The following is a 61070-nucleotide window of genomic DNA, read 5'->3' as shown; positions in this document are numbered from 1 at the left end:
CAGATATTTAAGTAAGTCTTTGATGAATGAATATAATGTGAACACATATTGATCTATCATATGGGTTTGTAAGACTAACAGGAAGTGAAGTGCGGTTTAGAAGGACATTTGCTTACATACAGATTTTGTCAGATGTAGTCGCATGACAAAAAATGAGGTACAAAATGTGTGAAACCCTCTATAATACCTTGTAAATTGCAAAGACAATACTTGTTTACATGTTAGAAAAGCTTTAAAAGATGAAAATCAGACATTAAAAATGATTTATTACTCAACATTACACATCAGCACCACATGAGGGCAGTACTGGCTCATGTGTTATGAGACATGTTTGGATATCAAGCAGAATGATCTTTCCCAACCAACACAGTATTATCTGAATCATGAATGCAGGTTTTGCTTGTATAAAATAATAATTGTGAGAGCAAATGAAGATATTATTTTGGGTGATTTTAATTTAAACTGGTTGAGTTCTGCCTCTGGTAAGCTGAGAGGGTTAATGTTACACAACCAGTTTAGGTCCCCATCAGGCTGAAACTAAAAGGCCCCTCAAAGTCAACCTTGACTGGTTTAATTTTAACCAACAAAGCTGAAAAAATGACTGAGTCTGGAGTATTTGAAGTTTGTTTCAGTGATAACTGTCCAATCACTTGTTTTTGAAATACAAAGTTAAAAAAGCATTATCCTAGTGTCGTAATCAGTCACAATTTTAAACATTTTAAACATTTCAATGAGCACGCTTTTCTGTCTGACCTTTATAGAAGTGACATTCATGAAACCGCTAAAATCCCAGATACTAACTTAGCTCTAAATCCCTTTTGTAAATCTTTTAACCCTGTTGTCAATAAGCTTAGATCAGGTTATGAACCTTTGAGAAAAAAGATCAGATATCGTAATTCTACTTTTGTATTAATACATATTTCAGCTTTTAATTTTCCAGAAATATCTGTTCTCCTTTTTATATGACATGAAAGAATTTCATAAAAGTTACACCAGTATCTCTTTTGAAATTATTTTTACAAACATTTCTTTATTGAAAAGTTTTCTTGTGAATTGTGTTTAATTGATTTATCATTATTTTTCATTTTATTATTGAAAATATTTGTTTTATTCATCCACAGATATAGGGTTATAGTATTTTCAATCCAATTTCATTTCCTTTAATTTTTTAATATATTGTCAGTTTTGATTTGTTTTGGCTTTTTTTTTTAATCTTAGATATAATCAAGGCTCCTAAAGGAAACCATGCCCACAATTTGCCCGTTTATTTTATCTTTTATGACTACTTCTTTGTCAGCTCTGTCCCTTTATATTTTAAAACTGCCATCGTAGAACCCCTGCTCTAAAAAAAAAAAAAAAAAAACTTGGATCCCTCCTCCCTTGACAATTACAGACTGGTCTCTAAACTCCCATTCCTGGCCAAAATAGTCTTCATGCAACTTCAATATCATCTATCTGACAATAATCTATTTGAAACATTCCAGTCTGGTTTTCCTTCCACAGCACTGAGACAGCCCTTCTTAAGGTGTGTAATGACCTTTTACTGGCAGAAGATGGCAGCAACTGCACCATTCTTGGCCTCCTTGAAATAAGTGCTGCCACTCAACAGTTCATGGGTTCAATCCTCTAACTTAATTCTCCATTTACATGCTCCCTCTTGGCAATATGATCTATAAAATGTAATCATAAAATCAACTTTCACTGATATACAGCTTTACTTCCCCATCACACCTGGTGACCGGTCAAACATCGATAATTTAAGCAAGTGGTTTACAGAAATCCAATCCTGGATGTCAAACAACTTGTTACAACTAAATGAAACAAAAGCAGGAGTTATTGTCGTTGGTCCCCCTGCAGAAAGAAATCAAATCACCTCACAGCTAGGTAACTTAGGTCAATGTGTGAAGCCCTACATCAGAAATCTTGGAGTAATTTTCAATCAAGACTTGGGCTTTAAAAAAACGTTCCCCAGTCCTGTTTTCACCAGCTCAGAAATATAGCCTAAGTCAAATCTCACATGTCAGCTAAAGACCTGGAAAACTCATTCAGACTTTTATTTCCTGTTGCCTTGACTACCTTGAAACTGCCTTGAATAACAACAGAGGCCTTTTGATAATCCTAACACTTTAACTTGTATTTTATAAATGAATGCATAATGAACAGACAGACATTGATCCATTCAATTGTTTTTACACAACTTTAATAAGAAGTAAAGTGCAGTTGAGAAGGGCTAAAATTGCATAAAATAAGAATTTCTCAGTTTTCATGGCATGACACAAAAATTTCAGGACTAAACATAACAAATCCTTTATTCAACTCGTTGAATTTTCTTTGATAGAGACAGCAGTATGTTAAAAAATACAAACTATTCATTTAAAGTGTAAAAGCATTTTGAAAGTGATTTATTTAGACAAATGATTTAAATGAAGAAAGAAGGAATAAAAAGAATTGCATGGCATAATTCATCCCAGCCTCTTGGGGGCAGTGTTGCCTTAATTTTTTCAATATTGGGCCAATGGGCATTTGGGTTCAAAGAATTACAGATTGCTTTTAGAACACAAACAATATTTAGGCTCAGAGTTTGATTGAACTGAGAAATGGTTGTAAATTATTGTCTATTAAAAAAAATCCTAAAATTTGTCAGAACATACACATGAACAACTAACAGGTAAAAACTATTATTTTAAACAAACAAAAACAACAACAACAAAAAACAGGGTTTATGCAATGCCAACTAGGAGCTCTCAAAAAAGTTGAACATTCTTCACTCATGAATGTTCATTAGTAATGGTTTAAAAGTAAGAGCTGACAAAGATATTTGAAAAAAATATTCCCTTGTAGTAATGATACTGTGCAGAAAAATATTTTAGGAACTATAAAATCTAAATGTGTAAAAGCATGCCTTATATTTACAGCCAGTCTATCAGGGGTATTGTACCGTGAATCAAGTGTGTTGCTACATCTCTACTTTCCTCATATCTGATCTTCTATCCTCTCCTTTTATTCTCAAGACTCATCTTCCAATATCACTCTCTCCTCCTCATGCTGTTCAGCTCCTCCACGTATTTCTTGATAGCCTCCAGCTGCCCTAAACCCAGACAGCCCCCTCCTCCTCTTCACCAGGACTACTGCCACCACCACCAGCACCATCATCCCAATCACCCCAAACGCTACTCCAGCCTTCTCTCCACTAGACATCCCATTCAATTCAGGGTTGATCTCTTGTACGATTTTCTTGATTTCCTCTGGTTTCGCCAGTTTCCATGACTTGGTCTGCCCTATTCTGACCCAGCTCTTATCTCCTTCAGTCATCACCATCACCGTATTTGTGGCGTGCATGCTGACAAGCGGACGTTTAGTGAACGGAGGCAGATGAACAGGAAGCAGCTGCCCTTCTGTGAATGCCTTTGACTGGACACAGTAAAGGATTTCACAGCCATCGCTCACTGTGGCGAGATGCTGACTGAACTTGGGAGGGCAGCGACGTTGGGAGTTAGCTAGTGGGTTGCTTGACTGACAACTAAAGAGGCCTCCAAACGGCACTGCAAATCTGCTGCCAGCCTCGTAGTCATTGCTCAGACAGATCACCTGTCCATCGGAGAGAAACTTGACTGGGATGAAGCTTTGTGGGCAGCTTTTGGCATTGGTGAGGGGGTTCAGGAGAGAGTGGCTGTGAATCCCTCCAAACAGATACCCTGAGTTGTCTGGGGCCTTTCCATTCACAGAGCACCAGTAGGTGTTAATGTGTGCAGAGCGAACATGATAGGTGTCCCCACACACTTGGCGATCACAGTCAAAAAACCACCAACATGAATATGATTCCTCATGGCAGTCGTACGAAGTGTAACCCTGCTGTCTCACTTCTGATCTCAGTAAAGTGCGGGTATAAGGAGGACGGCAGGAGAAATCACCAGTGTCTAGGTTTTTCTGAGCAAGGGTGTCACATAGAGGGCCTGCATCTGCGCTGATTGGAACACACTCTTGGTAGACTCCACCAAAGCTGAGGTTTGTAGCAGGACCCTCGCAGGACGAATCATTTACGTTGGCTTGGAAGTTGTAGTTCTGGGAGTCAACATCCACACATCCTGGCCTCATGTTGACCTTGTAGTATCGCTCTATGGCCTGACTCACTATGAGAGCAACTTTTCCAATGGTGGGCTGTGGCAGATCAGGGAGGGTGTTGGTGTTTATGAAGAAGTGCAGAGGAAATCCAGAGCGATCAATAGCAACCAGGTTGTTCTTGGTGCTTTCCTGCCACTTCTGCAGAGTGATGCCAGGATAGAAAGGAATGCCACCATGGCTTTGGATGAGAGAGTACTGGATATTGGACTGGTATGTCCGAAGTGAGGAGCTCTGTTGGCTGCTTTGACTGCTTATGTCAAACTTGAGTTTGTCAAAGAAGTTTAACCCTGCCTGTGCTTTGATGCTCGAAGTGTCTGAGTTTGACACATATGAGGAGCTGAGGTAGTCTTCCTGAACCAAAGCAGCCCCGGCATCAACACTCGTGATTACATGTGTCCCATAATCCAGAACCATCTTCTCCGAGAGGTAGTCTGCATGTCTTGTTTGGTTGTTCTCAATGGCGCTGGCGATCTCTTTGGCCTGTTGTGCGAAGTGTGTGTCGAGAGTGAAGTCTGGATAAGCCTTTACTGTGTAGATCAGGTTACGAACCTGGGAGGAAAAAGATCAGAAATCATAAAATCACATTTGTTTAATACAAATTTCATTTCATAATTGTTCAAAAGTATCTAATTTTTTTTTAAGAAGACAACTATATAAAAAAAAACAATCTGACTTCACAGTCAGTATGGGTCACTGGGGTACCCTGTGGCATAGTGCAGCGATCTTCAAACTTTGCTCAAGGCACACCATGCTTGAATCCATCCAAAATCACTTCTTTAACATGTCGTCTTTATTTGATGTTTAGTTGTAGTATAAGGCCGTTTCAGCCTTATTCACAGTTGTTAATTAAAGGTCACATATTTTACCCTTTAAGATAAGTTTATATTGGTCTCAGAGGTCCCCAAAACATGCCTGTGAATTCTGTTGCTGAATAAACACTCCCGTATTGGATTTTTTTGCATGTCTAAAAAACCCCCTAAGCTATTTCTGTGTCTGTGGCTTTAAATGTTAATGAGCTGTCTGACTCCACCCCTGACCACTCCTCTCAGGAAATGGATGTGGTTTAATGATTGAGCCCTCTGAACTTTCTTCGAAGTAGGGAAGAAGGGAGGGTCAACCAAACCCGGGGGAGGGCTAACTCCCCATATGACATCATGAGGGGAGAATCTGAGGACAGCTTGTTCCAAAACACGTTTTCTGGAAGGTGGAGAAAGGGGGGATGGGGCTTTTTCTGATTCTTGGGGGGATTGTGAACAGATCAGGGGCACATATTTCTGTTAGAAATACCAGAACCAGAAAACTGTCTGAAAATTTTACAAATTCTATTTAGCTGCAATAAAATGGAAAACCTCTGCTTGATTTGGTGACTGGGGTCCAAGAGGATTCTTTGTTGATCCTATAATTGTACATTATGCCTGCCAAAATTCATTATCTTGAGTTCAACATGCTGCAGCAGCTTAATTTCTAAAATATATTAGGCGGCATCTCTGATCCAGTTTGTCACCCACTGACAAAACCCATAGAAAAATCTCATTTGCCCTCTGATCTTATGTCCACCAATATTTATAACAGTACAAATGTTTTAAGCCCTTAAAAAATGACTTATTGTTTCAGATGGGTAATGGTTCACCACTGTGTCAAACCTTTTAGCTTGTCATTATTGCACAAGGTTAATTTTAGAATCTTTCAAACAGTGTTAAAGGAAATCTGGTAAATTTGCAGGAACTCTCCTTGCAACTTTGAGATGAAGTCATTTTCTATGTCATGTTGAAGAAGCTGGGTGTACCCCGCCTCTCGCCCAGTGACAGCTGGGATAGGCTCCATCAATCACGTTTAGTCTCGTTACAAACAACTTCACTTCATTTTGCAACCGCTTTCTTACCCTGTCTCGCGCTCTACTCCCAACTTATAATTTCTCCTGAATATCCCCCTATTTTTAAGTATGGTCCTGTCATCTCTAATATTTTTCAAGTCAAAGCAAGTCCTCTACTTGTGCCTTATGTCCAAACCCCAAAAACATCCACCCCTCTCCCTGTAGTTGGTTTGATCCAAAGACAGTGCATGAGATCCTCTCTGACTGCAGGTTACACAGTCACATAGGTCACTTGTTGCTGAAGAGTTTATTAGAGCATCAGCTCTTTTTTTAAAAAACATGTGTGATATGTGATGAGTTATACTGGTTGGTTAAAGAGTTTATTCATCCTGTGGTTTAGCCCTGTTCTCGCCACCTAACATAAGTTCTGACATGCTTTAACGTAGCATCCTCTAATATTCATAAGGAGAGTTTAGAGCTGCACGGATCTTAAAAGTAAGGAGGCTGACTGTTACTATCACGACTGATTTTCATAAAAAAGCATCTTGTCTACAACCAATCATCTAACAAACCATATCCAGCTGTCTTCCTCCTCCCTCCCCTCCTCCTCTACAAACAGCTGAAACCTCGTTCCTGTCTCTCTCCCTCCCCGACTCTTCCAAAAAATAATTCCTAATCAGCTAAAAAAAACGCCTAAATTTCTCTCCCACTCATCTACATGAACTCCAAATCAGTAAATACCTTTCTAAAAACTCATGGGCGGAGTCATGCTGATGTTGAGCTCCAACTCAGCCAATGGAATGCCGACGTTGAGCGGCGTTAAGCTCCACCCCGAACTGCACGCTGCAGTCAGGGTTTCTTGTCATTTTGACACTGAAGTTTGAAGAGCCACTATGGTCACACTCCTTGAAGTTTGTGAGCCAGCTGAAAAACTTTACAAGCAGAAGAGCAGATTTCAAGTAGATCTACTGAGCATCTTCTTAGCGGAAGTAACCCTAGAAGGAAATGGCTACTTGAACCAGTATTTAACAGATTAATGACAAATGCGTATTTGCAACCTGTTGGGGAAAATCATCCTTCCTGTTTCATGGCAAACTTTTTGCCTTAGGAGTAAGGTGAACTTCTTTGGAGATGGCTCTTCAAATCTGACCATGATTCAATCAGCCAGAGTGGATCTGTCAGTGATAAATCAGCAGCAGCTGTCTTCTGCCACAATGGTGATACTGCTAATTGTAGTAAATTTTCACTGAAAGATTGATCCTGGTTGGTACTCTTACCAAGTGCATGTAATCTTGTTCAGATATGGTGCATACATGAGGTTTGCCTTTTCAGTTTTTGAAGTGAGACAAAATGGAAACTGTCCCCCTACTGAGGCCACACCCTCTAAAACTACAATCACAGATTTTTACACAGTACAGAATCAATGACCTTCAGCTTTCCTGACACAAACTTGACATCTTGTTAACTTGAAACAGTGTTACTAGAAGGTGCTACGGTCTGTTCAAATTAATACCATCTTAATGTGTTCAGGTCTGGACCTTTATACTTGGAATGTTTAAGTCACATTGAACTGTGTACAGCTGAGTTATTAATAACTTCCTTTTGCTTGAAAGGAAGCAGATTTTGAGGCTTGAAATGACCAGCCTGTATGAGATTTGTACACAAGTTGAATAGCCTTTGAGCTGAATTGGATAAACCCCTTTTAAAAAGTGAATGCTAAAATACCCCTGGAAAAGGCAACAAATACCCCAGTTTTTTTTGTTTGTTTGTTTGTTTTGTTTTGGTTTTTTGGTTTTTTGTTTTTTGTTTTTTGTTTTTTATTTTTATTTTTTTCAAAATGGCAGACTAGAATAAAGGTCCAAAAGGTTTCTTAGACCTTGTCAAGTCACATCTAACCAGCAAATTTTCTAGGACAAAGTTAAAGGAGGGGTCCTTAACTTTGAAAACTGTGACTTTTGTGAAACCTGATACATCTACTTACTTTATTTTTGTGAATTTTGCGTCCATCAAAAGTCCCCCAAAAAAGACAAAAAAGAGTAATATTTTTTTGACATTGCTATGACAATAAGGTTCTTAATTCAGTAATGAAACCCTAATTTAGCTCTTCATCCAGCCATCACTGCTACCACAGTTATATACTTTCATTTGTAATGATCCAGTCTATGAAAATAAAGACGTACCTGCACTCTGGCTGTGGTTGAAGAGTCTTTGACCTGATGGGTTTTCATTCTTTGGTTCTCTTTGGAAAATTTGGCATTTAATGTGGTGTTAAAAGATAGATCAGCATTGATGGAGTTTGACGTCGAGCTCTTCTGGTCCAGCCAGGAGCTGATTATCTCTGAGTTTGTCTCCACACCCGTCTCTTTGTGGGGGATGACAAACACCTCATCTGGGATGAGGTAGATCCCGTCCTCGGTGGTCTGGCACTGGAAGTAGCTCATGTTCATGACTCGGCCCATGTCCATGTTACGCAGGTTGTCCCAGCCTCCGCCGGGCAGCACCTCCAGAGCGGTGATGGAGGTGTTGGTGGACTCTCGACATTGTCTGAGCCCGTTGGAGGGGCGGCTGATGGGGATTGAGGAGCAGAGGTGGAAGAGTGAGAGAGCCAGGAGGGTCCCTGCTGTCTTCATGATGATTGTTTCAGAGCAGACTGAGACGACTGAAAGGTTCAGACCAAGACTCTGTTCTTCTTATAAGCTTTATCATATGATCAAGTGGAATATCATGTTTAGCAACTGAAGGGAGTGGTTTTCCTTTTGGTTGAACATCCACACTTGTATTTGCTTAAAAGAAAAACAAACAGTATACACGATAAGAATACAGAATGACATGTTTGATCATAGCTGGTTTTAACAATGACTTGCTGCTTTCTCTTTCAGTGTACTGTTGTTTGACATTTTACTTGTATGTTTATTCATTGTTTGTCTGTAACTTTGACTGTGCTGCTGCTGTCTTGGCCAGGACACTCTTGAAGAAAAGATTTTTAATCTTAATGAGGTTGCTCTCCTAGTTAAATAAAGGTTGAATGAATAAAAAAGACATTAGTACTGTCACTTTACCAAAGAGGAAGTTTTGGTAAGAGCAAAAAACATTATACATTTACTGTGATTTATGATAATTGCTCAAGTTACACAAAGATGTGTCACATTTTGTGTGTGTTCAGAGAATCAAAGAACAGTGTGGTTCAGTGTGCTCTAATTTTTATGTGGCAGTCATCTAAACATGTCTAAACATGCAGTTGTGTATAAATAAGACCTCTTTTGAGTTTGAAGAACACCTAAGTCCTGATTAATTTTTGAAAAATCCTCAAGATTTATTTAATATAAACTTGGGCAGTGTTATACAAAGTTTGTGTACAGTTGTCTGTCATTTACAGTGTTTTTACATTCATTCCCTGCACATTCACCACGCTATGACATAATCATGGAACATCATGAGACGATGTTTTTAAGGTAAATGCAAAGCCGGAACTACACTCCAGGCATGGCTGCTGCACTGTGTCACTCTAGTGGTTTACTCAAGAAATAGTTTTGAGTATTTGCTTCATGTGTTGTAGCAAATTGTTGTCATTATACGTTATTATTTCATTGCGTGGTGAATGTGCACGTAACAACTTGTCCACGAGAGTATTTTGGAGTTGTTGGATTGTGTATTTGATGAGTTTGATAGGGAAAGCTGGAATACCGTAAGACACCATAGTGTTAGCTGAGCAGCTCCTATCTCAGCACCGCCGATCTAAAAATAGCTTGCACCGACAACTAAAGGTAACTAACCTATTAGAGGTGTAACGATTCATCGATCTGGATCAATATATCGATTGTTTGAGCAATGTTTCAGTCAAATCGATTAAAAGTATAAACATCGATAATAGTTTTTACCTTACGCTTTAATTTTGAAAGTCCTCCCACATGCTTGGCTATGACAGTTTCCGCCTATCACAACACCGCTAGGCATGGATAGCAGGTAATGGCTAGCAGTCGAGAGTATCAATGTTGTGTTTTTTTCCTTTATGTGAAAGGTAACAGATTGTGGTAAATGGGTTCAAAATATCGTCTGATATCGATCGCAGGCCTCTAAATTGAATCGAATCGAAATGGAATCGTGGCAGACTTTGTGATACCGGCAAATATTGAATCGTTGCTCTGAGAATCGAAATTGTATCCTATTGTGATGAAACTGGTGATTTACACCCCTAGGACCTATTAGTAAGACTATAGAGATTATGGCAATGGGCGAATTTGCCAAAATGTTGAAGTATCCCTTTAATCAAGTTGTTCCCCGATCTTCTAGTCTTTATGAAGCTTTCTGTTTCCACAAGGTCCAGATAAAGATAAACACAGAACTTAAGCACTTCCGGTTTGCCCTTTTCAAAGTAAAAGTCCACTTTAACATTTCTTTGGAGAAACTCCCTTCGTATGTTCATACTGCTTTTATTTTGAAATGCTCCCGGCAGCTTCCACCATACACTGAAAACTGAATCCAGTCACTTGTAGGGAGTTTTCTTGAGGTAAAACTTAGGAGGAATGACTGAACTTAGACAGCAGAGACAAAAACAACAGTGAACTCGTGTCTGGTATAGAAGCTGTTATGGTAGCAACAGCTGCAAGCAGTAAAAAAACATCTGAAAAGCGGTTAATGCATAGTGGCAGCGACGCACTATGACGTCACTCTACTAGCACGGACCAAATCACGGTGGCCTCCTGGTGAGTTTATGAGCTCAAATTTACTCAAATTGCAAATATCCAGGATATTTAGTGAGTCTTTTAGTTCAATATAAATATGTGACGTGCAAATATCTTCCCAACAAGATGAACTTGTTTGATCATGCAGGGTTCCTTTTAAGTAACGAAGGGTCTGATATCTAGCCAAGGACTAAGTTATCATTGTGGATTGCCAAGTGGAAGAGCCATGACTACTAGCTAGCTAACTATTAGTGCTGAAAATGCTAATGTTACCTCTAATGTTTGTGTTTTCCACATTTACATGTTGTCAATTTAAGACCCTTGTCAGTATCAGTAGTTATGAATGTCTAAAGTTTTTCTCATCCTGCATGTTCATACCGTATTACTCAGGTGCATCTGGGCAGATGTTTTAAAGTCCTGCTTACATGTGATCCCTCTTCAACAATCTTAACCATAACAGTACAGAGAAAATACCAAATTAACAGACTTTTGTGGGCTAACTTTTTTGGCCTGTGACCAGAAACGCCTTAATTAACACACCTAAAGGTGAGGTTACATTATTTTTATAGATTTTTTCAAATATTCAACTCCAAACATAAATGCTCACAAATTTTAAGCCCTTTTACAAATTATTTTTTAAAACAAATTAGTTTTCTTCAGATTTGTTCACCATTAAAAAAAAGACTACAAAAACTACACAACTGCAATGAAGTTAACCTCTCTGATGAAAAATAAATTTTTTGTCTTATATGCTGTGTAATGAAATTATTTCCTAATAAGGAAAGCTCTTTTGAAATACTACATATTCAATTTCATGTTATTCAACGTACTATTATTCACACTTTATCATCAAAGTGGTAGAGACAAAGTATGTGCCCACCAGTGGGCCATTCATTCAAATACAATTTTTTAGACATGGGAGCCAAAAAGGAGAAAATAACTGCAGAAACATTTTCACACTGGACCCAGTTAACATAACTTTTATGCATAAAAATATTGGGAAAAAAATGGGCATAAATGGATTAAGAAGAGATTTAAATGAAGCCACTGACTCTGCAAATTGGCAGGCAGTGTGTTCCAGAGCCTCAGGGCCCGGACTGAAAATGCCCTGTCCCATTTAGTTTTTAGCCAGGTCCCTGCAGCTAACCTACACCTAACGACTTTTAATGTGATTTCATGGTCGCAGACAAAATTCCAAAGTCGGATTGAAAAAACATGTCTTGCTGAAGTTGTAGCATGCTACAAAGATCTCAGTCGTTGGGTTAAGGCTGTTATAAAACTCGATCCAACCGGTTTTTAGGGAATCTTTCTTCAGTCTTGGCGTTACAACAACATCAAACCTGTTTGACACTTTCATAAGTCCTTCATCCGGTCTTATGTAAAATGTGTTTTCAGTGATGTGACCACCATCCACAACCAATTGGAGCCAGTGTAGTGCATAGAAACGTTTAAACAACTATTCTGCTCAGAGCTGCAGTCAGATCTCTGCACTGCACCTGTGTGTTTGTATCTTGTCTGTTGATTGATACATGCCAGGCTGATATGACATGAACAGTAAACCTTTGCAGGTTTTTTCAACTAAAAGCTCCATCAGTCTGCTTCTATCGTGAGACAACCTGTCTTTTTTATTTGGTACCTTTATTCTTTTGTGTCTAGGGAACTTCTTTGGTCGTTGCAGCAACCTCAAAGTTGCTTCAGTTTTTAATTTTTGTTTTATTCTTATTCTAAATAAATGATTTAAAAACATCAAATTATAAGTATATTAACTCGTGTGTAATCTCTACCTCTTTCTTCATCCTGTTCTCTTCCCAAAAGTTGTTTTTGTGAATTCCCACCAGATGCATGATGGGAAATAATCCTAAAGGAATCTTGTTCTTGTAGTCAGTGTTAGAGTCTTTGCAAAATCTTAGTCCATGACTAAAAACTCTGCAGCATGCTGACAAATTTTGTCTTAAAATGTGAAAATGTCTCCAATGTCAGTATTTTGAAGTTTTTTAAAAGTTTTAGCAAAGTCCTCTGGTGTAAGGCCAGCCTAAAGACCCCTGCCTGAGGATCTAAGAACATGTGCTAGCTCATATTTCTCATGAGCTGGCACATGAGAAACAAGGTAAAAGCGTGCTTTACAAAATGACTGGACAAAACAAAAATTACTACTCAATCATTATAAATATCTTTTCATAGAAATGTATTTTAAGCACAGACTTAAACACAGGTCACCCTGGTCAACCTTCATTACCTGCTTTGACCTAGAAACAACTAATCAAAGTTCTCTGGGGGTCTTTGATCCAAGTCATGGATGGAGGGGAGGTTGGCCTCAATACTCAGGCCTGCAAAGAGAATTTGGGTCAGACCTCTCCTCCATCTATGACTTGCTCCAGTCACGGGTCAGGATCCAGGCAGGTAACATCACTGCAGACACAAACCGTTTAAACTCCTCACTTCAGGTAGACATTACAGGGCACAGGATGCCAAAACAACCTGACTGAACTAGTTTCTTCCCCCCAGGCTGTTTCTCTGATGACCACTGCAGTCACAGAGTAACTCTGATGGAGGCTCAACATGGTCTGAGCCAGTTGGTGGGGTGGCTGATGGGGAGTGAAGAGCAGAGATGAAGGAACTAGAGAGCAAGAAGGGTCCCTGCTGTCTTTATAAAGTATGTGTCAGAGCAGACTGAGACTACTGAAAGGTTCAGACCGAGGTTCTGTTCCTTTTGTGAGCCTCATCATATGACTGAGAGGAATAACAAGTCTAACAACGAAGAGAGGAATTGGTTTTGCTTTCATTTGCAAGGCCACAAATGTACTTACCCAAAAGTAAAAACAACAAGTCTTCTGGTTGGCATTACAGGAAACTGCATGCCAAAACAACCTGACACAGATAATATGGATGGCCTCAGTTAAAATCAGGGTAACACTGTTCTGCACTCGCTGGAGTCAAGCCAGTCATGACTGACAAGTCAATTAGAGAGTGCACTGTTGTTGCTCAACCGCAAAAAAGGTGTGATAAAGCCTTTCTAGGTCAGTGAGAAACAGGGCTGATTTAATCTTTTTCAGGTTTCTGAGGTCGTCAGAATCCAGAATGAGGTAGAAAGATGATTGAAGTGACTTTGAACATGCAATGATTGGTGGTCTAGTGGGCTTTCATGTAATTCAGGACAAGTTTTGACCCTATCATTTGAATATAGGAGCAGAAATTGAGACTCATCAATCCAGCCAATGCTTTTTGCTGAATCTGTGTGAATTCTAACCTCAGTTTCCTCTTATTAGCTGTCAGGAGTGACACCTGGTGTGATTTTCTCTTGCAACCTGTGTTCAGAGATGCTCTGCATACCCTGGTTCTAACATTTGGTTATTTTAAATTCCTCTCAGCTCAAACCTGTGCGTCCATTCTTCTCTTAATGCGTTTGCCATCCTTGCTGGAGATCAGTCAGCTGGCACTATTCTTACTGGCTCAGAGAACTGCAACTCACCAGATATTTGCTCTTTTTCTGACCATTCTATGTAAACCCTAGAGGTTTTAATGTGTTGACTGCAGTTTGTGAAATACTTAGACAAGCCTGTGGAGCACCAACAAGCATGGCATGTTCAGTCATTTAAATCCCATTTTTCCTCATTCTAATGCTAAACTTGAACTCCAGCAGATCGTCTGGACCATGTCTACAGGCCGAAATCCACTTTTTGCTTCTATGTGACTTGCTGATTAGGTATTTGTGTTACGGGCATTTGAACAGGTAAACCTATTTAACTGCTGCAGGTTGGGAAGAGGTTTATGTGTAGCCTCTTTGGTTGTCAAAAAAGATTTAGAATTCCTTTAAGGGCACTGATAGTCTAGAGGTTAGGCAGCACCCCAGGTGGGCAGGCGCTCAGAGCTTGAGTCAGGCCTATGGCTCATTTGCCTCATGTCTTTCCCCACCCTCCATCATACTTCCAACTCTTTCCACTGCTCTACTCTGCAAATAAAGACATAAAAAACCCAAATATTGAAAGGAAAATTCAATCAGTTTGAAACCTAAAAATGTTAAATCCCAAACATAAAACTAGTTCTGCATCAGCTCAAAGATCAAACTCCCATTTAATTTAAGCTTGTTTGGTTGTAAAAAAAATCACACATTAGTTTTGTTACTCTAACCTTTGAGCACAGTGTCAAAGAGACCTCAGATATTTAAGTAGGTCTTTGATGAATGAATATAATGTGAACATGTATTGATCTATCATATGGGTTTGTAAGACTAACAGGAAGTGAAGTGCGGTTTAGAAGGACATTTGCCTACATACAGATTTTGTCAGCTGTAGTTGCATGACAAAAAATGAGGTACAAAATGTGTGAAACCCTCTATAATACCTTGTAAATTGCAAAGACAATACTTGTTTACATGTTGGCAAAGCTTTAAAGTTGAAAATCAGACCTTAAAAATGATTTATTACACAACATTACACATCAGCACCACATGAGGGCAGTACTGGCTCATGTGTTATGAGACATGTTTGGATATCAAGCAGAATGATCTTTCCCAACCAACACAGTATTATCTGAATCATGAATGCAGGTTTTGCTTGTATAAAATAATAATTGTGAGAGCAAATAAAGATATGCCGCTTTAGACATGTTAGCTGGTCTTTTAGCTCCTGAAGATATTATTTTAGGTGATTTTAATTTAAACTGGCTGAGTTCTGCCTCTGGTAACCTGAGAGAAGTATGTTAAAATTTATTTCTACACAATCGATTTAGGTCCTCACCAGGCTGAAACTAAAGGATCCCTCAGAGTCAACCTTGATTTGTTTAGTTTTAACCAGCAAAGCTGAAAAAATGACTGACTGGAGTATTTGAACTTTGTTTCAGTGATAACTGTCTAATAGCTTGTTTTTTAAATGTTTTTTAAAGTTAAAAAACCATTGTCCTTGTATTGTAGTCAGTCACTATTTTAAACATTTTGATGAGCACGCTTTTCTATCTGACCCTTATAGAAGTCACATTCATGATACCAGAATAATCCCAGATGCTGGCTCAGCTCTAAATCCCTTTTGTAAATCTTTTAACCCTGCTGTCAATAAGCATGCACCCTTCAAAAAACACAATGTAAAAATCTGAAATCTCAGTTCTGCTGAGACAGAGGAATAAGACCTGGGTCCTTGCCAGGCATACTGGTGAGCCCAGTCACTGGGTCAGTTTAGGCGCCTTAGAAACAAATGTACCACCACAATAAGGACGGCTAAAACAACTTTTTACTTACTTCTTTATTTGATTCCTAATCCTTACTCAAACCCTTTATTATTCTGGAAAACAGTACATTTTCTTTATCAGAAGGCCTCCCCCTCATCTCCTCATCTCACCTCAGCTGATGAAACCTCAATAACTGACCACAGAGACATCTGTGTGGCCTTTAATCATCATTTAGTGCTGCTGATAATCCATTTAAAGAAACTTACACAGAACCCCCTCCCCCCATTAGTGATAATTCCTCCCAAGCCATGCCAAGCCATGCCAAAATTTATGCTGCAGTCTATTACCTCCGATGAAGTTCACAATGCTTTGTTAGCTTTGGACTCAAACTCTTCTGTTGGTGAGGATAAACTCAACCCCTCCTTTTTAAAGCTTGCAGCCCCTATTTCAGTCGACTATCTTACATATATTTTTTATCTTTCTCTTTATCCTGCACTGTTCCCTTAGCTGGGAAGACCATCACTCCGCCACACAAAGATGGTGAAACAGTAGTTATGAACAACTTTACTTCTAAACTGAGGTCCCTTGCTAAAATATTTGAGTCATTAGTAAATGAACAACTTACATAATTTCTATTAGAATATTCTGTTTTAAGTTCACACCAGTCTGGTGTTAGATGAATACACAGCACTGTCACTGCTGCCACTCTTGTTTTAAATGACATTATATCAGCCATGGATAACAGGAAACACTGTGCAGGTCTTTTGTTCACCCTGCTAAAGCTTTTGAGACTTAATCATTCGACGCTTTTAAGCAAGCTTTATTCTCTATTCTCTGTGTTTATTGCTGTGTCAAGAGCTATGTCATGGGCAGACAGCAGTGTGTAGCTCTAGGAAATATAAAATCAGAAATGACTGCTCTTGCAATGCTGTTCCATAAGGTCCAGTGCTTTTTACTCTTTATGTGAATGATATTGTGCCAGCAGTTTCAAATTGCAAAATTCATCTTTATGCAGATAAAAGGTTTTTGTATTGCTGATAATGAAAGTCCGCTGTTTTCTTCAGAGCGTTTTATTATTATGATCATACTATAGTAAAGTTCCCTATAACTGAGTTATTAAAATATTTAAAATCATCTTTAGCCAGTTTGTTTTTTATAGACATTTCACAATTAAAAAGAGGATGTAATACAAATATGTGAATATATTCCACTCCTGTAAGATCTAAAACAATGATTTAAAGGTAAAATAGGCCTCATCTTGCTTTGTCACTCAGTTTCAATTTCAGTTTGCTTTACTGGCATGAACAGATCCGTTACTGCCAAAGCAGTGTCAAAAATAAAAATGCTTTAAATGTTTACACATAATATTGATTTAAATACTAAATAATTCCACAAATAATCAATGTATAGTAAAATAAATCTGATTAATTAGATAAAACAATAAGACTAAACACTAAAAGAAATAAAGATAAAGAATTTAAAAAAAACTCTCTCTCTCCTTCTCTTGCTGTTCACCCTCATATCTCTTCATAGCCTCAAGCTCTCATGAAAACAGACAGCTTCCTCCCTCTCTTCACTAGGACTGCTGCCACCACCACCATCATCTCAATCACCCCAAACACTACCCCAGCCTTCTCTTTACTACATAGCTCATAGTTCTGGGTTGTACTTTTGCATAATTTCCTTAACTTCTTCTGGTTTGGCCACTTTCCATGAGTTGGTCTGCCCTATTCTGACCCAGCTCTTACCTCCTTCAGTCATCACAATCACAGTATTGTTACCGTTCATGCTAACAAGTGGAGGTTTAGTGAATGGAGGCAGATGGATGGGAAGCAGCTTCCCTCCTGTGAACAGCCCTGACTGGACACAGTAAAGGATTTCACAGCCATCGCTCACTGTGGCGAGATGCTGACTGAACTTGGGAGGGCAGCGACGTTGGGAGTTAGCTAGTGGGTTGCTTGACTGACAACTAAAGAGGCCTCCAAACGGCACTGCAAATCTGCTGCCAGCCTCGTAGTCATTGCTCAGACAGATCACCTGTCCATCGGACAGAAACTTGACTGGAATGAAGCTTTGTGGGCAGCTCTGGGCATTGGTGAGGGGGTTCGGGAGAGAGGAGCTGTAAATCCCTCCAAACAGATACCCTGAGTTTTCTGGGGCTGCTCCATTCACAGAGCACCAGTAGGTGTTAATGTATGCAGAGCGAACATGGTAGTTGTCCTCACACACTCGGCGATTACACACAGAAAGCCCTAAAAACCCACATGAATATGATTCATCATAGCAGTCGTTTGAAGTGTAACTCTGCTGTCTCTCTTCTGATCTCAGTAAAGTGCGGGTGTAAGGAGGACGGCAGGAGAAATCACCAGTGTCTAGGTTTTTCTCGGCCAGGGTGTCACAAAGAAGGTCTGCATCTGAGCTGATTGGAACACACTCTTGGTAGACTCCACCAAAGCTGAGGTTTGTAGCAGGACCCTCGCAGGACGAATCATTAACGTTGGCTTGGAAGTTGTAGTTCTGGGAGTCGATATCCACACATCCTGGCCTCATGTTGATTTTGTAGTATCGCCCTATGGCCTGACTCACTGTGAGAGCAACTTTCCCAATGGTGGGCTGTGGCAGATCAGGGAGGGTGTTGGTGTTTATGAAGTAATGTAGAGGAAATCCAGCGCGATCAATAGCAACCAGGTTGTTCTTGGTGCTTTCCTGCCACTTCTGCAGAGTGATGCCAGGATAGAAAGGAATACCACCATGGCTTTGGGTGAGAGAGTACTGGATATTGGACTGGTACGTCGAAAGTGAGGAGCTCTGTTTGGTGCTATTACTACTTATGTCAAACTTGAGTTTGTCAAAGAAGTTTAACCCTGCCTGTGCTGTGATGCTCGAAGTGTCTGACTTACTGTCTGACATGTATGACGAGCAGAGGTAGTCTTCCTGAACCAAAGCAGCCCCGGCATCAACACTTGTGATTACATGAGTCCCGTAATCCAGAACCATCTTCTCTGAGAGGTAGTTTGCATGTCTCGTTTGGTTGTTCTCAATGGCGCTGGCGATTTCTTTGACTTGTTGTCCAAAGCGTGTGTCAAGAGTGAAGTCTGGATAAGCCTTTACTGTGTAGATCAGGTTACGAACCTTGGAGAAAAAAGATCAGAAATCAAATTAACTTTTGTTTTAATACGAATTTCAGCTTGTAATTTGTCCAAAAATGTCTGTCTCCTTTTTAGATGACATGAGAGAATTTTATACAAGCTACACCAGTATATAGTTTGAAATAATGTTTTACAACAGTTCTTTATCGAAAAGTTTTCTTGTGAATTGTGTTTTATCCATGATCCCTTGTCGAAAATATTTGTTTCATTCATCCACAGATATAGGGTTATAGTATTTTCAATCCAACTTTCATATCCTTTCATTTTTCTATATTGTCAGTTTTGATTTGCTCCTTTTGCTTTATGTGTCTTTTATTTTTAAATCCATGATTATTTTTCTTTTTATTGTGTTTTTATGTCTGGTCTTTGAGGTTTTTGTGAAGTGCTTTCTGACCCTTGTTTTGATAAGTGATACAAATAAACTCTATCATTATTAATATTATCATCTATAAAAACAAAAAATAATCTGACTTCACAGTCAGTATGAAACATTGGGGAACCTGTGGATAGTCTGTTAATCTCTCATACTGAAGATGTGGTCCTTAAGGTGGGCAGCTTAGAATCTGAATCTGACCTGTGGACCCTGAACTGCCTGCTTTTCTTCACCATTTTGCCCTGATTTTCGACTCTATCCCTATGCATTGTCCTATTTCTCAAATAAAGGCATAATACCCCCTATATTAATATTGAATATGGTTTTGGGGCATTCAAAGCATTTTTAATGTATACCCTAAATATACTTTATATTACAAGGGCTGCAAGCAGCACTGACCAGCCCTCACAGCCTCATGCATCTTATGCCTACATCTTGGCAGAGTTTTGAAATGTGCTGCCACAGCGATGTCTATCAGACACAAAAATGTTGAACAGTTATGAACTGTTGTGCCCTTTGAACACAACCCGAAGTGAGTGCTTACTGTGTAAATGTTACCTGAAATGCCGGTGATAATGGATCTTACATACAAGTGGTGTTACAACAGAAATTTAATGTTAGCACACACAAGTATGTTTAGAAACGGTGTGTGATAACACACGTGCAGTAGGCAGGTGGAAGGACATCAATCTTTGATGAGCCACCAGAGCCACGCCCTGTAAGTTTTGTATATGAGCTGAATAACAAACTGTGTACATGGTCTTTTGTAGCTCTATACAAAATGTAACTCAGTTTTGGGCATATTAGTAGTTATACTTTATCCCTGGACAATATCTCAAAATGTACATTTTACAAATTATGTTTAGGTTAGATTTAAAATGGCAAACTTCCTGTGGATTTGGCGATGGGGTCCAAGACACTTTTTGTCAAACCTGCAATAGTGCACACTAAGTTTTTGGATTGAACTGGTACAGCTGAGTTACATAAGCCTCCATTTTCCTGAAGAAAAAAAAACAACTAATTTCAGGATGGCCATGGCCGTGCCCTTTGAGAGTTGAATAACGTTTTTTAAGATCTCTGTGAACTATATGTTAAATTTGAGTGGAATTGAATGAATCCCCTTGAACAGGTTATCTTAGCACAACTCCAGGAAGTAGTAAAAAAAATATACCCAGTTTTGGCTATGTTTTTTTTAATTGTAGACATGATCAAGGCTCCCAAAGGAAACCATGCCCACAATTGGCCCATTTATCTTTTATGAATACTTCTTTGTCAGCTCTGTCCCTGTATATTTTAAAACTGCCATTGTAGAACCCCTGCTCAAAAAACAAAAGAGAAAAAAAAACTTGGATCCCTCTGCCCTTGACAATTACAGACTGGTCTCTAAACTCCCATTCCTGGCCAAGGTCTTGGAAAAAATAGTCGTCATGCAACTTCAATCTCATCTTTCTGACAATATTGAAACATTCCAGTCTGGTTTTCCTTCCACAGCACTGAGACAGCACTTCTTAAGGTGTGTAATGACCTTTTATTGGCAGAAGATGGCGGCAACTGCACAATTCTTGTCCTTCTTGATAGAGCATTACATTCTTATTAAGAGAGCACAGATGTGGACAGTTATTCTCCATTTACATGCTCCCTCTTGGCAATATCATTTATAAAATGTATTCTTAAAATCCACTTTCACTGCTACGCCGATGATATACAGCTTTATTTCCCCATCACACCTGGTGACCAGTCAAACATTGATAATTTAAGCGAGTGTTTTACAGAAATCAAATCCTGGATGTCAAACAATTTGCTACAACTAAATGACACAAAAGCAAGAGTTATTGTCATTGGTCCCCCTGCAGAAAGAAATCAAATCACCTCACAGCTAGGTAACTTAGGTCAATGTGTGAAGCCCTACATCAGAAACCTTGGAGTAATTTTCAATCAAGACTTTTGCTTTAAGGTGCACATTAAAAAACATTCCCCAGTCCTGTTTTTACCAGCTCAGAAATATAGCCTAAGTCAAATCCCACATGTCAGCTAAAGACCTGGAAAGCTCATTCATGCTTTTATTTCCTCTCACCTTGACTACTGCAACTCTCTCTGCACCTGTCAGCAGCTCAGCTTTTAACAGGGACAGAAAAATGTGCTCATATTACCCAAATTTTAGTTTCTCTCCACTGACTGCCAGTTGATTTTAGAGTAAATTGATTTAATAACTTTTAAGGCACAAAATGGGTTGACCCCTCACTATATTTCTGAGCTTTTATCCCTCACAAACTAGGTTTCAGTCTAAGATCCCCATTCCTAACCCAAAGCCCATACCTCAATCCAATAGAGAAGTTGTGGCTTGAATTGAAAAGGGCTGTTCAAACTAATCTTTGGAAAAAATACCTGCACTCTGGCTGTGATTGAAGAGTCTTTGACCTGATGTGTTTTCATCCTTAGGTTCTCTTTGGAAAATTTGGCATTTAGTGTGGCGTTAAAAGATACATCAGCATTGATGGAGTTTGATGTTGAGCTTGTATGGTCCAGCCAGGAGCTGATTATCTCTGAGTTTGTCTCCACGCTCGTCTCTTTGTGGGGGATGACAAACACCTCGTCTGGTATAAAGTAGAGCCCGTCCTCGGTGGTCTGGCACTGGAAATAGCTCATGTTCATGACTCGGCCCATGTCCATGTTACGCAAGTTGTCCCAGCCTCCACCGGGCAGCACCTCCAGAGCGGTGATGGGGGTGTCAGTGGACTCTTGACATTGTCTGAGCCCATTGGTGGGGCGGCTGATGGAGACTGAGGAGCAGAGGTGGAAGAGTGAGAGGGTCAGGAGGGTCCCTGCTGTCTTCATGATGCTTGTGTCAGAGCAGACTGAGACGGCTGAAAGGTTCAGACCAAGTCTCTGCTCCTTTTATGAGCTTTGTCACATACCACCTGACAATACCATACCTCTGTGAGCACTACCAGCTCTGCTGCTTCTACTGAGTAGTGAGATAGCAATGAGGAAGATTTTGTCACGGTGTTGCCCCTAACCACAGCATGCCTGGCTTGAGGGTTTTTTTTGTGACTTCCTTCCTGGACACACAGCCAACATAAAACACAAGAGCAGATAGTGAAAGTATGAGGATGCTTGTGATTATTTGTCAGGGTTTACCACAGTGACTGAGGAGACATAATGAATGATCTGAGACTTTCAAAGATTTTATGTGGGTATTGGGAGACAGCATAATATAGACCAGGGGTGCCCAAATTCTTTTCAGTGAAGGGCCAAAAATGAATCGGGGTGGAGGGTTGCGGGCCAAATCTAAACATTCATGTTGCAATGCATGAAATTAAATGTGCCTATAGCATAATTGTGCAAAATAATAACTCATACAAAGTAATTTTTAAAATATATAACACTATTCTTAATGGTGTTTCACAGAATGAAATTACTTAACATCCATATGGCACAAATACTAATTGGGCATACCGCCTTGAAATCAATTTCAGTAAAAAAGTACTCATGTTCCCAACTATTTTTAAACTTTCTCTTATCAATGTGCCACTGCCTCACATGCTCCAACTCTGCCATGACCCCAGCCTCTTCTCACTGACTCACTCTCTGGTCATGGGCTTCCAGATCTGAGCTGACGGGAGCTCAACAGCGCCACTCTACCCCCGATGTAACACAATGTTAATTTGTGGTCAGGAGAGGAAGTTCAACAATAAATATTGAAAGAAATATTAAAACTGCTGGCAGTGGGAAAATAATAATTAAAAAAAAAATTCAAACATGGGCAGCGGGCCAAAAATAATAGCTCGTGGGCCAAAGTTGGCCCGCCGGTCCCATATTGGACAACCCTGATATAGACATTAATTGACAGCCTAGTGGATCTCTCTCTGCCAGGCAGCACCTCCAGAACTTTGATGAAGAGCTCGTGCTGGCTTGACATTGTGTTAGCTGATGGGTGGGGTGGCTGAAGGGGACTGAGGAGCAGAGGTGGAAGAGTGAGAGGATCAGGAGGGTCCCTGCTGTCTTCATGATGCTTGTGTCAGAGCAGACTGAGACGGCTGAAAGGTTCAGACCAAGTCTCTGCTCCTTTTATGAGCTTTGTCATATACCACCTGACAATATCATGCCTCTGTGAGTATTACCAGTTCTGCTGCTTGTGCTGAGTAGTGAGACAGCAATGAGGAAGATTTTGTCACGGTGTTGTCTCTAACCACAGCATGCCTGGCTTGAGTTTTTCTTGTGACTTTGTTCCTGGACACACAGCCAACATAAACAAACACAACAGTAAAAAATAAGATCGGATAGTGAAAGTGTCATGGTTTGGGTTTAGTTGTGTAAATTTTTAGTTACTTGGGTTTCTGGTGCTCCTTGTGTTTGTTTTTCTACCTCCTGTGTTCCCTTGTCTTTAGTTTCAAGTTGTGTCAGTTTCCCTCCATGTGTTCCTCGTGCTCCTGTTCAGTGTTTCCTGTTTTATTTTGTAGTTTTCTTCTCCTCGTGTGTGTCCTCTGGCTTTCTTCCTGCCCTTGTGTTTTTCCCTGCACCCTGATTGCCTTTACCTGTGTCTTGTTCTCCCTCACCTGTGTCATTGGCCTCACCTGTCTCCCAGTGTCTAATCACCCCCTGTCTATTTAGTTTCTGGGTCTCCCTGTGTCTGTGTCAGTTCGTCTGCATATCCTGCCTGTGACTCCCCTGCGTGTAACCTCTTGTGATTTTCAACCAGTGTTCCCTCGTGTTCTTTTGGTGATCTTTAGGTTTAGTATTTTGGCCTTTTTGTGCATTTTGATTTTGTTAGCACCTTTGTTGTAGTTTTTGCATTTTTAGGTAATTAAAGAGTTTGGTTTTTTTTGTGCCTTTGCATTTGAGTCCTTCCCTTTTGAGTTTTTACCAATCGTGACAGAAAGTATGAGGATGATTGTGAGTATTTGTCTGGGTTTACCACAGTGACTGAGGAGACATAATGAATGATCTGAGACTTTCAAAGATTTTATGTGGACTTCATTGGGAGACTTCAATAATATACACTATACTATAACTTCATAACTATACACAACACATGAGTTACAGCAATGTGTCAAGGACATGAGACATAAAAGGAAATGGTTAAGTTAAGCTAAATTGTCTTTCAATAAACTTTTCTGTCTGCAGCTGTAAAGATATGTTGTTTCACCTCAATCTTAATAACAGACTGTTTTACTCTCAGGGCTGCATTTTGCAACCAGCCTTTTTCTGCCATATCCAACTAAGAAGCATATCCCCTGACAACAGAAGCAAGAAACCATACTGGCAAAGCTTTCTTATGGAGCTCTCCACCTCTCCAATCACTATTAATTAATGCATGGAAGAATTTAAATCAAACTTGCAGACCAGATAATACCTTAATATACCAGAGCAGGCAACGTTTGTAACCTCAGTTTCCGGTTCTTAGCTGACAGGAGTGGCACCAAGTGTGGTCTTCTGTTGCTGTAGTCCATCTGCTTCAAGGTTCAAAGTGTTGAACATTCAGAGATGATATTCTGCATACCTTGGTTGTAACGAGTGGTTATTTGAGTTACTGTTGCCTTTCTATCATTTCGAACCTGTCTGCCTATTCTCCTCTGATCTCTGACATCAACAAGGCATTTTCAGTCACAAAGCTGCTGATCACTGGATACTTTGCCTTTTTCGGACCATTCTCTATAAACCCTAGAGATGGTTCTGTGTAAAAAATCTCAGTCGATCAGTAGTTTCTGAAATACTCAGGCCAGCCGGTCTGGCACCAACTACCATGCCACTTTCAAAGTCACTTAAATGTCCTTTTTTCCCCATTCTGATGCTTGGTTTGAACTGCAAGCCATCTTGACCACATTGCATTAACTTGCTGCCATGTGACTGGCAGATCAGCTGTTTCTTTCAACGAGCAATTGAACTGGTGTACCTAATAAAGTGGCCAATGAGAGTACATTTGTTAAGCTTGACTGATAGTAAAACATTAGATCTGTCACTTCTATGAGCACAGTGTCAGAGATTTCAGACATTTGAGTGTAACTGGAACAAATTTGTTTAACGGCTGAATATAAAATGAAAAATCAGACATTGAACTCTCTTAAGGGTTTAAATGACTTTAATGAGAGGTGAAGTGCAGTTTAATAGAATAACATTCACATACATTCTGTCAAGTGGAAAACATATTAAACCCTCTACAACAGTGGTTCTTAACTGGTCATAGGACCCACCACCTACTGTAATATGAAGTAGGATTTTTATGAAATTAATTCAACAAAAAATCTGAAATTTGGACCATGGAAGGAACACAACAAAATTTTGAAAAAATAGACTGGCTAACCTTTTGGGAGGACATGCACACAAACATTTCATTTCATTAGGTTTGATCATTATAACGCATTTTGGTTGTTTTTTTTGAAAGGTGACAAGACATTTACAAATTATTATATAAAAACTAACTTTCTTGAAAATATTTCAACCAAAGATAACAGGATAAATAAGTGAAAATCGCAAGAAAACATTCAGAATTTACAAATTTTCCTGCAAAATAAAGTATATGGATAGATGCAAGGTTATTATAGTTAACTAAAACTACCCAAATAACCAAAACTTAAATTTCAAAAATCATTTTAGTTAACTGAAACTAAATCAAAACTAGCTTTAGCAAAAAAATGAGAAGTAACTAAAATTGTAATATGCGCTTACAAAACTAAACTAAAATAAAATGGAGAAAAAATATCCTTAGTTTTAGTCTTTGACACAACCATACTGACTGGCACCCACCTACCTACCTGTCTGGAGTTGTATTCAAACATCATTATTAAATAAATATAATGATGAGTGAAGAGTAGCCTGTTTTAATATGGTTTTACAAATGTATGACAGTCACTGGGCCCCAAAATCTATCTATAAAAAACTAAAACTAACACTAAAACTAATAAAAACTAAACTAAAACAAACAAACAAGCAGTCAAAACTAATAAAGGCTAAACTGAAATTGAACACACAAAATTTAAAACAAAATAAAGATAAAAACTAATGAAAAATCAAAAAGTATTATAACTTTGAATAGATGTCTGCCTAGGGCTTCAAAATCAGGGATATTTTGCCTTTTTTTCCCTCTGAAACCATTTTGCAAACCATTGAAAACAGCCCTGCAACCCACTTTTGGGTCCCAACCCATCAGTTGAAAACCAGTGCTCTATAATGCCTTGTAAATTGCAAAGATAATACTTGTTAGCATATTGTCAAAGCTTTAAAGCTATAAATCAGAAAATAGAAGGTATTTATTACACAACATACTATCTGAGCCTCCGGAGGGCAGTGTTGGCTCATATGGCCATGTGTTATGAGACATATTTGGATATTAAAGCAGATTGTTGTTTCTAAACTTAACACAATATCATCTAAATAATGAAATGCAGGTTTTATTAGATTGAACAGTAGATTTAAGGGGACACAAAGCTATGATAAGTAATGTCTCCAATAACTATGTGGGTAAAATTTTAAGATTAATTATCCATAGCAGGTCTTAAATTATTGAGTAATTAAAATGAAATGGATTAATACATATATATTAGCATTTTCCACTTCTGTAAGATCTATGACAATAACTCAAAATTTAAGATAAACAAGGAAACATATACATACATAAGTACTATGAGTATCAGTATGGTCCTACTTTCCTGATGTCCAAGCATTTACCCTTAACTTTTTCTCTTAGGCATCATCTTGCTATATCACTCTCATCCTCTTGCTGTTTAACCTCTCCATGTGTATCTTCATCACCTCTAGCTGCCCTAAACCCAGACAGCTTCCTCCTCCTCTTCACCAGGACTACTGCCCCCACAACCAGCAGCAGCATCATCCCAATCACCCCAAATGCTACCAAAGCCTTCTTTCTACTAGACTTCTCATTCAGTTTGTGGTTGCGCTTTTGCATAATTTCCTTGATTTCCTCTGGTTTGACTACTTTCCATGAGTTGGTCTGCCCTATTCTGACCCAGCCCTTATATCCTTCAGTCATCAACATCACTGTATTGGTGGCATGCATGCTGACAAGTGGGCGCTTAGTGAATGGAGGCAGATGAACAGGAAGCAGCTCCCCTTCTATGAATGCCTCTGACTGGACACAGTAAAGGATTTCACAGCCATCGCTCACCGAAGCGAGATGCTGACTGAACTTGGGAGGGCAGCGATGTTGGAAATTCGCTAATGGGTTACTAGTCTGACAACTAAAGAGGCCTCCAAACGGCACTGCGAATCTGCTGCCAGCCTCATAGTCTTTGCTCAGACAGATTACCTGTCCATCGGACAGAAACTTTACAGGAATGAGGTTTTGTGGGCAGCTTTGGGCATTGGTGAGGGGGTTCAGGAGAGAGGGGCTGTAAATCCCTCCAAACAGATACCCTGAGTTTTCTGGGGCCTCTCCATTTACAGAGCACCAGTAGGTGTTTATGATTGCAGAGCGAACATGGTAGTTGTCCTCACACACTTGGCGAGTGCAATCTATACCCACAAAAAGCTCACATATATATATTTCCTCATGGCAGTCATGCGTAGTGTAACCCTGCTGTCTCTCTTCTGATCTCAGTAAGGTGGGGATGTAAGGAGGACTACAGGAGAAATCACCTGTGTCTAGGTTTTTCTCAGCCAGGGTGTCACATAGAGGGTCTGCATCTGAGCTGATTGGAACACACTCTTGGTAGACTCCACCAAAGCTGAGGTTTGTAGCAGGACCCTCACAGGAAGAATCATCTACGTTGGCTTGGAAGTTGAAGTTCTTGGAGGTGACGTCCACACATCCTGACCTCATGTTGATCATGTAGTATCGCTCTATGGCCTGACTCACAGACAGAGCCACTTTCTCAATGGTGGGCTGTGGCAGATCAGGGAGGGTGTTGGTGTTTATGAAGTAGTGCAGAGGAAGTCCAGCGCGATCAATAGCAACCAGGTTGTTCTTGGTGCTTTCCTGCCACTTCTGCAGAGTGATGCCAGGATAGAAAGGAATGCCACCATGGCTTTGGATGAGAGAGTACCTGATTTTAGACCGGTACGTCTGAAGTGAGGAGCTCTGTTGGGCGCTTTGACTGCTTATGTCAAATTTAAGTTTGTCAAAGAAGTTTAACCCTGCCTGTGCTTTGATGCTTGAATTGTCTGATGTACTGTCCGACACATATGAGGAGCTGAGGTAGTCTTCCTGAACCAAAGCAGCCCCGGCATCAACACTCGTGATTACATGGGTCCCATAATCTAGAACCATCTTCTCTGAGAGGTAGTCTGCATTTCTTGATTGGTTGTTTTCAACGGCGCTGGCGATCTCTTTGGTCTGTTGTACAAATCGTACATTGAGAGTGAAGTCTGGATAAGCCTTTACTGTGTAGATCAGGTTACGAACCTTGGAGGAGAAATGTCAGAAATCACCATGTATCCAACTGTTTAAATTGTTTTGTAACATCTTACTGATGTTCTTAAAATAATGTTTACTTCTTTTAAGGTGTCAGCTCTACTAAACACCCCAAAAAACAGACTTCAAGAACTTTAATGAGCCCTGCCTCCATACAGTTATTTAACAGAAATGAAAAGAAATCCAGCATCTTGTAACTTGTGGAAAGAGTTATTGCACCTAACTAAGCTGTTCTTCATCCCAGCAGATCAATATCTATGGGTTTGTCTCTTCAAATAAGTATTATGAATTCACCATTACCTCCAAGGAAAAATCCCCTGGAATCAGTTCATAAAGGCACTTTTGGCCTTTCATGTTTCTTGCATTGTAAAAATGCATTAGCAATTTTTTATTTGTTTAGCCCTAAACTCACCAGCAGTGCTGTGCATCAGATGACAGTGCTGCCCTTGAACCTCTGCACCAACCACAACTGGACCAGCTGAAATGCCAATAATATGCAAAGGCCTCTCACTTATTCTACTCCTAGAATGGAAGATAGTAGTAAGGTTTTCTTCCATGCTCTCCAACAGAGCTGCTACTATGGCAGCCGAAAAAGTACAAAACTGCTCTGGGAGTTAGTTGTACAGCGAGTGGTTGTATACAATGGGATTAGCTCCACTGGCCGTGCCAGCACATTTTTGGCTTTAATTATCGTGGTCTTTGATTAAGGATCTTAAGTCCTCTACCTGTGTTATCAACACTATCCAAACAGGTTGGAAAATAAAAGAAAAAGTTGTCTTCAAAATAACCACTTAGCTACCACACCAAAGCTGCTCTAATCAATGATCTAAAATCCAACAATGACTCAAACCATCCAAATTGGTATTATTAGATTTAACTTCTTCCTTTGACACAGTTGATCACAGAATCCTACCACATAGATTGGAAAACCTCAGTAGCCCAACAGGATCTGCCAGATAACAGTGCATTAAGCAACTCTGATACCATTCTCTGGAATAAGCTGACCTGAGTTCTCTGGAAACTTCAAGTTCTTTTCAGAGTGGTCTGAAAACTTTGCCTTTCTCCTGCGCATCTGGTTTTATATATGTAGAGAGACATTTAACTGTTTTATACAATGGAGTTAATGTGATTTATTACATGCAGTTATTAAAGTCACTTAAAGATGGGATTTACAATTTGTATGTATATTCAGTTCATAAAAAACAGAGTGCTTTAATGTTCTCTTAAAATAATCCAATGGGTTGAAACAATGAACCAAAAGGAAAGATGATGACCTGAGGTTGTCCTCTGCCTTTAAAACTACAGTGGTGGTGCCGTTGCCACTGTGTGTGTGTTTTGTGTGAAACAAACAGGGCTTTACATAAACACCTGCCACCAAATGCTGGTGGATTTCAGCCATGAAGGGTACAAACTGCTACTAGCCACGTTGGCATGTTGAATAAATCAGTATCACAACCTATTCTTTACTACAACTTTCTCCTCCAAAAAAAAAGTGATTTCAAATGAACCCTCTTCACATCATCTTCCCCTACAGAGAAGTGAATGTAGTTGCAGAATCTGGCCTGAAGATGGCAACACTGTCACATAGCAGATTAAAGCAGCGACGCTTCATTCATACACCGTACACAGATAGGCCTCTTCCTCATGCATATCATGACATAAAAATGTTTCTGGAAGACGTCTGACATGTCCCTGGTGTCATTGTTTAAAGAATACCTAGCTGAATAGTCCGGGGCTGTCTTAGTTACAACCTACAGTGCATTTAGGCAGTTTTCAGACTCCTTTCACTTTTTTTTTATTTTGTTATGTTGCAGCCTGATGCTACAGTTGATAAAAAAACATTTTTAGACTGATAAACTGTTTTGTATATTCATTGCATGGATATATTTCACATTCCTCTGGGAAAGCTTCCATAGAAAGCATTTGGGAAGGGCAGGACTTATCAAAAAATTCTCAGAAGGTAATTGTACGAATTTTCTGTCACATTCATGGGCCAAGACAAAATGACATGCGTGTGCGCTGCTCTTGAGCCGACAGACTATCTCTGCCATTGATTGTTAATAGTGGAGTTTTTTCAGCAAATAAAATTTATGCTATGGCCAATTGGGAGACATGCAAAAACTTCTTCTCTGCCAAGGAAAGCTTTCAGTGTGCCTCTTTGTTTTTATTTTAAACAGAAATGTGGTCCAGTTCTGCCTAAACTGCTGCATTCCTGCAGTTACATCTGAACTAATAGCTACTGCGACAGCAGCAATTGAATATATTGGCAAACCCCACCTGTAACAATCCCAAACCCATGCTGTAGCAAACACTCACTGTACAACTTACCACCACCACGTTGCTCTCACAAACCCCTGCTGAAGCAGGTCGGTAGAAGAGTGAAACATCTTTACCACCACGAAGAGCTTTTAGTGCTGTTTTTTATTATTTTTTTAAAACAGAAACGTAGTCCAGTTCTAGTAAAACTGATGCTAAAGCTACATCTGATGTAAATAGCGCACTGGAAGCAGCCATTGCAGATGATTTTGAGTATAACCAAACCCCACCCATAGCTAACGCCTCGTTCTCCTCGAATGATGCTGATTGGTCAGAACAGTGTTCCGTTTGGCACAAACATTGTGGACTGGGGCATTACGAGATGGATTTACTGGATGACACTGATGGAGTTTGGCAAACCCATCTGCTTTGCAAGGTTAGAACTCCAATCAAGACATAGAAATGTCTCAGCAAAATTTACAATTTTTTGAAAATGACATGTTTATTAACCTGACACGCCAGATGGATGTGTTTCACACATCCATCTGGTAAAGCTTCAATAGGAAATGTTTGAGAAAAGGCAGAGGCTTAGAAAAAACTCCGAAGGTGATTGGGTGAACATTCTGTCTGTCACATCTCTACGGGCCAATCAGAGCAACAAAACACGTGACGTGGCCGCTATCAAGCTGCGCGTGCGCAGCTACTGAGGAAAAAGGGAATAACGCAAAACATGGCGACTAAAGACATGTAAGTACTCGACTTCTGTCGTTTTTGAAAAGAAAACAACTCACTGCAGTTCTTTGTTTTTCTTTTAACAAAGAAATGTTGTCAAGTTCTGATAAAACTGGCACTTTAGCAGCATCCACGCTAATCTCTTCCTCCATAACTGCACCAGCTCTTTCTGCTGCTTCTTAACGTCACGACTCTGCTGCGCCTGAAAGTACTGCCCCTCGTCGCTGATTGGTCCTGTCACTTTCTAACCGGGCCCAAACGGTTCAGATGGGAGCTTTGCAAGATGGATTTGCCAGTGAAAAACAAGGAAACAGGTGTATCTATCTGCTTTGGAAGGTTACATGTTTATTTAACCTCCTACCGAAATACAAAAAAGAAAAATTGCCATGAAATTTTGCATATATATTTTTTGTATCACATTTGATACATAAGGCATATTGGCAACTGATAACCCACTGGAGGGCATTTTTATCATTTATCAGTTTGTATTTAAAATATTTTTAAGTAATTCATGGATCATGTTGATAAGACAGAGGTCTCATAAAAGTGCAAATTAAACATGATACAACAGGCATTAAGAGGTTAGGTGTCCACCAATATTTTCAGCTTTGTTTTAACAAAAACGATATACACTTTACAACATTTTTTTTTAAATCTTTTTAAACCCCTTATCATATGCAAGTTGCTTGCAACTGTCAAGCTCTAGCAGGTTTTGTAGGATTTATTGTTTTTAAGTGTTGCAAAGCAGGTGATTACATAACATGATTACATTTACATTTTACACACATTTGGTAAAGTGTCCGTAATCATTAATGATTGATTGACGCTGGTTTTGCACAAATGGAACTGGTTTTGTTTGATCCGATTGATGCATTCTGCTCACAAACAACCAGATAACATTGGTCTCAACATACTCCAGTTAAGGTGTAGAAACACCTCAGCACAGATCCAGAGAAATGGCAGGAACCTAAGCTAAATTTCATGCACTGTTGCAAAGGCTCTAAGTACTAATGTCAATGTGATATTTCATTTTTTTTATTTAAATTTAAATTTAAATTTGCAACATTTCTAAAATTCTGTTTTCACTTTGTCATGATGGAGTACTGAGTGTAGATTAATGGGAAAAACTAGTTTAAACAATGGTGGCATAAGGCAACATAAAGTTGAAAAAACGTGAAGGGGGTCTGAATACTTTCTGAATGCACTGCACTGTAAAACCATACATCCTTTAAATCATGAATATGTATATTAATCAGGACAATAATGGAAACAAACAGTTTTGCATTTTTGTTGTGTGTAAATTGAAACAGTGGGACCATGCTTGCTCATAAATTGACTTTAATCTCATACCTTTATCAATATTAGTAAATATACAAAATCTTTACAAACTCATTCAGTGAAACGTATCATGAGTTGAGGATATCCATACATCCTTATTTTCCTCATGTCCAAGCTTCTCACCTCAGCCTTTTTTTTTTGCTCAAGGGTCATCTTGCTGTGCAACTCTCTCTTCCTCATGTTGTTCAGCCTCTCCATGTGTATCTTCATCACCTCTAGCTGCGTTAAACCCAGACAGCCTCCTCCTTCTCTTCACCAGGACTGTTGCCACCGCCACCACCAGCACCATCATCAACCCAATCACCCCACATATTAACCCAGCCTGCTCTCCAATAGACATGTCATCAAGCACTTGGTTAAGACTTTGGAGGCTTTTCTTGATCTCCCCTTGTGTAGCCAGTTTCCACGAACTTGTCTGACCTCCTCTGATCCAGCTCTTATCTCCTTCAGTCATCACCAACACAGTATTGTTGGCATGCATGCTGACAAGGGGAGGTTTAGTGAATGGAGGCAGATGAACAGGAAGCAGCTGCCCTTCTGTGAATGCCTTTGACTGGACACAGTAAAGGATTTCACAGCCATCGCTCACTGAGGCGAGATGCTGACTGAACTTGGGAGGGCAGCGATGTTGGGAGTTAGCGAGTGGGTTGCTTGACTGACAACTAAAGAGGCCTCCAAACGGCACTGCATATCTGTTGCCAGCCTCGTAGTCTTTGCTCAGACAGATTACCTGTCCATCGGAGAGAAACTTTACAGGAATGAAGTTTTGTGGGCAGCTTTTGGCATTTGTGAGGGGGTTCAGGAGAGAGGGGCTGTAAATCCCTCCAAACAGATACCCTGAGTTTTCTGGGGCCTCTCCATTTACAGAACACCAGTAGGTGTTAATGTGTGCAGAGCGAACATGGTAGTTGTCCTCACACACTTGGCGATCACAGTCAAAAAGCTCTAAAAACCCACATGGATATGATTCATCATAGCAGTCATGCGTAGTGTAACCCTGCTGTCTCACTTCTGATCTCAGTAAAGTGGGGATGTAAGGAGGACTACAGGACGAATCACCTGTGTCAAGGTTTTTCTGGGCTAAGGGGGCACATAGAGGGCCTGCATCTGCGCTGAATGGAACACATTCTTGGTAGACTCCACCAAAGTTGAGGTTGTTAGCCAGCCCCTCGCAGGATGAATCATCTACGTTGGCTTGGAAGTTGAAGTTCTTGGAGTTGATGTCCACACATCCTGGCCTCATGTTGATCTTGTAGTATCGCTCTATGGCCTGACTCACAGAGAGAGCAACTTTCTCAATGGTGGGCTGTGGCAGATCAGGGAGGGTGTTGGTATTTATGAAGTAGTGCAGAGGAAGTCCAGCGCGATCAATAGCAACCAGGTTGTTCTTGATACTTTCCTGCCACTTCTGCAGAGTGATGCCAGGATAGAAAGGAATGCCACCATGGCTTTGGATGAGAGAGTACTGGACTTTAGACCGGTATGTCTCAAGTGAAGAGCTCTGTTGGGTGCTATTACTACTTATGTCAAACTTAAGTTTGTCAAAGAAGTTTAACCCTGCCTGTGCTTTGATGCTTGAACTGTCTGATGTACTGTCCGACACATATGACGAGCTGAGGTAGTCTTCCTGAACCAAAGCAGCCCCAGCATCAACACTCGTGATTACATGGGTCCCATAATCCAGAACCATCTTCTCTGAGAGGTAGTCTGCATTTCTTATTTGGTTGTTCTCAATGGCGCTGGCGATCTCTTTGACTTGTTGTGCAAAGCGAGTGTCAAGAGTGAAGTCTGGATAAGCCTTTACTGTGTAGATCAGGTTACGAACCTTGGAGGAGAAATGTCAGAAATCATTATGTATCAAACTGTTTAAATTGTTTTGAAACGCCCTACAAATTTCATCTTATTGATGTTATAGAAATTATTTTACTTCTTTTAAGGTGTCAGCTCTAATAATTACTCCAAAAAACAGGCTTGAAGATTAATACGAGGCTTTTGGAGTTATTGAGTCATGTAAAAACATAGGACATAAAACACTGGAAGTAGAACAGTAGTGTTCATTGCTGCAGCCAGGGCAATCCAGATTCTGGCTGCCACCAGTGCGGGTTTATGGGTAGAAAAATTTAAAGGTGGGCTTTTGGATGCACATTGAACAGTGCTGGTGTGTTTCGGGCTTTGATTTCAAGGGTCTTTGTGTAGGTGATAGGCATCTTCTACCTGTTTTATGGACTCTAGTCCTACTAAACTGTTGAAATGTGTCTCACTACATTTTACATTTTTTTTAAATGCATCCCCTCTGTCTGGCAATTCCCCCACTTCTCTCAAACATATTGTTACTTCATTGCTTAAAACTAACAATCTCAGTCCTTTAGTAACCAGCAACTGCAAGCCTGTCTCCAACCTTCCTTTTATTAGTCAAATCATTAATAAACGTTGTCAGCAAACAACCAGATAATTACCTAAACCTTTCCAAACTGTACACTATGCACCAATCACAGCACCAAAACAGATCCAGAAAGTTAAAGTAATAACTTATCTGAAATCCAAAAGTGATTCATACTGTCCATACCGGCATTATTACATGTAACTTCTGCCTGTGATACAGTTGATCACATCATCCTACTGAGCAGACTGGAGAGTTACATTTGCCCATGTAGATCCATCATTCGGTAGACAACAGGAACAAACAAAGTAGAACAAAACACCCCATTCTGAAAAATCTTCCTGTGCTTCTGGTCCAGTATAGAATCCTAACAGATGGTATTTCCTCCTCATCTAAAAAAACTTCAACCCAACACTCTTCCTTCTATACATAGATGCTCCTGGACCTACTAGGCCTGATCTTCATACCAGCCAACGTAAGGTTCTTATTTAGCCTCTCTAGTAGTCTTTTCTCATGTTTATTCATGTAACCTCTAATTGATGGGAAGTGTATTCCATCGCCATTTTAAATGAGGGTGAGGAAATGGTCCACTATGCCATTATGCCTATTTCTAGTTTTTGCCAACACTTAGTGAAAATTTTTGTGTGACTACAAATCCATATACCTCAGAACTATGCCTTCACTAAGCTAGCCAACCCTCTGTTACTCTTAAGTGGGCAAATACCCTCCAAATGAGACTGTTCTGAACCAAACATGTTTGCCAGATCTACAATTCTGCATGAAAACTTCTATTCTCCACCATAATTGCCTGAATCTGATATAAGTTCATGCTAGTGTGTTCTAAGCATCCTGAAAAACCTGTGATCCTAGCTTTGTTCACCGTCATGTCTTTTAAACTATTTCTTTCTAAGTAGTACGTCTCTGTGCCATAATACTAAAGAAAGTCATTCCTTCTACAATGTTGGAGTAAAATGGTTTAAAGGAGGACTCCCTCTCCTTAGGAATCAAGATTCCCACGGCACTAAACAAAGTTTTTATGAATAGACTGTTCTTCCCATACTAACCTTAGTAATCCTCACTGAATTCTAAGGAGTTTAAGTGCACTGAGGAAACCTTTGCACGCCTTACTACAGTCTGCACTTCCATCCACACTTAATCTCCTCTAAGGCCCCGTTCACACGGAAATGAATTCAGGTGTATACGCAAAAGTTTTTTGTCGGATTGACGTTTCATCCACACAGAAACAACGTTTCGGGTGACTGTAAACGATACTTTTTGAAACCGGGTCCCAGAGTGCATAAATCCGTAAACAAATACCGTTATGTCTCCGTGTGGACTGTTATCCGCATCTTTCTTGAAATGATTACGTCACACACAGCGGCCATATGCATAAATAACGTCCCCTACCTTGTCTAATTTTCTGCATCACTAGCTCCCTTGCTGTCCCTTGCCCTAGGTCATTTAACCCTTGCTTTGTGCTCAAAGGTTCTCTACACCATCTCCCTCCACTTTAGTGCCAAGGTTACTGATGTCCAGAAAACTGCTTTTCTTTTACCTGGTACTTGACTTCAGCTGACTGACTCGACTGACTTACTGGGATGTTCTGAAAGATAGGATGACCCTGCACTCCTTTTACAACACCCAATTTGTTCTATGGCCTTTGATTGATGTTTCTGAAAGCCACAAGGGACATATCCACAGTTTTGTTTCCTCTCTCATTCTACTCATTTTCTCCATTGGTGTGTTTACTTTGCACCTTGATGTAATTCTAGTTCTTAACCCGTGAGATAGATCCATGCCCCTGTCCTCTTCTGCAACCCTCAACCAGTGTATAGCCGTATCCGTTACATTGTCTGTTACCATGTAATCCACTCTTGTTGTCTTCCACCCCTGCTCTGACTGGCTTTTAACAGTTTGCTTTAGATGCAGCAGAACTTAAAACACAACCCAGTCATTCAACAATAAACACGTACCTGCACTCTGGCTGTAGTTGAAGAATCTTTGACCTGATGTGTTTTCATCCTTAGGTTCTCTTGGGAAAATTTAGCATTTAGCTTGGAGTGAAAGGATACATCAGCATTGATGGAGTTAGCTGTTGAGCTCTTCTGCTCCAGCCACGAGCTGATTATCTCTGAGATCGTCTCCACGCGTGTTTTTTTATGGGGGATGACAAACACCTCATCTGGGATGAGGTAGATCCCGTCCTCGGTGGTCTGGCATTGGAAGTAGCTCATGTTCATGACTCGGCCCATGTCCATGTTACGCAGGTTGTCCCAGCCTCCGCCAGGCAGCACCTCCAGAGCGGTGATGGGGGTACTGATGGAAGCCCGGCATTGTCTGAGCCAGTTGGTGGGGCGGCTGATGGGGACTGAGGAGCAGATGTGAAGGAGTGAGAGAGCCAGGAGGGCCACTGCTGTCTTCATGATGTTTATGTCAGAGCAGACTGAGACGACTGAAAGGTTCAGACCACTTTCTCCTCCTCTTTTGAGCTTTATAGAAAGACAGATTGGAATTTCATGGTGGAGGTGTGATGCGGGATGGATCGTGTTTATTTTTTATTTGCATGCCCAGTCTTGTACTTAACCCAAAACATAAATGTACTGCTGCTAATGTTATGAAGAGGAGGAAAAAAAACTCAGCTAGCCCTGCTCAAGTTTTTCTCAATGTTTGAGAACATCTCGCATTACAACAACATCTTCAAAATCGAAACACATCCATATTCAAGAAACCAGTAATCTGACTTTTTAAATGAGAAAACTGAAGTTAATATGATTTATTTCGTTTTATTATTTAAGTCAGTTAAAGATGTGATTTACTTTTTGTATATGTTTTAAGGTAATGAACTAACAACGTGTTTTAATGTGCTTTTAAAATTATCCAGCAGATTGAAACAGCGAAACAAAGAGAAAAGTGATGACCTGATTTTGTTGTCCTCTGCCTTTATAATAGTGGTGGTGCCACTGTCACTGTGTGTGGTATAAACAGGGCTTGACATTAACACCAGCCAGGTGCAGGTGGATTCAGCTTGCTGTGACTCCAACTAGCCACTTTGGCAAGTGAAATAAATCAGTGCCACAAACCTTTGCTTCACTCTAAGGGCTCATTTATGCTCTACACATGTACGAAAATAGATCCATGAGATTTAAACTTTACAACTAGCATTGCCTTCATACTGTTATGTTGGAGTGGGCATTGTAAAATGAATCCACATTGGTCTGTCCCCTGCTCAGCTGTGCTCTGGTTGTCTTTCTTTGTGCCCAGGTGAGCTATGATCATTGATACGTTTGTATTTTTTAACAACTACCTCAATACTCTGCAATATTTCCACAGAAAACTTGATCATGTTCCACCTTGTTTCAAACGATTCTACCTCATTGTGTTTTGCTTCTCTGGGTTGAACTGTTGGCTGTAAGATTGGCTATGGTGTTTCAATGTTTAGTGTCTGTAAGCTTAGAGAGAATGTACAGCAAACATACACTGCAAGGTAAGTCTGCATCCGTTTTAAACATAGAGCATAAATGTTAGCACTAGCATTTTTTAATTACTGTAGATGCTTTTTGCAACATGGTCAATTTAGGGGAAATGTTTTTTTCCATTAAATGAAAAATGACCCAGCCTCCCTGTGTGCTGCTGTTCATCTTTGGGCACAGACTGCATGACTTTCATGCACTACATGACGCGTGCACCCAGATGCTATCATAGCAGTGTGAAATCAAGGAATCAATCTGTACAGATGAAAAAGCTTTGACACCAGAGCACAGGTGTGAATCCCAAGGTCTGCAAACCACATCCAGCCCACCAGCAGGTCTCATTGGGCCCGCGAGACGTGGAAAATTTTTGGAAAACTAGTAATTTGCCATATTTATTAATTTGAATATTTCTAACATAAAAAGTTGCAAACCTATCATGAAATAATTAAAGCAAAGAAACAGCTTAATATGATGCAATAAATAAGTAAATTGTGGCACATTGAACTAATTTTAAGCAGAGAGTAAAAAAGATGTGCTGCAGATGGCTCTTCATTACTTCAGCTCAACAAATGTGCTGTCCAAAAAGAGAGGTTGATACAGACTGCAAGCTTTTTCAAGAAAGAGTAAAGAAGTATTTCACATCTTTTTTTTATTTTAACAAGGTTTAACCAGTGCTGACGAACTAATCATCTGCCCTCTACTCTCTTTAAAAGTCAAGGTTTTACTCAGCAGGAGAGGGGCTGGAGCTCTACAAGCTGATCTGGCTACCAGGCAGAGCACCCGTTAGGTAGTCTCCATAGCGAAACTCTCTCGCCTCACTGAACTGATCTCAGGTCAGGTGAAATAACCTGGGGCTAACCAGATATTGTGTGAAATGGGTTGCTGTTAGAGCCTTAAAAAGCAATACTATCATAAGTAATCAAGACATATAAATTTGTCATCATAGGATGCTGAAAACAATGATGATACAAGGGCAACATAACACTCTTGTCTGAATTGTTCAGATGACTTGTAGCACTCAGTGGTTTGTAAATGTTTCTAATACTGAATAAATTTAAGCAAAAAATAATCCATCAGTTGACATATCAGTGTTTGGTCATACCGTTGTTGCTGCCAGAAAAAAAAATCTGGCCAGCAGGATGTCTTAATGGAGCAAATCTGGCCCTGACCCAAAATGACTTTGGCACTGCAGTACTAAAGGATAAACAGGGACCTGGATCTTCTCCTCTCTCTCTAAAGCACTCTCTGCCCATGGTCAATCTGTGCAACAGTGCTGTTCTTTTGAATGTGCACGCTTTACCTGTGTGTGTGGTTGTGTGGGCAGCGCAGTACGCCAAAATATGGTTTAAAATACCCTTAATGTTTTTTTTTGTTTATGGTTAAACACCCAAAAAAAATAGCCTCAGCATATGTGTCCATCATTAAAATATTATTCAAATGTTTTATATCTACTCTATGACTTTGTAGGAAATAAAATGAGTAATAGAATTTAAAATTTGACTTCTCACTTAGAAAATTCTTAGTAGGCAGGTACCAACCTATCTTAACGAGCTCATAGTGCTGTATTATCCCTCTATATCACTACCCTCCCAAAATGCTGGCCTGCTCGTGGCACCTTCTGTCTCTAAAAGTAGTACGGAAGGTAGATCCTTAAATTATCAGGCACCTCTCCTTAGAAATCATCTACCTGTTGGAGTCTCAGAGGCCGACACTCTAAGAGTAAGCTTGAAACTTTCCTCTTTGATAAAGCTTATAGTAAGGGCTGGCTCAGCCCTGGACCAGTTAGGCTTAGACTGGCGGGGGACATGACACACTGAGCGTCTCTCTCTTTATCTCTGTAAGTCTTTATATCATATTACTGCATATTAAGTGCTGTGAGTCTTGATGTTCACCATACTGCTGTCTCTGTGGGTTCGTCCCGGCCCCTGTGCCGCATGGATTCATCTGGATCTCTGGTATGGGATACCTGCTGCTGTGGACCCACCTGATTCCAACTACTACATCTATTTGTTAAAATAGTTTGTTTGTAAAAACTCACACATCCCCTTTATTAGTCTGACCTCTAAGCATGGTCTCAAAGAGATCTCAGACCAAGGCCGCCAATGAGGGGGATAGAGGGGACAGCTTTCTGGGGCCCTGCCAAATGGGAGTCCATGATCCATTGTAAAGTTGAGCCATGATAACCATATTTTATTTTTTAACCTGAAAAATAATCAGTGTTATTAGAGAAAAAAATATTTATTAATGCTGTACAATATAGCCTAGCCTTTTTCAAGATGTAAACCCTTCTTTAAAAAACAGGATTACCTTTTTTTAAGGTAATGATAACAATGTCAGTGGAAATATTGAACTTCTACGCCCTTTGGAAAGTAATGTCAGACGTCAGAATAGCAGAAAATAACAGAAGAAATTGTGAAAACTTGCATTAGTAATTAAATCATTGCAAAATGACTAGAAAATGGGCAAAACAGTGGCAAAATGGGTTTAAAGCTGTCAAACAAAAAGGCAAAACTGGATAGATGGCAACAAAAGTGGCAAAAAAAAGGTGAAGAGACAAAAAAGCAGCAAAAATGAACCGATACAGGCAGAAAAGTGTTGAAAATTGGCTTATGTTGGTTAAAAATGGCATCAAAATGGGTTCAATCTGGCAGAAAATGGTGACAATGGGATAAAAGTGACAAAATAGGCTTCTAGTGTCAAAGCTGGGCAATAAAAGCAGTGGAAATGGGTAAGGTGGCACACAAGGGGCAGAAAATGTTTAAAGTGACACAAAAGCAGCAAAAATGAACTAATATTGGCAAAACAGTGGTAAAAATGGGCTTGAATTGATTGAAGGGGTGGATGAAAATGAGTTAAAAGTGGCAATAAGCTGTAAAAAAAAAAAGTGGCCAAAATGAGTAAAATGGTGTTAAAGAAATATAATAATGTTAATAGTGACAAAAAACCTGGTGATGGGTTTTTATTGGCAAAAATAGTTGAAAAGGGGTAAAAAGTCACACTGTTTAACAATTTTAGCATCATAGCCTGGCATACTTTCAGCTCCAAAATGTGGTAACTGTTAGCCAGAAGGCTAGCACCAATGCTACTGGTCCAACATGCATGCATTGACATCATAAATAAATCACCACTGGGAAGGGCCAATTCTCTGTTTTTTTTATCAGGGGGGCCCAGCCAATTATAAAGGGAGGCCTGTATCACTAAAGTGTATAACAGGAAAAATGGCTTTTAATGAATGATTATAATGTGAACAAAAAGGCACTGATCTCATAAAATGGTTATATGACTTTAATAAAAAGTGAAGTAGGAGAATGACATTAACATACATGCAGATTCTCAGTCAGTAATTGCAGCAGTATAAAACAAGGTTCACATGTTAACCCCTTTATAATGCTTCTTAATTTAAAGAAACAGTACTGGCAACGCTAATTATTTAAAGAATGTGTGAGACGTCATAATTTTCATACATTTCAGTCAAGCTTTCAAGCTGTAAATCAGAGAATAAAGTATGTATCTGTTCCCTCTGTGGGCAGTTCAAAGCAAATGAATTATGAAATGTGCAATCTGAATTATGAAATGCAGTTTTATAGCAAGTAAAGCAATAACTGATGTTTTTGACAAAAAACATTTTAAAGCTGTCATTATCCATAACAGCTTTTGGAATGCTGATCATTGGTATGTTTTCAAAATTATTGAAAATGAAAAGAGGATTTAAGCAAATTTGCATTGCAGGTCAATTTAATGATCAGTAGTAATGCATCTGAAGCAAGCAAATGGAAAAGATTGCTCATGGGATGGATACATTTTCTAAAAACAAAAAGGAAGAGAAATGGTATTTTTTGCCACATCTTTTCATCAAACATACAGAGCTACTGTGAACAGATACGTGGTAACATTAGAGTGCAATAATCAGCATACATTTTCATTAAATTTGATATGAAAATCAATAAGTGAAATTGATTCTGTTGTCAGATGTAATAGATTTAAGAGGCATGAGACAAATTTGCCAAAGAGGCAGTATTTGAGAATCCAACAGGTTGAGTGTATTGTTATCCTGTGTGAGCTTCTAACCTCACCGTTATACTCAGACCTCATCTTGCTCTGTCACTCTTTCTTCCTCATGCTGTTCATCCTCTCCACGTATCTCTGCATAGCCTCTAGTGGCCCTAAACCCAGACAGCCCCCTCCTTCTCTTCACCAGGACTACCACCACTACCACCAGCACCATCATCCCAATCACCCCGAACACCACCCCAGCCTTCTCTCCACTAGACATCCCATTCAGTCCTGGGTTGATCTTTTGCATGATTTCTTTAATTTCCTCTGGTTTCACCAATTTCCATGACTTGGTTTGCCCTATTCTGACCCAGTTCTTATCTCCTTCAGTCATCACCATCATCGTCTTTGTGGCTTGCATGCTGATAAGTGGAGGTTTAGTGAATGGAGGTAGATGGATGGGAAGCAGCTCCCCTCCCGTGAACAGCCCTGACTGGACACAGTAAAGGATTTCACATCCATCGCTCACTGTGGCAAGATGCTGACTGAAAGTGAGAGGACAGCGGTTCTGGAAACTGGCTAGTGGGTTGCTTGACTGACAACTGAAGAGGCCTCCGAATGGCACTGCATACATGCTGCCAACCTCGTAGTCTTTGCTCAGACAGATCATCTGTCCATCAGAGAGAAACTTGACTGGAATGAAGCTTTGTGGGCAGCTTTTGGCATTGGTGAGGGGGTTCAGGAGAGAGGGGCTGTAAATCCCTCCAAACAGATACCCTGAGTTGTCTGGGGCCTTTCCATTTACAGAGCACCAGTAGGTGTTAATGTATGCAGAGCGAACATAATACTCGTCCCAACAGAAAAAGAGGAAGCAAGAGCGTGAAGTGTAACCCTGCTGTCTCACTTCTGATCTCAGTAAAGTTGGGGTGTAAGGAGGACGGCAGGAGAAATCACCTGTGTCAGGGTTTCTCTGGGCCAGAGCATCACATAGAGGGTCTGCATCTGAGCTGATTGGATGACACTCTTGGTAGACTCCACCAAAGCTGAGGTTTGTAGCAGGACCCTCACAGGACGAATCATCTACGTTGGCTTGGAAGTTGAAGTTCTTGGAGTTGACCTTCACACATCCTGGCCTCATGTTGATCTTGTAGTATCGCTCTATGGCCCGACTCAATGTGAGAGCAACTTTCCCAATGGTGGGCTGTGGCAGATCAGGGAGGGTGTTGGTGTTTATGAAGTAATGCAGAGGAAGTCCAGAGCGATCAATAGCAACCAGGTTGTTCTTGATACTTTCCTGCCACTTCTGCAGAGAGATGCCAGGATAGAAAGGAACGCCACCATGGCTTTGGATGAGAGAGTACTGGATATTGGACTGGTATGTCGAAAGTGAGGAGCTCTGTTTGGTGTTATTACTACTTATGTCAAACTTGACTTTGTCAAAGAAGTTCAGCCCTGCTTGTGCTTTGATGCTTGAACTTTCTGACGTACCATTCGACACATATGAGGAGCTGAGGTAGTCTTCTGAAACCAAAGCAGCCCCGGCATCAACACTCGTGATTACATGGGTCCCATAATCCAGAACCATCATCTCTGAAAGGTAGTTTGCATGTCTTGTTTGGTTGTTCTCAATAGCGCTGGCGATCTCTTTGACTTGTTGTGCAAAGCGTGTGTCGAGAGTGAAGTCTGGATAAGCCTTTACTGTGTAGATCAGGTCCCGAATCTGTGAGGATAAAAGATCAGAAATAATAATGTTACATGTTTTAAGTTTTAAGATCTGACCTACATATTTATTGTTGGTCAAATTAGCTATTGATGCTCCAAAAATGCTTTTATTTCCTTTTTAAGGTGGCCACTATACAAATTAATCCCAGAATGAAAAAAAAAAATCTGACTTCAAGATTAATATGGGGCTCTGAGGTGTGGTCTGCCTAGCAGATAGTTTTCCATGTATCCCATGTAAGGAGAATTTGGTTCTCTCGGCAGGAAGGTTTGAATCTGACTTGTCTGATTAATCTGAACTTATTTATTAACTGAAAAATGTTGCAGTTTGGAACCCAAATAGATCAAACACAGTTGAACAAAGAGACAGGACAAGCGCATCATTACAGAAAGACATGCATGCATTATTTTAAACCATTTTTCCAAAAGCTGAATGAAAATGTGGTTATTTCCTCAGGAATTTCCTCATTATCTTGGAAAAGATGATAGCCTTTCTACCCAAATAAAAGGCGATGAATAAATAAAAATTCACTAAAATGTACTCATCATCATATGAAAATCTCAAAGATAAAGATCTGTATTTACTGTATGTCCACTGTGGCTTTTAGTTTTTTTCCTGGCACACTTCTGCAACCCACTTTTCAGTCCTGACCCACCAGTTGTAAACTAGTTTCCTTCCTGCCTGTGAAAATTGAACACTTACCTGCACTCTGGCTGTAGTTGAAGAGTCTTTGACCTGATGTGTTTTCATCCTTGTGTTTTCTTTAGAAAATTTGGCATTTAGCACTGAGTAAAAAGAGACCTCAACATTGATGGAGTTTGATGTTGAGCTCTTTTGCTCCTGCCAGGAGCTGATTATCTCTGAGTTTGTCTCCACGCCCGTCTCTTTGTCTGGGATGACAAACACCTCGTCTGGTATGAGGTAGATCCCGTCCTCGGTGGTCTGGCACTGGAAGTAGCTCATGTTCATGACTCGACCCATGTCCATGTTACGCAGGTTGTCCCAGCCTCCGCCGGGCAGCACCTCCAGAGCGGTGATGGGGGTGTCGGACGAGGCTCGACATTGTCTGAGCCAGTTGGTGGGGCGGCTGATGGAGACTGAGGAGCAGAGGTGAAGGAGTGAGAGAGCCAGGAGGGTCCCTGCTGTCTTCATGATGTTTGTGTCAGAGCAGACTGAGATGACTAAAAGGTTCAGACCAAGGTTTGGTTCTTCTTATAGGCTTCATCATATGATCAAGTTCGTGTTTAACAACTGAAGGGAGGAAGTGGTTCTGCTTTCATTTGCAAGTTCGCACATGTACTTGCCCAAAAGAAAAACAAAAATAGCATTCATGCTGTATTTTCTTACGAATAGTTGAATAAGTCAACTGACCCTTTCTAATATTTTTTTATGTATGAAAGCATCTTTAGTACAAAAAACATTTGAACTTAAAGACATTATTATAGATTCTTTACAAAAGAGGAAGTTTTGGTAGGAGAAAAAACACTGTTTTATACACTGTATTCACTGCAGTCTATGATAATTGCTCAAGTTACTCAAAGATTTGATTCACATTCTGTACATTTGTACAAACATGTAAAGTAGGGGGAGGAAGGAGAGCCAGCAGGGTCACTAATGTCCCATGATGGCTGTGAGACAACTGAAAGGTCAACCCTCTGCCCTTCTTCTCTCGGCTATCATCATATGACAGATCAGAAGTGGTATGATGGAGACAGAAGTGATATTACTGCCATATGTAGGTCTACCTCCCCCAAACCAGTGAATACTGTAGACTTCTTACTTCTCTAAAAAATCCCCCAAAACTCCGATGAGCCAATCTAAGCCTTCAACCTGAAGACTTTTCTTTTAAATAGATCAACTATCCATCCAGAATAACAACCTCAAATTGTATTCCAGCCATTTTAAAGGAAAATTTTATGGCTGAAGTATACAGGAGTTTTGTTGAAAGCCATAAACTATGTGCCATACACAGCAGTGAATAATGTCTGTTGCCTTCCTCTTGTTGGACAGTTTGAATATGTGAACATGGATTACACTAAACTACAAGAGTAACCTGCGGAGTTCCTCAAGGTTCAGTATTGGAACCAAAGTTATTTATACATTATTTGAATGGTATTTGCTCCATAACTGATGCATTAAAAAATGTAATGTTTGCAGATGGCAGATTTATTTTGGTCTGGAGGGAAGATTAAGACATTGTTGAAAAGAGTAGAAATAGAATTCATCAAGTTAAATGGTTTGCTTTGAATAAGCTATCACTAAATGAAAGTAAAACATTTATGTTGTTTGTTGCTAAAAAGGCTGTCTCCGAAATAAAACTAAATTTCAAGAGTCTAGAGACTGAAAAAGTCTATGAAACTAAGTTTCTAGGAGTGATTATAAATGACAAACTTGTTGGACGCCTCACATGGAATATGTAAAATGGAACCAATCAAGGTTTATTTTTATTATTTACAAAGCAGCAACTGTTTACTGAAGAACAACTGCCATCATATACTGCACTGTTGACTTGTGGTGCCTTAGATGTCATAATGTGCTGAAGTTTGGACAAATGCATATAAACCTATCTCAGATCCGATAATCAAACTGCAGGTAAAAAGCTTTTGAAAAATAAATGACGATGGATACCCTGAATCTGCCAACTGATTTCTTATGGGATCATCCACACTTACATTTCTGGACATTTTATATTAAAAAACAGTATAAATTCTGTTTCACAGGCTTGAGAAGGGAATTATAACAGGCCAGGTACTTAAGGCAGTTGCAGCCGCGGAAGAGTTCCATCAGCTTCCTCAAACCCGGCCAGAGCCCACCACCACATCAGGTGAAGATATCTATGCTCTCCACAGCCCCTGCTGACAGCTAAGAGTCGACCTCGGCAGACAGCTGAAATTCTCCAAACACGCACCTACACACTGGTTATCTTCTCAGATTCCACCAAGAACATCATCATGTGTGAACTCACGGTGCCATGGGAGCAATGCATGGAGGAGGCCCATGAGAGGAAAATGAGCAAATACCAGGAGCTGGTGGACAAGTGCAGGCATGGTGGGTGGCGGGCACGCTGTTTCGCTATTGAATTGGGCTGCCGAGGCTCAACAGCGCTGGGTGTGACTGGAGCCACAAAGAGGGGAGCCATACGCACCATCACAGAGGGATAAAGAGGGGAGACCCTTGGCTTGTTGCTGCTGGGATGCAAGCTGGGACATGATAACCCCAGCTGGTTCACCTGGGCGAGGGGGTATGATGTTGAAAGACCCAAAACCCCCAGTGACCCCAGGAACATCACTGAATATGCATCCCAGCGCATCATAGCGATGTATCTTAAAACCATTTGTATTTAAAATAAATTTTAAAACGAGAGGAATTATAATTTAAGGGGATTGCTTATGTTTGAAACTTACAAAGTGAGAACAGTTTTTAAATATAGGTGTGTATCAGTTTTGGGAGTGAAGTTATAGAATAAACTGAAATTTTCTAACTCCCTGTTTGGATTCAAAAGGACTTTGAAATATAAAATAATCAGAAGTTACAATGTGAATTGAAACAAAGTGACAGCCGAAGGTTGCACACCACTGTTATAGCAGCCACCAAAGATGGCAGAGGCCACAAATCAGTTGTGGGATTCATGTCGTTTTCCAATCTGCAAGCACAGTAATTCATGTGCATATGTTTGAGTATGCAGGCTAAGTATGAAACTTAAATGTCAACTTAGAAGCCTGTTGGACCAGAGTGCACCAATTAAGGTTCTGAACAATCACAACATTCAACTTCAAGTTAGAAATATCTGTAAAAATGAATAAATAATTTTAAAACACTCTTTTCAAAGAAGGAATTCTCCGTTTAAGATAAAGGCTGATCTATTTACTGACTTCCTCTTCCTAAAGAGGAAAAGAAAGTAACAATGAAAACTTTCTCAGAGAAGGTGGCAAGTTTGTTTTTGTCAATCATATGACAGAACATCACGAGTGCACTTCACATGTCCTGGTACATCTTGACTGACGTACCACCTGAAAATTACCCATGACAACAGATTAAACCTGAATGCCATACTGGTTATGTTTACCAAATATGCATATAAACCAGAGAAAAACAGTAAATGAATTTTGATGGGAGAAGCCTAATGTTACATGTTAGATGTCTGACTAAATTCAAAGGTAGGAGGTATTAAAATACTTTATTATTTGTATAAATATGTGGCATTAACCTCTACATAACATAAATCAATAATGTCAATGCTTAGCTGACCAATACACTCCACCTCCTCTCCCAGAGGAAAGCATAAAAACATGTGGTGTCTTACAAAGCAACAAGTACAGCAGTACACAACTTTATATAACATCATCTACTAACTATTACTGAATTACTGGCCAGCAAAGGAACATATTAGTATTTGGCTCAATTTAACATTCAAATCCATGATGGCCCAAATACTTTAAATCAAATGTATATATATTTTAAAAATAATGACTAAAATATTATCTAACTTTCAGTAGCACTTTCTAACTGTTTTATGAGCAGATACAATTGATTCTAACCTAAGTATAAGTCATTGTAAGTCGTCTCTGTGCACTGTAAGTGTAGAAAAAAAAAAGAGTCCATGCAACTACAGTAAACAAGACATTTATTCAAACAGCAGAGGCGATTTTAATTGAACAAGATGGAAACTACTAATCAGAGCTAAGCAATGATGTTATGGGGTGCAATAAAAACAAAAAACAATAAAACAATAACAATAAAACAATGAAACTGAGGTGGCAATAACAACATGAGAATATGCATCTCCAACAAGGTTGTTCATGTTATTAGAGAGCTAGAAGATCCTCCTTTTGACTTTTAGTTGTTTTGTTTGTTTGTTTTTTTACTCATTAAGACAACATGGTGCATAGTAGGGCTGTGCAGTTAATTGCAAATAAGATTAAATCACAGTATGATATGCTGCAGTTTACAAATCGCAGACATTGCAATATTGGTTTAACTTAAAATGTGTCAAAATACTAGTTTAATACATTCATTTTTTGCAGTAGCAGAGATTTTATGCACATTTTGCAAACATTCAAGTTTTTTTTCAGAACAGTTTTCAAAAATAGGCCTTTTCGTTTTTTATGTATGCTTTTCTTAATTAAAACAAGTGACATAAAAACAAGTTATTAGGGGAGAGTGAGGGGAGTTGTGTCAGTTTTTACTCAAAGTGACTCTAAAGTGAGGTCATGGCAGTAATGCCTCCGACTTAAGTATGTACATATATTTAGGATGTGGAGCATCCCTGGGAACAATAACTTTGGATATGAAATAAACTGTTGAAGAAATATAGCTTTCGGAAAAAAAGTGGTCTTGTGGCACATCTTGCCCCCGGTGCGGGATAAGTTGTGCCTTTGGGGAGAATAGGTTGGGGTAAATTGTGCCAGGGATTACGGAAGATAATTAAAGTAAAACAGAACATTTTAATCTCATAAACTGTAATGCTTTATAAAAGCACAACAAATACAATACAAAATTACTAATTTAAGGTTTATTTAGATATCGGCACCCTATCAAACTATTGGCATAAGTCTAATTTTCTAGTTTTTGGGAGAACACAAAAAACTTAAATACACAATATATGATATTTGTGAATCATTTCAGGCAAAAAGGCTTTGGCAATAGATGTCTGTTGACATACATAGAACGCTGTCTGTCAATTATGTAACATATAAGAATAAAGTGACTTAGGTCTATTTCTGAACATCTCGTTGTGACTTAGGCCACTTAACTGAATAAAACTGCTATTTAATAACAAAGTGCAAACTCTAAATTGAAATCAGTGTTAGCTAAATTAAACAAATGGCAGGTAAATCAAACATTGATGAGGCATTTCCATCTCCTAACTTCTCCAGCTGTTCTTGGCCCTTCTTTGCTGGGTTCTAGGTGTGTAGGTCTCGGTGTGTGATTGTATGGATTTGTTAGGTGGGTGTGTCTGAGTGTGTGGGTCAGAGGGTGTGTGGGTTAGGGTCTAGATCTATTGGTCTGGGATTTTGATGTGTGGGTCTGGATTTGTGGGTATTTGGGTCTGGTTGTGTGGGAGTCAGGGTATGGGTGTGTCTGTGGGTCTAGGTTTATGGGTGTGCCACTGGCACAACTTAACCCAGGCCCTTTGGCACAAATCAACCCAGCCCTAAGGAATAGCACGAAACATGGCGACTATAGACATGTAAGTACTCGACTTTTGTTGTTTTTGAAAAGAAAACAACTCACTGCTGTTCTTTGTTCTTCTTTTAACAAAGAAATGTCATCAAGTTCTGATAAAACTGGCACTTTAGCAGCATCCACGCTAATCTCTTCCTCCATAACTGCACCAGCTGCTTGTTAACTTCACAACTCTGCTGCGCCTGAAAGTGCTGCCCCTAGTCGCTGATTGGTCCTGTCACTTTCTAATCGGGCCCCAACGTTTCAGATGGGTGCTTAACAAGATGTATTCGCTAGTGAAAAACAAGGAAACGGGCGTGTCCATCTGCTTTGCAAGGTTAAAAAAACATTTTTTTGAGCTAAAATGTGCTTATCTCTCATGCCATGTGTCTCTCTTTCATGCAGGATGAGTAAAATGGAGAGCTCTTCAAAAATATGTGGTCACATGACCAATTTCTTCCATGGTTTTCTATAAACAAGGGGTGGCACTACTTCCCCCCTGGCACAAATCACCCCACTCTCCCCAACATTAAATCATTTTTTTCACCATTGAGCTTCGTGTAGCCTGCACTCATCTGGGTGACTGAGTTGGCTAACTGCATTGTGCCTATCATGTAAACATACAAGATGTGTTCAAAAACTCTAAACCGTGTTAGATGCAGTTAGATAAATTATCTGGCTGTATCTATTCATGCTATTTATCCACTATCATGTGCAGTTTAACATTACCATTATCCTGTATGTCAGAGTTATTTCTTGCGAACTTTGTTTTCAGTTTGAAAGTTAGACGAACACAAGACTAACTTGATTTATGTCAACGGTTAACTAATTCAGCTTATTAAGGTTAAATATGTGTATCAGACTTACTTTACTCGCCATGTCACAGTAGACTGAAACTGCTTCAGCTTAATGCTGCAGATTATCCTCGAGAAGCTTCTCATTCAAACTGCGCAGTTCAATGAAGGATTACAGTAAAATACTGTAGTAGGAGCCATTTACAGTCAGAAAACAAAAAGGTAATCATTCACTGTGTTACTTTAGGAAACTACTGTAAGCTTTTGTAACCATTTTTACCCATGATGCACTGCAATTTACAGTACTTTGTAAAATAACAGAACAATAATTATTGTAAAATTTTAATGTAGAAATTACATCAATTTGTTACAGTGCAGAAGAATGAAAAATTGTTTATTTCTCAAGGTTGTGCTTAAGCGAAATCAATACACTCCTGATCAAAATTTTAAGATCAGTTGAAAAATTGCAAGAATTTGCATTCTGCACTGTTGCATCTTAAGAAGGTTCTACGTAAAGCTTCAAAATGCAAAAAGTAGAAATGGGAGTGAGACAAAAAAAATTGAGTAAGCAATTTATTGAAAAAAACACTTAAACTGAAATAGGCTGTTCATCAGCTGATCATAAGTTAAAGACCATAGCCTTTTTAAGCTAAAATCTGCGCAAAAATGTGGAGTCAATGTCATTTTCTGTCAGGTATTCACACTGTCATGACTAATGGCAAAAAAACTTTCTGTCTTTGAACGTGGTAGGATTGTTGAGCTGCATAAGCAAGGCCTATGAAGTACTTAAAAGATCCTGAGGGTTATGGAACACAAACGTCAAGGGGTAGACCCAAAAAACTTCACAGGCGCTGAGCCGGAGGATCCGATTGGCTTTCCATCAAGACACGGGACAATCCTCGACCCAAATTAAGGCTGTTAATGGTGCCGACTGCAGCCCAATAACCATCAGACAGCATCTGCGAGGGAAGGGCTTACAAAACAAAAAACGTCATCAAAGGCCTTGTCTCCTTCAATGCCACAAAATTGTCCGTTTGGACTCTGCAAGGGAGCACCAAACATGGAGCATTGAAAGGTGGAAGAAAGTTTTATTCTCTGATGAGAAAAAATGTAACCTTAATGGTCCTGTGGCTTCCAACGTTACTGGTATGACAAGGAGATCCCAATTGAGGTGTTTTCTACATGGCACAGAGGGGGCGCCATCATGATCTGGGGTGCTTTTTCCTTGGAGCTTCAGGTTGTGCAGGGGCGTCAGTGGCTGGCTATGTGGAGATGTTGAAGCGGGCATCCCTCATGACTGAGGACCCTCATCTGTGTGGTAATGACTGGGTTTTTCCAACAGGACAATCCTGCAGTTCACAACGACCGCCTGACAAAGGACTTCTTCCAGGAGAATAATGTCACTCTTTTGGACCATCCTGCGTGTTCCCCTGATCTAAATCCAACTGAGAACATTTAGGGATGGGTGGCAAGGGAAGTGTACAAAAATGGACATCAGTTCCAGACAGTGGATGCCCTTCGTGAAGCCATCTTCACCACTTGGAGCAATATTCCAACTAGCCCCCTGGAAACACTTGCATCAAGCATGCAGAAACAAATTTTTTAACTGATCAACAAAAAAGGTGGAGCTACTCAGTACTGACTCCTTTTTTGAAACTTTTATTTCTGTTGTGAGTGGGGCTGTTTTATTTTTTTTTTTTGTTTGTTTGTTTGTTTGTTTTAGCTATGGTCTTAAACTTTTGATCAGCTGATGAACAGCCTATTTCAGGTTAAATGTTGTTTTAAATAATTGGTTACTCTTTTTTTTTTTTTTTTTTTTTTTTGGTCTCACTCCCATTTCTACTTTTTGCATTTTGTAGCTCTTCTAGAACTTTCTTAAGATCCAACAGTGCAAAATGCAAATTCTTGTAATTTTTTCAACTGGTCTTAAAATTTTAATCAGGAATGTATTATGATTACTTTAACTGAACACAGTTAAAGAACGTATCTGTTTTTACTTTGACAATAAAGATTTTTTTTTTGTTGTTATTTTTGTAAAAAAAAAAAAAAAATTAAAAAAGCCAAATTATATTGGCCATGATTGATTCATAAAATCAATAAAGGGTAAAACATCCAAGGGGGTGAATAATTTTTACAATCACTGTATTTGGCTAATCAGATATTTGCATTACTGAGCAGCTGAACAAGTGTACCTAATGAAGTGGTCAGTCATGCACGTAAAATAAGTCATACTTTAAGCCACATATTTTAATATATAGTCATCAGGGAGCTTTATTGTGGCAGTATTAACATATAAAACAGCCCATGTTTTCTTTTATAACATACAAACAATTAAAATTTTCTCTTCACAAAGTACATAAGGCTTGGTTGTCCTAGAAGACAGCGGTCATTGATGGGGCATTTTTTTTTCTTTTTCACAGACTCTTCTTAATTTAAATCTCCTAGAGTTTCTTATTAAAAGAGACTAAATTACAAAAAAATAAAATCATCTCATTAAACTAATAAAACAACTAAACAATCAGTCTGACTAGCAATGAAAACAACATAATGACCATGCATGAGAATCTGCTACTGTACATGCACAACATTGAAACAGTACTTGTTTTTCTCCTCTTTCATTTGATGTCCATTAGATTTGCATATAGTTGACCTGAGTTCAAATATTTAAACGCTTAAATAATTAATCAGAAGTTATTATTGTGTCTTATAGGCATTGGATTTAATTTAAGGTTTGTAAATACTTGACTCATGTCAGAAAACTCTGAATTTGTAAAACCTCAGATATGACATGATATTAACAGGGTGGTGAATGACATTTTTCTATCAGGTTTATGTTTTTACAGGCAACAAAACTTAAACTCCAGTTTATGTAGCCTATGAATGTATTAAAGTTTTGGAAATCATTGTTTGATAGAAAGTGGGATGGCTTTTGAGGACCTTTTTATATTCTCTTGAAGGAAACCGAAAACGTAATTTATTTTTAAATTTATCTGTAGCCAAGAAAATCCCCTGTCTCCTTCATTAACCCCAAAGCAAAGAGCTTCGGTTAGTCAGAATTTTATTCCACAGATGAGTATTATGTGGACGAAAATTATGCTTGTATGTTCCAGTAAAGGACAGTTTGTGTAAATAATAATCACACCTTAATAACAATTCAATTCCTTCCAACTTTTTAAAGACAGCGCTGGGGATACTAACCCAAAGGAAAAGGTGAACTGAGTGGACCGTTTAACCTGGAGATACCCCAGGTATGAAGCACTGCAACAGCACCCTCTTTCGCCTCGAACAACAAATGACATGTCTGCTTTTGTCAACGACAGCCGAGCGAGTCAGACAGTCGTTTCGTGTGGTTTGCCTGTGGTGCTAGCCAGCCAGCAACAACCAACCGCCTGAATGTAGATCCGCATGGGCTACTACTACTCTTTCTCTCCGAATAACCCAGCGGAATCATAAGATAAGGATCCCAGGATGGTCTTAGTGCATGTCGGATATCTGGTTCTTCCTGTATTCGGCTCAGTAAGAAACAGAGGTACGGTATTAATATTCACATCGATTCAAAACATGTGCCCTGTTTATCTTAATATTCACTGCAGCTGTTGGCTAGCTAGCTCGAGCTCAGCCGTGGGCTTAGCTTGTGTTAGCTAGCTTCAAATTTTCGGTTAAAATTTTCGCGAAACAAGAGGCGAATTTATGCTACCATAATCTGTTTAATTCGCGGTTGCATATAAAAACCGATGCGACGTGGTTTGACGGGCGTAGGTAAGCGGAATTGACAACAAATACCGCTACTTCAGATAAGCTAACTGGCTTGTTGGCTCGGGCTAAATCTTGGAAGGGAAACATTTTCCACAAAGGATTCCACATGTACGAGGCGTGTGGTTCAAATATACCTCATGCCCAAACCACAACAACGCACGGAAAACTGTATACGGACTATCTTCTTGACGTACATTTTATTTATGCGGTTTATCATTTGGCAACATTTAAATGCATCCGATTTCTCCCAGTGCGCTTTCGTGTGTTTGCACTGTAAAATACCGCAAAATAGACGTAGCCTTTCCAGCCAGTCAGCTTATCTGTGCCTGGATGATGTCATTTGAAGATCACCTTCTTCTGCTCTCGCTCGCCGTTTTTCCACCGTGATTTCAGTAGTCATTATCCGTGTCAATTGGCCACTGTACTAATCAATACATAAGCAATTGCCTGAAGAGCGTTGACTTCCGAGCCATCAGTGTGTCCGTCGCCTTGTCTATTATTTGCTAATTGGCAATTCAGCATCTGTTTGTTTGAAGCTGCCGAATTGCAAAAGACCGGAGTATGCGGTCACAGCTAAACAATAGTAAAGCTACAGTGTAAAATTAATTTCATAACAGTGGCGTCAGTGATTTCATTGTGCTTTTATTTCTGTTCTTATTTCCCTGTTTCATAGTATGGAGGCTGGCTCTACATTCTGCATTTATCAGATCTTTGTCGTCCCCCCCATTGTGTAGCTAATGATCATCTGCTGCTGTGTGGTGTGGCGTGGCCTCTGCCTGTTCTCTGCATTTAGCTGTATTGTGAATCCCTTCTTCATTTCCTCTTTCCATCAGAAGACGACATTGGTATTAAAAAGCACTCCCCTCCCAAGATGTATTCAGCCATAGACTTTCCATGTTAAGCAGACTAAAACAATAGCTAACACCTAGATAAGAGCACCTTTTTGTCTTTTTTTCTGTCAAATTGCTGTAGCACTGAGTAAACATTTAGCTCCTTTTTTAGATTATCAGTTGAATGTCATTGTGTACCTCCCATCCAGTCTTGATAGACAACATGCTGTAAATTCCTGTAAAGTGGATACATTTTGCATGATCTTAAATACTGCACTGCATTGTTGAACACCAGAATTTGGCTCATCTTCCTTCTCTTCACACAAGGTGCAATGTACATGATTAAAGTGACCTATTGGGAAAAAAAAACATTGAAGCATGCAAATTGGAATCATATGCCTGCCATTATTTATGTTAAACTCAGCCTGCCAGCGAATGCTGTCATCTGATCATTTGAAATAACTGAAGGTACACTGCACCTGCACACAACAACCTGCCATAACTGTCTCCATTTTTGTGTAATCCTTTTGTTCCCCTTTTGCAAATTTCAAGCTTTGAATCACACTGAATTGTCAGGGCTTTTTGGCCCTTATGGGCCAAATGAATCTCTAAACATTTTAATCAAGCAAAACATGCTCACTGGTGGTTCATCACTTCCCAATTTTCCCCACTAACATGAGGCCAAAATGCTATCCATTTCACAGGGATGCCTATTTTCCTGCACTGCTAAAGAGATCCTCTATTAGTAATAACGTCTTTATTGTTTGGTTGTGGTCTCTCTTTACCTTTTGTTCTGGTAATAGTACTTTCAATGCATGGTCACATTTATGATTCATAATTTTTTGGTTTTTGTTTTTCTACATTGACTAGTGAAAATCCAATGTAATCTTTCTGTAGTAAAGATGTACCCTGCTGTACTTGAATCATGTGCTGTAGCCAACACGTCTGCTCATTGGATGCCGCTTTTGTTCTTTTTAACCCTATATGGAGCATGGTGGGCCTTGCCTTCAGTCTATGTTGTTTATTTTTGTTGCATGGATTTATACTATTATTACAAACAAACAAAAAAAGAAAAATACCACAAATTCCACATTTACTAATATTTTTCAATAAAGAATATAGTGTTTTTCCTAACCTTCAGTGTGCTTCTTGCTGATTTCCATTTATTGTCCTCCCTCTCCCTTGTCCCTACCTGCCCCCCCTCCCCTTTCCCCTCCCCTCCACCCCCCTCACCCCCTCCTCTCCCGCTGTGACAAAGATAGACAATTTCCACGCTTCCTCCATCACAGGGCCTGAATGAGTCTATCTGCTGTCATTCATGGTGATCGTTTTTCACTGAGACGCTTGAAAACGCAGTCTGCTCCTTACTTACAGTCTAGACTTGAGCTTTTGACCCATGGCAACAAGGTCATCTCATGTCTGCCCAGCTACACCAATGACTTGTCAGGCTGAAAATATTGCCTGAGAGACATACTTTTTTTTCTTGCTTGGGTGTGTTTAAAAAGCACACTGGGTTTTTCAAGCGTACTCCTAGTAAATGCAATGTAGAATTTGCCTTTTCCTCATAACTATAAAAGAATTACCACTGTTAATAGAGAAATCATTGCTTTTTACATGGTAAAAGTTGGTTAAATCTAATCTTTGAACTGGAAATTTCATTTTTAAGAACTATATTTTAATATGTAAACATGAAGGTTTCTGTACACTCACTGCTTTGTTACAGTACAATGAATCCTGTTCCACTGCAGGCCTGTTATGGCTTTTTATCTAGCAAAGATTTCCTCAAAAGTGTCTAACCAAAGCTAAATCTTTCACGGGAATTTTTCAGCCTGTCATTAAACAGAGAAGTCTTTTTAAGCTTAAGCACAGTATTAAAACCATATTGTGCCACAGCACAAGTTAGCCTCTTATTCTCCCCACTGAGTCTTCACAGCAGTCTGCTTGCTGCAGATGCCAAATAGCTGTGGTTGGAAAGAAAAAAAAAAGCATCTGAGCTATTTCCTCTTAACTCCTGAATGTTAACAGGGGAAGAAAAGTAGAGCTATCAAGCATGTGTAAGGCATAAATAACTAAAGTTTCAGCAAAGAAGTAATATAAAGGTATTGCCTGGTTCAATTTTGAAGAAATTGTTCTTTACAGTTATATAGATAGAGACTTGGCACTTCCAACAGATTAATGTGTGCAACACAGACAGCCAGGTACTAAAGGTTTACTGCGAGTGCACTGACCCACTGTCAGCTGCAGAATTTACAAGTTCTGCGGTGAAGACCATAGATTTCATCTGTTCTGATCCAGTTCGCTTGTGAATCAGAAGACCAGGAGTCGATCCAGAGGTCGGAAACACAGATAAAGAATAAAAGCTTGTGCGCAGGACCAAAAAATATGGTCGTCATGTTCATGGTACTTGTGGTAACCATCATTTCTCACCCCCCCACAGAAGTATTTTTCACCCTAGGTAAGAGGTAGGGCTTCATTAACATGCTTTATCAAACACAGTGACACCACATTTCACCCACAATTAATTCCAACTAATTTCTCCCCTCAGGCGCCTGACTTCTTCTCCTTATCCTCCACAGGATCCCATTTCAACCGGCAACAGCAACAGCAGCAGCAGCAGCACAGCCATGCTACCTCTTGCCGGCACTTCCAGTTAGGTCCTCAGGCCCCGCTGCCCATGGACTTCCCCATGCCCCATCCAGGGCAGCCACAGTCAGGCATTAACCCCCACCTGGCCCCTCCTGGCCACCAGCATGGCCCTCCGCTCCACCCTCCCCTCAATCCCCTGCCCGCCCCTCAATTCCAGGACATCCCTGCCCCTCCCTTCCTACCTCAGGCATTACACCAGCAATACCTCCTCCAGCAGCAGATTCTCGAGGCTCAGCACCGACACATCCTGCCACCCTCCAGGTATCCTAAAGATTTAAAAGCAGAATAAATAACAATAACGATGAGACTTGAGGCTTAATATGTGACATTCTGGATATAAATATAGTTCAGATATATCCTATGTAAATACATTATAGAGTAATGGCTTCCAGAAATGAGACACTCAAAACTACTCTTCTGGGGCTTTTTGCTCTCAGCTCTGTGTTCACACTAACAGGATAGTGCTTCCTCCAGCTTGTCAATTTTGAGATGCATATCATCACTTGAAATTGATGGCAGAATCTTGTTATAAGATATTTATCTACACTTCTCTGCCACTCTCCATCTTATAGACACTTGCTCGAGAAACAGGAAGAGAGGGGAGGGGGAAGTGTGTGTCTAAAGAGAGGGTTTTATTTTGATCCAATCTTGGAACCCATAGGAAATCATTGTCTATCACTGTGTGACAAAGATATATGCCTCTTGAGAAAATGTCTCAGTTGTTCTAGTGGATCAAGCAGTTAGTGTTAAATAACTTCCAGAAAGGACTTCCTTGTCTGTATGGTTGTCATTTTTTTGGGGGGAGGGGGGGATAAATGAATCATCAGACTACGGTGTTGAAGGCATTGTGTCAGAGTGTTTATTACTTTTTTGTTGTAATAAGTAAAGTATTGTGTGAGTTTTGCAATTGTAGTAATTCTTTATTTGTAGGGCTGTCAAACAAAGATTTTAACCATGATAAACTACACATTTTTAGAGTCAATCACAGTTGAACTCATTTTTTGTTCCATTTTGTTATTCCATTGTTTTGCATTTTAATTTTTGGGGGTTTAATTAAGAATTTTTGTAATATCTCAAACTAAGGGAAACCTACTTCCTGTTTTGATACAGATGCTTTAATTCGAAAAGAAAATAAGGAACTTAAGGTAGATTGAAGATGAATATGAACTTAACTGTGGAAAGAGGAGTTGTTATGGATTGAGAAGGAAATGAGAGAAAGCTGAATTTGAGATTTACTCAACTGAAGAGTTGACCAAGTGAATCATGGATATTACTGTTATTCACGTGTTTAAAGAGGGACTAGTTAGAGAAATAAGAATTTCAGCAAACCCAAAAACTTAAAGAGAAATATTAAAGCTCTGGCTTTGCTCTACATCTTTTCTTTATAAGATTGTGTCACAACTCCTTCAACTTAATGTGATTGTCCCCATTTACGTACAAATACTGATACAGAGCCAATAAAATTAGCTAAATATGCTTATGTATGTTATCTAGGGCAATTTCTTCATTTGTCCTCTCTGGTAGAAGGTAGAGGAATAATAATATTATTCTGTTGTAAGCGATGATGTTCATGTATTTTAATCTTCAAACCAGGATTAGCATGTCATTACTAAGCAAAGTCCCATTGTGCCCACATTTCACAGAAAGTATCATGGGGGCTAGGAATATGGTGGATTGGTTTCCTTTTCATGAAAGTAATCTGTCGTGAAAAAAATCCCTGCACTATTTTTCTTTCAGATTTTTTGATGCAAACACACAAAAAAAGACTAAGAATGTTAAGTTTTTCTGTTTTGCGCCGACCTGTTGCCATGTTGGTATATAGCTGCATATCAGCTCAAGATAGAGAAAGTGTTGTCAGTGCGCATGTGTGGCTAATGGTTTAAGCCAGTGAGATGCAGGGAGGTCGGCATTATACTCTGAAATTATCCTCATTATATTGAATTTTTGTATGAAAGAGACAAGAACATCATAGTGATGTATGCTCATCAGCTTGTGTTTGCTGTACAGCTGTTTCAGTGAGGCATATGGTTGTTACACACAGCCTGTGTGTAATATTGTATGCCTTTGCCTACTTCAGTGTCAGGTAATGAGCATATAAAGTGGCTGTGAAGGCTATCATGCTTGTTATTTTGTTACCAGGCTGCAGTGATAGACTATGGGCAGTAAACAAGGCTGGAAAATGGCAGTAATGCCAACATGCTCAAAGATGTGCGGTAGGCTATACCATTTTTACACATGTGAAACAAGTAGTTAAAGGATTTCAATTTTTGTTATGCATTACATTTGTCAGTGTAAAAGAGTAAAGTAACAAGTAACTTTTAAAA

General features: G+C 39.6%; 6 protein-coding genes across 8 annotated transcripts in view; 1 reads left to right on the top strand and 5 right to left on the bottom strand.

Moving 5' to 3' along the window:
* Positions 1-2225: 2225 nt before the first annotated feature.
* LOC121510280 (macrophage-expressed gene 1 protein-like) lies at positions 2226-8565 on the bottom strand. Its single transcript, XM_041788252.1, has 2 exons — positions 8116-8565; positions 2226-4671 (listed from the first exon to the last, which is right to left on the bottom strand). Exons 1-2 carry the CDS (start codon positions 8563-8565, stop codon positions 3007-3009), a joined length of 2115 nt encoding a protein of 704 aa, XP_041644186.1. The 3' UTR covers positions 2226-3006.
* Positions 8566-17294: 8729 nt separating this feature from the next.
* Positions 17295-22134, bottom strand: LOC121510430 (macrophage-expressed gene 1 protein-like). Its single transcript, XM_041788470.1, is given in 3 exon segments — positions 17295-17430; positions 17432-18909; positions 21685-22134. Coding segments are annotated over 3 exon segments (2064 nt in total).
* A 4852-nt stretch (positions 22135-26986) lies between these two features.
* On the bottom strand, positions 26987-29020 carry LOC121509768 (macrophage-expressed gene 1 protein-like). Its single transcript, XM_041787429.1, has 2 exons — positions 28967-29020; positions 26987-28657 (listed from the first exon to the last, which is right to left on the bottom strand). Exons 1-2 carry the CDS (start codon positions 29018-29020, stop codon positions 26987-26989), a joined length of 1725 nt encoding a protein of 574 aa, XP_041643363.1.
* Positions 29021-33134: 4114 nt separating this feature from the next.
* On the bottom strand, positions 33135-37795 carry LOC121509767 (macrophage-expressed gene 1 protein-like). The gene is made up of 2 exons (XM_041787428.1): positions 37346-37795; positions 33135-34817 (listed from the first exon to the last, which is right to left on the bottom strand). Exons 1-2 carry the CDS (start codon positions 37793-37795, stop codon positions 33135-33137), a joined length of 2133 nt encoding a protein of 710 aa, XP_041643362.1.
* A 4317-nt stretch (positions 37796-42112) lies between these two features.
* Positions 42113-45755, bottom strand: LOC121509223 (macrophage-expressed gene 1 protein-like). The gene is made up of 2 exons (XM_041786435.1): positions 45258-45755; positions 42113-44555 (listed from the first exon to the last, which is right to left on the bottom strand). Exons 1-2 carry the CDS (start codon positions 45705-45707, stop codon positions 42924-42926), a joined length of 2082 nt encoding a protein of 693 aa, XP_041642369.1. The 5' UTR covers positions 45708-45755; the 3' UTR covers positions 42113-42923.
* A 9045-nt stretch (positions 45756-54800) lies between these two features.
* Positions 54801-61070, top strand: part of rnf165b (ring finger protein 165b) — a 27012-nt gene continuing 20742 nt past the window's right edge. For 2 of the 3 annotated variants that reach the window (XM_041787506.1, XM_041787504.1), the window contains exons 1-2: positions 54801-55043; positions 55944-59007. In XM_041787506.1, coding sequence (XP_041643440.1) covers positions 58775-59007 — 233 coding nt within the window. In that variant the 5' untranslated portion in view covers positions 54801-55043; positions 55944-58774. The remainder of the gene's footprint in view (positions 55044-55943; positions 59008-61070) is intronic. The other variant, XM_041787505.1, reaches the window with a different exon arrangement.

Source organism: Cheilinus undulatus, linkage group 5, assembly GCF_018320785.1.
Source record: "Cheilinus undulatus linkage group 5, ASM1832078v1, whole genome shotgun sequence".
In the NCBI taxonomy this organism is placed as follows: Eukaryota; Metazoa; Chordata; class Actinopteri; order Labriformes; family Labridae; genus Cheilinus; species Cheilinus undulatus.
Note: the sequence above shows the minus strand (reverse complement) of the source record. Positions and strands in the feature narration are given on the sequence as shown.

Excerpts from the sequence above, each read along its gene's own strand:
- LOC121509768 (XM_041787429.1), bottom strand. The coding sequence starts at position 29,020 with ATGAAAGGCCAAAAGTGCCTTTATGAACTGATTCCAGGGGATTTTTCC. Across the intron at positions 28,658-28,966 it reads CAGGGGATTTTTCCTTGGAG|GTTCGTAACCTGATCTACAC; the intron begins GTAATGGTGAAT and ends TTCTCCTCCAAG.
- LOC121510280 (XM_041788252.1), bottom strand. The coding sequence starts at position 8,565 with ATGAAGACAGCAGGGACCCTCCTGGCTCTCTCACTCTTCCACCTCTGC. Across the intron at positions 4,672-8,115 it reads CAACCACAGCCAGAGTGCAG|GTTCGTAACCTGATCTACAC; the intron begins GTACGTCTTTAT and ends TTTTCCTCCCAG.
- LOC121509767 (XM_041787428.1), bottom strand. The coding sequence starts at position 37,795 with ATGAAGACAGCAGTGGCCCTCCTGGCTCTCTCACTCCTTCACATCTGC. Across the intron at positions 34,818-37,345 it reads CAACTACAGCCAGAGTGCAG|GTTCGTAACCTGATCTACAC; the intron begins GTACGTGTTTAT and ends TTCTCCTCCAAG.
- LOC121509223 (XM_041786435.1), bottom strand. The coding sequence starts at position 45,707 with ATGAAGACAGCAGGGACCCTCCTGGCTCTCTCACTCCTTCACCTCTGC. Across the intron at positions 44,556-45,257 it reads CAACTACAGCCAGAGTGCAG|ATTCGGGACCTGATCTACAC; the intron begins GTAAGTGTTCAA and ends TTATCCTCACAG.